Source organism: Oryza sativa, chromosome 1, assembly GCF_034140825.1.
Source record: "Oryza sativa Japonica Group chromosome 1, ASM3414082v1".
In the NCBI taxonomy this organism is placed as follows: domain Eukaryota; kingdom Viridiplantae; phylum Streptophyta; class Magnoliopsida; order Poales; family Poaceae; genus Oryza; species Oryza sativa.
The window spans coordinates 9,862,733-9,926,153 of record NC_089035.1 but is presented as its reverse complement, the minus strand read 5'-3'; the positions used below and the strand labels follow the sequence as shown (position 1 = coordinate 9,926,153).

Here is a 63,421-nt window from a genome sequence, read left to right as displayed (position 1 = left end):
AATACAATTTTGGCAAACTTTGCTACATGACATAAAAAAAGTGTAATTAGCTAGGAGACACCGTAAGAATGCGTATTTGTTGTAAGGCATCGAAAAAAAGATAATTAGCTGCTGGCCCCGTGATATTACTTTATTATTTTCGAAGGAATAGGAGAGAGAAATAATCATTTAAAACCAGTTTTTCCTTGGCTTAAATTAGTCCAACGTGGGCCCCACACTGAGCAGGTCCTCATCTCGCTCTAGCAGTGGCACGCCATCGTGGTCGCGGATGCGGCGGGCGAGCTTAGGAGGAGCGGTGGCAGCGGGCGAGTCTGGGAGGAGCAACAAGCGATGGGCGAACGAAGCGGCGGCTACACTGCCCTGGCAGCCGCCGCCACCTTCTCACCTGCGATGCAGCACTGCCTCGTTGAGCTCGTGCAGGGACTTTGTCCTAGTGGTCGGATCGCGCACCGAACGATGCGCGCACCACGGAGACGGAGCAGAAGGAGAGCATACCTTGCAGAGTCCTCCTGCTCTGGCGCTACCTCCGCCGCGTAGCACCGCACCGACCCGCACGCCGTTGCCGGCGCTCTCCCTCTTCCTCGGGCTTGGTTGAAGAAAGAGAAGAAAAGAAAGAGAGAAAGAATGAAAGAGGGAGAAAAGAATAAGGAAGAATAAAGAAAAAGGAAAAAATTAAAGGGTAGAATCATACTTACACATCTGTTTCTCTCTCCAATTCGTCCGGATATAATAAAATAATCCCGCGGGTATTCAACAGCTAATTACTAGTTTTTTGCAATGCCCTACAGCAAATACGCGTTCTTACGGTGTCCCCTAACTAATTACACTTTTTTTCGATGTCCTGAAGCAAATTTTGCCTACAATTTTTGCATTAGTTAAGGGTTATTTGATCTTTTGTTTCTTTCCTTAATAGCTTCTTGGATGCTAAGGTTTGATTTTATTAGGGACGGAGGGAGTATAGATCTAGATGCCCCGCTCATTCTGATCCCTTCTGCGACGTGACAACGTCACAGATATATGACGATTTCGACCAACGTCTTTTACCATATGATAGACAACTTCCGACTATCTACCGTCTGCACGGGGCTTACCATTTTTTTCAATTTCATATGAATTTCAAAAAAGATATGATCCAATCCCAAATTTCAATGCCCTTATGAGTTTTTTCTATAGCAATACGATCATTTAATTTTTTTCTAATCAAAGGGGCTAAAATATTGGGGTCGTAAGTTGCACACGTTTGCTTCTCTTCAAATACGTATTTTTCAAGTGCAACTGTGCAAGTACGTTGTTGAGTTTTGGATTTTTGGTTGATTCAGTTGGTTAATTAGGGAAAATAAAACTAACCACGGTCCGTAGGTGGTGTTGGGGACGCGATGCACATAGCACGAGAGGTATGCAACACCGGCCGGTGAAGGGGGCTTTTTGTGTTGCACGGCGGCACGGCGCCGCGTTGTCTTGACTGATCTCAGAGCTATATATCACAAGCTAGCTTATTATACATTTTATATATCTCATGTTTGCGAGAAAATCAACGATTTGCCAATTGATTCACTGAAACCCTCTATATTGCAATTGATTACCATCTATTTGACTATTTCTTTGTCACCTCGATGATTCATCACCTTTATAGACTGTTTTGCAGTTGTTGAAACCCTCTATTATATTGCAATTGACCATTTTGCCTCTGTCCGCGGATCTCTCTCTCTCTCTCTCCCCTGTACGAGATCGTTGAGAGTGCGTGACACGCGCCACTAATGGTCAATTGGATTAAAACACTGCGATTACGTACGTCCGAATCCAATATAATGGCGTAGTTAGCACGATTAGGAAGGCATGAGCCATGAGGTTCTCGATGTATCACCGGGCGCATTACATTCATCAAGATAAGATTTTCCCTCGTTTTCAATATCACGTTTTTTAAACTACTAAACAATGTATTTTATACGAAAACTTTCTATGCGGTAGTTGCTTTAAAACATCATATTAATCTATTTTTCAAGTTTGTAATAATTAAAATTTAGGGCCTATTTAGCACAGCTCCAGCTCCACCCCTCCTGGAGCTGGAACTCAGCCAAACAGTTTCAGCTCCACAAAAAATGGGAGTGGAGCTGGATGGAGCTCTCTCACAAAATGAACTAGAGTTGTGGAGCTAGGTTTAGGCAGCTCCACAACTCCACTCCAGACTCAACTCCTGGAGCTAAATTTAAGAGTTGGAGCTGTACCAAACAGGCCCTTAATTAATCAAGTATTAATGACTTTTTTGTTTGACATGTCTGCTTTTAATCTTCATCCTTAGCAGATTCGAATGGGGCTAGGCGTGGTCAGATATAATCACTCAGACTCAGTTGTTTAAAGGTAAGTTTTATAATAGAGATGGTGGTCACCTTCAATTTTATCCACATCATCCATCTATAAAATTAAAACTAACTTATATAAATGAATTGCATTTAATACACTAGTACTAATGCACTTGCCACCAATCAACCTCTTTTATTTTCTCTTGATTTTTAAAGTTTGTGTGGAGGTTACCCGTTGCATAAGAGGTGGATCTTCCTCTCTCTTCTCTTCTCTTCTCTCCTCCACATCATTATTTAAACATACACATAACACTTTGGAGTTTATACTTATAACCTTAAGAGCAGGTACAATAGATGACTATAAATCAGCTATAAACATATGTTGAGAAGATAAAAAAAGAGAAAAAAGAGCAGCTTCAGCATGGACTTCAAGACACAATGTGTTGACAGATGGGACTAGATATTAATAGTATACTATATGTTTATAGGTAACTATTGTATGAATTAGTTATTAAATTGACTATAAATGATTTGAAGCTAATAGTTATCTATACATTATATTAAACTTGGTCTTATATAGTAAAAAGACAGTAATGATAGCTAGCCCTGGCATTTGCAAAGCTCGGAGACTGTGTGAGTACGTTATACGTACTGTACATCTCACGGGATCATCGGAACGTGCAAACTAATCGAACGTGCCACACACCTAATAAGCACGCGGCCCCAGCAGGTCCATCCTCCCAGCACGTGCGACCTACCAATTTCCTCACGGACCTCACCGCTCCGTACGTTTGTGTTTGACGACGTCTAGGGCTGTAAAAGAAAAAAAAAGCTGGGCACTCAGTAGCCACTCACAAGCTGCTCAATCGCCACGAGAGGTGCAGTAGTAAGTGGCTAATCCATAAACTCACTTATATATTAAAATAAAACAAGTTTATAAATAAGTTTCACTAGTTAATCAATTACACCTTTAACCGACTCATCGTAGGCTTAATAGTTCTAGCTTGGCTCGAGCTTCTGACAAGTCAAGTCCGAGCCTATACCAAAATCTCGTGAGCTTTGTCGAGCTGAGCTCAAGCTATTATCGAGCCTGACAATATATGTATTTTATTTTTTACTTTACAAATTAGTAGATCAAAGTATATATTATATTATTTATATATAAGTATTCAACACAACGAAGTAGTTTGTATCGGTGCCACATATTTATATTGTTTTGTTTTCTCCTTATTTATGTATGTATATGATTAAATAGAAATTAGTTGCTTTTATTTATTGAGAGATTCGATCCTTAAAATATATGTATAGTGGTACTCCCTCCATTCCAGAATATAAAGATTTTTAGGGTTGAATGTGAGTACTAAGAAAATATTTAGAATTAAATGGAAGAAAATGATGATTGGTCGAGAAATAGAGTTAGGCGAGAAAATTGAATGGTGAAGTGTTGTGATTTTGGCTGAGAAAAGAATGTTATGAAGAAATTATCATATTTTGAACAAAATACAACAACATCTTACTCTCTCAGGGATACTTTACAACAGAGGTGACTTCTTCATGAGTTATGAGCCAGCTCGGCTGAAGCTTATATCGAGCTCGAACCTGCACAGGTGAGCTCCGCTCGTTGACAGCCCTAGCGACAGTCCCCGTGGGCGCCATCGCCAATAAAACGCGCGCGCGCCATATATAGCCAAGCTCCTGTACTCCGTGTAGCTGCTCCTGTACAGTACACCTCTTTCCTCCTCTCTGCTCGCCGGAGACAGACTAGCTAAGCTAGCTAGTAGGAGATCGAGGAGGGATTGACCGATTGAGCTAGTAATAATGGCCGCCGGAGACAAGGCCGGCGGCGACGACGCTGCGGCGGCGGCGCCATTGCTGGTACCGGCGGCGGCGGGGAGGCGGCGGCGGTGCCCCGGGTGCCGGACGAAGGAGAGGTGCGAGGCCCACCCCGGCATCCCTTACCTCAACTTCTTCTACATCTGGATCGTCTGCATATGCGCCTGTAAGAGCTACAGCTATAGCTAATTAATTAAGCTACCTCTTCTTTCCTTTTTGTTTTCCTTTTATTAAATTTGTTTTTCATCCATTTTGCCATGCGTACGATCAGATACGCTCTTAATTATTTACTCCTTAATCTTCTGTTGTTATATTTCAATAACCTTTTTAGTCTACTCTTGCGTTTTCTTATTTTTTTTCTCTATTATTAGTTCTTGGAGAGCACGTACGTTCAAAGTGGTACCTTATAGGTGCACGCGCCTTCTCCCGAGGTTTCCCATAGCTAAGGGCATCTTTAGTTGGTGAAATGAAAATCTTTGGGTGTCATATCGGACGTTTGACCGGATGTCGAAAGGGATTTTTGGACACGATTAAAAAAAACTGATTTCACAGCTCGCCTGGAAACCGCGAGACGAATCTTTTGAGCCTAATTAATTCGTCATTAGCACATGTGGGTTACTGTAGCACTTAATTATGACTAATTATGGCCTAATTAGACTCAAAAGATTCGTCTCGCGATTTACATCCAAACTGTGCAATTAGTTTTTCTTTTTATCCATATTTAATGCTTCATATATATGTCCAAAGATTCGATGTGATGTTTTTGGGAAAAGTTTTTGGGAACTAAACATGGCCTAAGCTGATATTATCTCCATTTCAACATAAGTAAGAAATAAATTAAAATACTTTAATTTTATCAAATATCGATATAATTATTTTTCTACTTTATCTACATTCAACACATTTATCTTTTACTTTCATAATCGATCTTCAATATAATTTTGTAAAAGTAAATTTATTTTGTGATAAACAACAGAAGACAATTAAATAAATTTATTCAGAGGCGGAGGGAGTAATACACCCCTTGCTATCTTCATTTGGGAAATATCAAGTACTAGTACTTTCCATTAGTATAACTTCCTGATGTTCTCCCTCACATTGGGTTTTTAACTATTTGCCTATCTTACGGAGTGGCACTATTGAGATGTCACTTTTCTAAAATTTTTTACACAAACACCGTATGAGACTGAGAGAGATATTTTTTACTGAGAAATTTGAAATGACATTTTTACTCCTATTTTAAAAAATATGAGAGATTATATATAAACATATTTTTTGAAATGACATTTTTACGAATCCCCGCCACCGCCACTCACTGTTCACGCATCCGGGTGAGTGGGGCCCGCCAGGTCCCCTACGGGGGTTGGGCGGGTGACATTTTTCACCTGGTTGTGTCTGTGGGGCCGAGGGAGAGGCCGGGGGGAGAATGTGGGGAGCGGGGCCGGGGACATTTCTATCCAACCCGGCCCCGCCCCGCCCTGTTGCCATCCCTAATCAAAACTCTTATGAATGCAAACTCTTATGACCAGTTTGCAGTTGACCGCTACTACGTACCTCCTGCAGCCGCTGTGAACCGCGTCGAAGCCACGGAGGTCATGCCAACGAGCACATCCGTTAGTTGAAGTTTACTACCGTAGATGTTGGTATATTATTTTAATATAAACTCGACCAAAATGTGAGAAGTTTATATACAGAAGATTTTTCCCGGCGAGGACCCATGTAGATTGCAGACGGACCGTAAAGGCAGGCCTCTTAACATGTTCGCTTGTGAAAATAAGACTATTTTCACATGCGGGCCTCTTAAATAATCCGCATACGAAAATATTCATCTGTTCCCACTCTTTTTTTATTTCTCACCTCCTTTCTCCCTTCACTAAGGCCCGTTCGATCCCTACCAATGTTGTCAGGACACCCGAAAATCATATTGTCCAGTGTTTATTGTGATCACCACATAATTTCGGGAGAGTGGGATCCATACATGTATAATAGCCACTCAAGCCTCAATGTGCCCGATGATCACAATTAAACACCATTCAATATAATCTGCAGAGTGTCGAATATTGAACAAAAGAGAGACTGCTGGGACTTAGCGTGCCAGTCAACTTCAGCATGAGATATGTCCGTCAAACCACACGAAGGCGGTGACCGGATGTTTACACATCCCAGAAGACTTGACAAATTGCTAAGCTCTACAGCATCTCGTTTGTTCAACACTCATACTCATGTCTAGCTAGTCCTCAACAAAAGACTAACTAAACACTTTCATTAAAGCATTGGCATAGAGTAATAAGGCACTCAAAAGATTAACTTTAGATTACAACTAAAATTGGATATACGTAGGCCAACCGGCTAAATAAATAGTGGTTTGCACGGAAGCTTATCTACCCAAAACCCTTAAGCAATCCGACTAAGGGTAGACTCTTATTGAACCATCCTGAGAAGAACAACGGAACTCGTGGCACACAACTAATCCTGCAAAACAACACGCGAAACAAGAAAAATCATTAGTACATGATTAATTAAGGATTAACTAGTATAAAATTGAAAAATAGAATTATTTGATTCTTTAAACAACTTTTACATAAAAACTTTTTACCAAAAATATATCATTTAGCAGTTTGAAAAGCGTGCTAACGAAAAACGAGGAAGTTGAAGTTTGAAGTTGAGAAAAGGAACTAGGCCTAAGTCCTCATCTCCCCTCTCCTCCCTCGCTCTCCCGGTCCCCACTGCTCTCCCATCTCCTCTACTCCTCTGCCCTCTCCTCCGACGGCGGGTTTTGGCGACGGGGGTAGCGGCGAAGGGTGGAAGCGTTAGGCGAGGGCTCGGGCGACGGTGGTGGAGCATGAGGGCAGCGGGCGTGGACTCTGGCAGTGGCGGACGAGTGGGACGGCGACGACGGGTGAGGGCCACGGCGGGGCGAGCGTGGGCGACAGCAGTGACGATGGCCCTCCCCCGCACGGGATCTGTCAGTCGCCGCCCTCCTTCATCCTCATCCGGCGGAAGCCGCCCTTCCCACCCCTATCCGGTGGCGGCAGCACCTCCCGCGTGGACCCGTCGGCGGTGGCAATGGCGATGGTAGGACGACACTGACGGCGACGGCGGCGGCGGTTGGAGAACGAGGAGGATGGCAGCGGTGACTGGAGGACGAGGATGACAGTGGCGGCGGCGACAAGATGATTCTAGGGATAGGGTTTCAGTTATTCAATTTTTGAAATTTTTATTTTTTTCGTGTTATTTTCTTCACATGCGGTTGCGCTAGCTAAATATAAAAATCTGATTTTCGTATACCTTTGGATGCATGTGAGCCACCTGTCCGTATGTAAAATTCGCTTTTAACCATATGGAAAAATTGAATCTGTATATATATGTGCTAGGTAGTACTCTCTACATTCCAAATTAATCTACATATATTTTTTTTATGTTATTTCTAATTGATTTACATATCTGTGTTCATCATTAAGTCTATTCGTTATTTGTGCATTGGAGTAAATGGATATTGATGCATGCATCCATGCACACAAGTATTTATACCCATATGCAATATCTTGATTTGCTATTGGCTACTCCCTCCGGTTTTATTTTAATTGACGCTTTGGACAATGACACGCTTTACTAGATATACCTTTGACCTTATTTCTCTATTATAATATATACAATAAATAAATAAATGTATGTTTACTTTTATTATAGTGTTTTGAAAGACAAATCTATAAATTTTTTTATAGTTTCTTTAAACTAAATACTTTTAAAGTTATCGATGGTCAAGGTTATAAAAGTTTAACGTCAACCTTGTCCAAAACGTCAATTAATATAGACCCAGAGGGAGTAGGAAATAGTAGGGATGATGCATGCATCGAGTTTATTGCTAGAGTAAATATAGTATGAGAGAGTTATTAGTTTTTTTTAGTCTTGGTGTACATATGAAATATGTAAATTAATTTGGAATGGAGGGAGTAGTACTGTACCCGTTCGTCTCATAGAAATTCAATCCTAACCATGAAACTTCACAATACATCTACGGGATCATCGGAAGGCAGCCATGGGCATAGTGACACGTGGAGCACATCCAGTGGCATATATGGCACATCCAGTACGTACTTCGCGTCAGCAAACTAAGAGAATAATAGTATAACTCACTTCCTACTATTAGCTTATTTTAAAGCCAACATATATAATAGATTAGTTATATGGTTGGCTATAATTTTCATCTTCTCTCTGTATCTCTCACTTATACATTTAATGTATTTGTCTTAGATTTTGTGATAAGCTAGCTCTTACATGAGAACCAACACCCTTGATTTTTCACTACCTCTCTCCTCCACCTAAGTTTATAGTAGGCTTATAGCTCACTATTAGAGCAAGGATAATAGTAGAGCTCACTTCTTACTATTAGCCCATCTTAAAGCCAACATATATAATGGATTAGCTATAAGGTTGGCTATAATTTTCTCCTCCTCTCTCTATCTCTCACCTATATAATTAATGTATTTACCTAGGAGCTTGTGTTAAGCTAGCTCTTGCGTGAGAACTAATATCCTTGATTTTTTTTGTTATCTCTCTCCTCCATATAAGCTTATAGTAAGCTTATAGCTCACTATTATAGTTGCTCTTATACTTGCTCTAATCGAACGTGGGGCCCACCACCATGCCACACACCTAACATGCGGCCTAGTAGGCCCATACTCCCAGCACGTGTAACCGGCCAATCTCCTCACGGACCTCACCGTTGCACTTTCTCCGGACAAAAAAAAACCTAATAAGAGATGATATCTCCAAATACAACAAATCTAAATAATTCTTTATTTTTTACGACCTTTCTAAGTTAAGTTTTTTTTAACGGAATGAGTATGTTTGTGTTGGACGATGTCTAGGGCTGTAAAGAAAAATATAAATAATTAAGCTCGAGACTTGCAATCTGCTTGAGCTCAACTCGTCATAGGCTTAATTCGAACTTAGCTCGAGCCTATATCAAAACTCGCGAGTTTTTATTAAGGTGAGCTCCTATCAAACCTAATAGTATATATTTTTTATTACTTATTTTATAAATTAGTAGATCAAATATACTATTTATATGTATCATGCACAAAATAGCTCGCATTAGGGTCATATAATCTTACTAGAAAAAATACCCGTGCGTTGCAACAGGTAAAGGCTATTTTAGTCTTATTATTGTTATACGTACGGTTTAGCTAGGGTGAAATTTACTCTGGAAATTCGCTTTAATTTTTTTTTAGAAAACCATGGGCTGCAATTAGGAGTCCGATTTTCGTCTCAAGTTAGCATGAGAGTTTTTTAAAAGATATTTCTTATATGACTCCTTTTCTATTTCCAAAAACAAACAAACATAAAAACTGACTCAAACACGAATCTATATTTCCAAAAGTGAACGAAATTAAAAACTGACAAACAGGGATGACGTACCAAAATACCGGCAAAAACATCTTCGATTTTTATAATAGTAGAGATATAGAAAAAATGCCTATGCGTTGCAACGGATGAATATTATTTTAATATTATTATTATTATTGTTATTATTATTAGGTTTAGTTAAGGTGGAATTCATTGTAGGAATTCGCTTGGATTTTTTTTTCATAAAATCATGAGTTGTATTTAGGAGTCCGATCATTTCAAGTTAGCATGCAAGTTTTTTTAAAGAGATTTTTTATATGATTTCTTCTATATTTTTAAAAACGAACGAACTTAAAACCCGACTCAAATACATATACATATTTCCAAAAGCGAACGAAAATTAAAAACCGACTCATATACGAATGACGTACCAAAATACCAGAAAATTAAAACACCTTCAATTTTTATAGTAGTTGATATTTCATTTTCTCATTTATTAATATGATTAAATAGAAATTAGTTACTCTCTTTGTCCCAAAATATATGAATCTAGGACAGGATGGAATATTTTTTTTACGAATCTGGATAGTTAGCTCGTCCAGATTCGTGGTAGTAGAAAATGTTCCATCTGATTATAAATTATTATATTTTGGGACGGATAGAGTATTTTAATTGGGAGATTATATTCTTAAAATGTTAGTATACTATTTATGAGTCAGCTCGAGCATGTGTCAACCTCGTCGGCACACCCTAACAAACGTCCCTGGTGCATGCGCGCCATCGCTCTATATAAGCCAAGCTCCTGTACTAGTTCATCAGTGTAGTTCAGTCAGTTCCACACCTCTCCTTCCTTTAATTTCTCTCTGCTCGCCGGAGACAGACTAGCTTAGCTAGTAGGAGAGGGAGGAACTAATGGCCGCCGGAGACAAGGCCGGCGGCGACGACGCTGCGGCGGCGGCGGCGGCGCCATTGCTGGTGTCGGCGGCGGGGAGGCGGCGGCGGTGCCCCGGGTGCCTGACGGAGGAGAGGTGCAAGGCCGACGCCGGCATCCCCTACCTCAACTTCTTCTACATCTGGGTCGTCTGCCTCTGCTCCTGTAAGAACCCAAGCTTGAGCTAGCTACTATACCTCTTCTTTCTTTTTTTATTTTTTTTGTCATGGTTTCATCCATTTTGCCATGCATACGATCAGACACAACTCTTAATTACTCCTTAATCCGCTCTTATTATCTTTTGAAAAAAACATTTTGATTAATTTACTTGCGTTTTGTTTTAGATCTATTAGTTGTTGGAGAGTACGTACGTTCAAAGTGGCACCTTCTAGGCGCACGCTCACTTGGCCTTCGATAGGGTTCAATTTTTACCCACATCTCATATGTAATCAATACAAAATCAAAATCTAAAATACTTAGACTTTATCAAATCCTAAATTTCCTTTTTTTTACATTTTCAATATATTTATCTTATATTTTTATAAACTTCAATGTAATGGTTGTTTAAAGTAAATTTACTTTAAGGTAAATAGGATGAGTCAAAGTTAAACTTACTTGGAGACTCCACGTGCTATCTTCACTTGGACTAAAATATCAAGTATACTAGTACTTTCCACTAGTATAACTACCTGATCTTATTCCCTTCACTTTGCCTGGCTAAAGCATCTGTTTATTAGTCTCTTGTTCTTCTTCTTTCATGCTGATGCACCATGCATCCAGAACGAGCAGTTGAAAAGTCATTTAACTGGAGGACTAATTTCTTAAGTTAATCGCCCAATTTACTGTGCAGTAAAAACGTGCCATTGCTTTAACCATGGGGGTTCAAAGAAGTTAAAGCAGACGTAACTACCCAGACGCTCAGTGAATAAATTAAGTAATTAACCGTGGTTAATCAGGTCACAAGAAAACGTACTACTAGTAGTAGTGCCACTGGCCGGAAAGGAATCATTTTCACTTGTCACGGTTCCAGACAACGGGGCTCATTTTTTCGCTTATGTTCCTACTTATTAGCCAAAATTTAAAATTTTAACCTTAAATTTAGAATTGATTTTAGGGTTTTTTTTAATCGAAGTTTATTTTTCAACCTTTATTTTTATTTTTAGATCGCTAAGAACACGTATATAAAGTTTTATTCACAAATTATTTTTTATTTGCAAATATACCGAAATGATGGGTCTATCTAATGGGGCCCCATGGTCAGTACAGTATACAGTACTCCCTCTGTAAGAAAAACCCAATCTAAAGTTGTGATCTAAATCTAGATAAATGCTAGCTTATCTAGATTTATTATTCTAAAATATATCTTTAATTTTTTTTCTGGACGAAGAGAATAGTCCTAAAGGACATGAGAAGAGTATTTATTGCACGGAGATGTTTCAGCAGATGTAGAATGTCAGCATGTGAGGGCAGCAGGTGCGGTGTTGAGAGTCCATTCAAACTTAAGCCACCAAAGCGTATGCATCCAATTCCCGCTCCAAATTAAGGCAAAGTTCTTTCCAGACGATAAGAGAGAGAATATCGGCTTTTGTGAAAATATTTGAAGAGTACAGACGAATGATAAATTAGTTATTCTAAATTTAAAAGGTAATTTAAACTATTAAAAACGTTAATTGAATATATATGAAAAAAATATAGAAAATTGCATGGTTTAGAATCTTGTGAGATGCATATATACGTGATAATCTATAATCTGTAAGAGAAAAAATACAGAGATTTGGCTTGTTTGTTTCATAGGAAATATGGAAGAAAAACCATTCCTACAGGAAAAATCACTGTTTATCCATTCGTTTTGTAGGATTATAGCAAAGGAAAAGCATAGGAAGAATTCCTTTGTATGTGATTCCTATGGAATTTTGTAGGAAAATTAACATCCACTTGGACCTCTTTTTTCTATTCCTACGCATAGGATCAAGGCAAATCACTCGTTTCATTATGTATTTGAATCTAAGTTACACAAATTAGAGTATTCAAATCTTGGTTGTGGTAACTTAATACAAAGATTCCTGTATTTTTCTATCTAAGAGTTATTCCTATGATTTTCCTATCCTAAGTTTTGCACATACATTCCTATGTTATTCCTACGTTTTTCCTTTTCCTGTGATTTGAAAATATGAACCGAATAGGCCCTTAATAAGTCCACCATGGGAATGGAACAGTTCCACTTGGTCGCTCATTCTCCCACCCTTTTCCTTGGACCATGGTTGCGATGCTAGCATAAAGGTTGAAAGAAACACATCTATATCAATATCAGATTGACGTGACATTTTGATATGATCAGTTTGCTCTACTACTCTGTCGAAACTCTCTTATGACCGTAAATCCAGTGTTAAATTTTTAGTGATATTGCATCTACTTATTTTGCATCGGTCATATAATAAACACTACGGAGTATATGCTAGATACAAACACATCTTTTCCATTTGTAAAAATGGAAAAAAAATTGAGTGCCAAAACTCAGGCATTGTACGGAAATTTGCTAGAGCAATAGAGCATCACTAAAAAAAAACAGAAATATGCTGCTCTTGGGAAGGGGGAAATAACAGAATTTTACACAGTGCTGTATATGTGCTGCACAACACAAATACACAAATTCTATGCAAGTTGAGATAAGGTGATTCCAGTCGAGGGAAATGCAAAGCATTGCACCTCATCCACACGTGAATACGTACGTTTTCTGGGAGCTATATCTGGCACACAGCAGGGCTAAGCTTTCCCTACCGTGCGAAGCTTCCTGGAAGTTTACCTGCCTGTGGCCCTGGCAGTCCCTCGTCGCTACCGCCCTGCAAAAAAGATCTGCGATTTTTCAGTGAAAGCGATGGCTCATGGCCATCGACGGTAGTACTATTTCGTTGCATACTCAACACCCCCCCCCCTCTCTCTCTCTCTCTCTTAAAAAAACCAACCTATAACCTAAAACCAAGTATGACACATTCTATTACTACGAATCTAGACATACCTCTGTCCAGATTCATCGTACTAGAATATGTCATATTCGGTTCTAAATTTGTTTTTTCGGGATGGAGGGAGTTTGCATGAAATTCTCGTACCAGATAACTTGACTACTTGAGGTCTATTCCCTCCCTTAAAAAAAACATATTCTGATATTTCTAACAATACATCTGAAAGCATAGTACACCATGTCACATCGAACGTTTGAATAATTACATGAAGTATTAAATATAGTTTAAAAAAATAACTATTTGCACATATTACGACTAAGTTACGAGACGAATCTTTTCAACCTAATTGCTCCATAATTTGAAAATGTGGTGCTACAATAAACATGTGCTAATGACGAATTAATTAGGCTTCGTCACGCGGTTTACTGACGGATTCTGTAATTAGTTTTTTATTAGTGCCCGAACACTCTATGCGACACCTTATATAATATCCGATGTGATACGCCAAAACTTTACACCCCTGAATCTAAACACCCCCTAATTTAGAATGGAATATGATGTTTTCTAATATAATAAATTGTTAGAAAACGTCACGTCTCATTTTATGGGATGGATGCAGTGTGTTCAGATTAATCGGCAGGATTGTATTTTTTAATGACATAATGTGTAATGTGTAGATATCTACTTTCAAAACACGGTATTTTCATTTTATTTGCATGGGGAATTAATTAAACCATTGGATACCGTTTGTAAAAGCCTTGTGAAATTTCCCTGTTTTTTAACTAAGTTTTCTGTGATGAACCATATAATTTCTCACATTTTAGGATAAATTTTAAATACAATATATAGGTTGTTCCATCCTCCAGATTGATAACACTTGTTTTTTTAGAAGGATACGATCTCTAAAAATAATTTTGATCACTATTTTTTTTTATTATAATACATATACAAATATCAATAAATATATGATTTTATTGAAGTACTTTTAGACTAATCTATATATACACATGGCCTCCATATTTCTAAGACAAATATTTTAAACATTATTCATAATCATATATTTCAAAACTTAACATTAGCGTTGCACAAAACCACAAGTAATATTAAACTGGATGAAGTATATTTAGTACGGAGCGTGCCTCGGATTTAACATAGACCCACGTAGTTGCTAACTCCGTCGGTAAAGGTCCATTACTAGTCTATTAGGCAAGAGAAGGCAAGGGAATTGAGAGTTTGGACAAGGGAATTGGTGGAAGAATTGGTCACCCAAGTTTTTTTTTTACTCTGTCTCTTGTTTGATAGTAAAGATGATAGTTATGTGAGTACGGATGGGAATTGAATTTTAACTAATAATGTACACCTTAGATTTATCTGTCGTGCCTAGAAGAAAATTCCCCTTCCGATTATCACTTATCCTTATTCAGATACTAGTAATCGTGCACGTGCAATGCATGTTTCCAACATATAAAAACACTCAAAATTTATTGCATTTTCCTGCAATATATGTCACCCAAAACACACAAACATACTAAAAGTTTAAGAACTATTTCTACTATAATGTAATTTGACATACTACGTTAAACATCCATTTAAACACAAAAAATGCAAAGCAGCTAACAATACAAAATATATAATTTGTCATACCTTAATAAACACTTGAAAAATATCAAAGCAAGATATTTATCTTTATGGCATTGAAATGAACTCCACCATCTACAATATGGCTATATGGGATATTGTTTGACCATTTTTTTTTACTCCTTGCCTCTTGTTTGGTAGTAAAGATGACAGTTATGTGAGTATTGATGGGAATTGAATTTTAAGCAATAATGTACATCTTAGATTTATCTGTCATACCTAGAAGAAAATTGCCCTTTCCGATTATCACTTATCCTTATTTAGATATTGAAAATGTAAAAGTTTGCTCCTAAACTCCTCTTTCCGAATTCCGATCCTTTTTAAAACTTTCACGTCTACCAACTAAACAATATATTTTAACAGCCCTATCTCTCTTTAACAATTTCCCCAATTAAACGTGCCTTTGATTCAAAATACGTTTTACATAAACGGACACGTATTCAGCAAGTACGGTTTTTAATTAGCGAGATCACGGGACCAGGTGCTTGCAGAAAGTCCCACAAGTAGACGTGGCTGTCAGTGTGTCACCCATGCGGAGGTCCATGGGGTCCCTACTCCCCAAGGATGGCTCACTGGGCTTTAATTAAGAGTGCTCCTAGTCCTATAGCACATTCGACACATTATATGGAAAAAGAAATTCACTCTAACTACAATGCTTGTAATGTAAATACAATTACAGTATAAGTATGGTGTAAATTTGTTTTGATATCAAAACTTGTGCTACCTCAGTGGTCCAAAAATTGTTTTTTTTCTTCCAAAGGCTATATTGTAAGTTTTCTAGCAATTCCATTAATTAATAGTAGAATGAAATAATATAGCTATTAGAAAATGTATTATGTCCCAAAAACCATTATAAGTTTTCTAGCAATTCCATTAATCAATGGTACTATATACTATATAATTAGAAAATATATTGTGGATGATATATGGTATGTTGAGGGGTGCGTCTCACAATATGATGGAGACTTGACCTCAGAGTTTACAATACGTACCGTTCTGTTGTTGTGGTAACCACCTGAGGTAATCTTCTTAGTTTTTTAAAACATCAGTTTTTAAACTGTTGTAACCATAATATTAGGGCCCATTTGATTTGGATGAAAAATATAGAAATTTTAGAGGATTTTAATCCTACAGGAAAAATTCCTATGAATGCCTTTAAATCAAAGGATTGAATCCTATCCAATCCTTTAAAACTTCTATCGAATGGACAATCCTATAGAGATTTTAGAGGAAACTTAGCAAAAGCTCAAAGCTCTTGGAAAATTTCCTTTGAGTCTATCTCTCTCATCTTATTCCTATGTTTTTCCTACGGTCCAATCAAATGGTCATTCCTGTGTTTTTGCAGTCCTCTATTTTACACTTCCATCCCTTATTAGAATCTGGTGTTTTTCATATTTCTTTATTTTCTTTTTCATTCATGCGATTCAAAAGAGACTTATTGGACAACGATAACCTCACCGAAACGGTAAGAAAAACCACGCATACTATGAGCGGAGGAAGTAATTGTCTACAGACATCTATGGCTCTAGGCCCACATGCACATTACTGTCTGTGCAGTACAGCTGCAGGTGACAGTCCCGTCCATCAACAGGTCCCGAACTTCTAAGGCCATGTACAACGCGTGACCTTGGCATGTGGTTTCAAACCTCCACGTCGGACGCCCGCACCCATGGCAGTGGGGACCGTGGCTCTGCAGGCCGAATCCGCGCTTGCAGAGGAACCACTCGAAGCGCCGCGCCTGGGCTCGGGAGCCGCGAAGCCACAACCCGAGGCCACGCGTTGGCGGAGCCAGAGCCCCATGCGTCGCCTCGTCTGGTCGGTCACCGTGGTAGTCGTCGCCGCTCACCGTCGCCACCGTCGCCACCGCCGCTCCCCGTCACCGCCAGATGCGAAGAGGAGCACCGCCGACGCCACCGTTGCTCCTCGCTTCCTCCCCGCCGCCAGATGCGAAGAGGAGCACCGCCACCGGATCCGGCGAGCCCGTGCCCGGATCTGGCGACCTTGGGCGTGGGGCGGCGGTGGAAGAAGTGGGATGCGGCGGAGGAGGGTGTGGGCGTGGCGGAGGAGGAGGAGAGGATGGCGCGGGGAAGAGCGCGGCAGTTGAGAGGAGGAGGAGGCGGCGTTGTCGTGGCGCACAAGAGGAGGAGCGGCGCACGAGAGGAGGAGCGGCGCTGCGGCGGCTTTGAGAGGAGGAGCGGAGGCGACGAGAGAGGAGGCGTTAGAGAGGAAGAGGATAAGGCAGAGCCGGTTGGTAGAAGAGAAAATAAAGGGGAGAGGATTGGAGAGACTGACGGTGGGTCCATATATAGATTAGGGGTATCTATACATTTCTTTTTGTTGTTAGAAGGACTAAAATAGTTAATTTTATAATAACAAATATTATAGGGACTAACACATGAATAGATAGGGGCTGAAACACAAAATATACTCTACAGTGGTCTCCATTGTAGACATTGTGGTTTTTGTGTGGCCTTATCCTATGTGGCAACCTGAGACCACAGTTGCTTGTGGCTACCATTGTACATGCCCTAAGGTGTCTGCATCCAGCATCCTATGTGATCTTATTTCTTTCTCATTATGCTCTCATGAAATGACATTCATTACGAAGCGTGATATTTGACCTTAGTGCCCCTTTAAATCACAAGACTAAGAAAACATAGAAATAGAAAAAAAAAATGTAAAATTTTGATATAAATGTAAGTGTAAAACAGAGGATTGCAAAACACAGGAAAAACACAGGAAAAACTGTTTGATTAGACCGCAGGAAAAATACAGGCATTAAAGGAGAGATAAAGACTCAGCAGAAAGTTTCCATGAGGTAGATCATCATGGTTTACCTCCAAACCTTGCATGGCATTAGACATTTCATAGTAATTGAGACGTTTTCTAATACTACTAATTTGGACATGCTGCCTGTCTAGATTCGTAGTACTGGGAAACGTCTCATCCAGTTCTAGATTCTTATATATTGAGATGGAGGGAGTAATAAATTAGGCCGAAAAAAATACCGCAATGACCGGCTATTTTCTTTCTTTTTTTTAGTCCAAAGTCGAAAACAAATCAGAGTCGAATTGGCAGTCGTTTAAATAGCCTAACGGTTCGTACATAATTTCACAAACTACAAATATATTGATCAAACTACCTTAAAACTACATATTTAAGGTGATGTATCACAAAACTACAAATTTAACACTAAATTTTTATAGTGTTCCTCAGCCAATTGTTGGTGTTTTTTATTTTTAATATCATTATTACCATGTATGCCACAAGCTAGAATAATCAAGAATAATATTTTTCTCTCTTTACGTTCTTAATATAACTATAATTGTGTGTGTGAGAGAGAGAGAGAGAGGAGCAATATGCACACTTGTACTTGGCAGAGAAGCCGTTTCAAAGGAGAGATTTAAGCCGACCCTCTAATGCCACTGCCTAAACTTAGCCGGACAAAATTAATTAAGACAAAACACCCAAAAAAAGTGATCTCAACGCTTTAGCAGATCAATGCTTGCAATTAAACCCCCATTGCTTACTTCTTGGCGAAAGAGAGGAGAATGCCCGGACATTCTCACAAACCAAGCATCATCTTGATGTGGATTCAGACAACTAAACCTGCAAGGAGAAGAGGAGCAAACGTCCTTGCCCGCCATTGCGGCGATGACCGGAGGCGGCGATGCCGATCGCAATGCGCCGTTGCTCGCCGGCGGCAGGAAGGTGTACCATGAACGCTGCCCCGGGTGCAGGCAGCAGAGGAAGGTGCAGGCCAATGACAGGCTTCCCTACCTGGGTTTCCTCTACACTTGGATCGCTTGCTTGTGTGCCGGTATGGTATGCACCATCTTTGAGAGGATAGATGTTTGGTTAGGATGCAGGTGTTGATCTGATTTTCATCTTGTGGATCAGCTATTTGGTTGTCACTTGTCACAAGTTGTGGAATGTAGAAATGGCCTTTGCAATTGTTAAGATTGTGATAGTGGTGTTTTGATGATTTATATAATATTTAGGAGTAGACGATGAATCGATGATCTTCATGATATTGCGTGTTTCGACAAACTGGTAGATCTTATCAGATTCAGTAGTCTCATTCTTTTGTCAAAAATAGACATACTTTTATTTGTTTCGGTTCAGTTGTATCAAATATTATTTTATCTCTATTCCTGAAAAAAGAAATCCCATTTTAGCTATAGTTGACTAATACCATGGTCTTTTGCCTTTCCAGCGTTGCCAATTCAGTCGTTGTTTCCGTATCTGTACTTCATGGTAAGAAGATATGCTTTGAAGTTGAACTATTATCATGATAAACATATAGAGAGATCAAATATGTGAATTTCCATGTAGTACATGGTGATTGACATGTATTCAATTTTGTTATGATGCCACAGATCAGGGACTTGAAAGTCGCAAAGGAAGAGCAAGATATTGGGTTCTATGCCGGTTTTGTCGGTGAGCACTGTCTCCTCTCATGGTTTTGACAACACCACTGAGAACATTATATGGGCAAGAGTTGAACCAGATGTCTTGTGTTGATTAATCTACCATTATCATAGAATACTTAATAGTTTTGGTGTTCATTTTTAGTCCACTATGATTATTGTGGATTACTTGTTACCGACTAAACGGTAATTTCTCTGTTTAAGGGGCTACTTATTTCCTTGGAAGAACTATCAGTGCAGTGCCATGGGGCATTTTTGCTGACAAATATGGGAGGAAGCCCTGCATTGTGATCAGTATCCTCTCAGTGTATGAAACACTCAGTTAGACTATTTAAATCATACTTGATCCCATTCGACTGGACTGAAGTAAATCTTGTTTTACCATTTCCAGGATTGTGTTTAACACACTCTTTGGCCTCAGCACGACTTACTGGATGGCAATTGTTACCAGGGGATTACTTGGATTACTCTGTGGTATACTAGGACCAATCAAGGTAAATTTACAGTTTGATGGCTGATGCTAAGAACATGACACTGGATTGTTGCGTACTCATGTTCAGCATCATGTATTGTCCAGGCCTATGCTTCAGAGGTCTGCAGGAAGGAGCACCAAGCTCTTGGAATTTCCCTTGTAAGAAGAGTTATACTCTTGTTTTGCATTTCAAGCTTCTTGTTTATCTCTATAGGATGAGGATTTAAAATTTTTACTGATTATATTTTAGTACTGGCTACTTATTGGTCGTATTATATGTTATAGGTCACATCCTCGCGAGCAATAGCTCTGGTTGTTGGACCAGCTATTGGAGGATTTCTTTCGCAGGTGAGCTTAAGTACACTTTGATGATGAAACCAAGTTAAACTTTGTATAGTTACTAAAATGCCGTTCGCCATGCCTTACTTCATCAGAGCTGACTTCTTGTGCGAGTGGAAGAGAAAAAGAAACATAAATCTGACAATTTTTTTCCTAAAAACTATTTAGTTTCATCCTTTTAATGAAAACAGTGCTAATGGAATCAAGTTTAACTAAATTCGCAACCTATGAAGATTGCTCTGAATCTGTTGGCTAATATTGTGCATTTTCTATCTTGTATCAGCCTGCAAAGAAATACCCAAATCTTTTCTCTGAAGAATCGGTATTTGGGAGGTAAATTATTAATCATCATTCATTCTGTTCCTCAGAAATAAATCTTTGTTTATATACTTGAAGAACAGAAGATAAGCCTATCCAATGTACTTCTAATTTCAGGTTTCCCTACTTTCTCCCTTGCTTCGTCATATCGGTACTAGCAGCAGGAGCATGTGTTGCGTGTATTTGGCTTCCGGTACGCCACTCTCTCCCCCTACCATTCTTTCTTTGAAATGCTGAAATGCATGTAAAAAAATATACTACCTCCTTTCTCAAAAGGTCGACATCCTAGAAAGTGTGCAATAAAATCTCAAACTCTTAAATCACTAATATATTAAAAAAATATTAAGATTTGATCCGTGAAAATGGCATTAAGATTTGGCATTAAAAATATGGTTATATTTTTTTAATAATTTTTATAAGTTTATAATTAGAAAAAACAATAATGAGGCATGTGTATTGGAGATTATGTTGATGACCAAAACGACAAGTAAAAACAATAGAGGTAGTATTAATAAAGTATCTACTGTAATATGTGGAGAAAAGTTACTTAACATTAGCCCCTTGTTCTTAGGAAACCCTGCACATGCACCATGATGACAAAGAAGTCATTGATGCACTAGAGGCACAAGATGCGACTTCAGACTTAGGAGAAACAACTAAAGAATCAGGATCAGGGAGAATGGGCCATACAAAGAGTTTGCTGAAGAACTGGCAGCTGATGTCAGCAATTACCCTCTACTGTGTCTTCTCTCTCCATGATACAGCTTATCTTGAGGTAATCCCTATATTCTGAATTATAGATTATCGCAGTAATAAGAAGGGCGAAGGTAGGAAGTAAAATGAGTGGAGGTCAGGGTGCTAGGCAAGGCCCCAACTCAATAATACTCTAGATTCACCCCTGGGTTAATACATTGAGAAACAGTCTAGTTTGTTAAGATGTTGATATGCCATTGTATTCCTCCTATAGAGAAGTTACATTAGCACAAACAGCGAACTTAGGATGTTAATGTACTATGTAACTTATATTTTCAGATATTTTCACTCTGGGCTGTGAGCAGCAGAAAATACCGGGGCCTGAGTTTTACATCCCAGGATGTTGGTATCGTGCTAGCTATTTCCGGTATGTGATGTTTTTTCAAGTTTTTATGCATGATCAATACATACAAGAAACCATATCTCAAAAACATTTTTTTTAAAGTAATCTTCAAAATAAATTAAATCAGCAGCATACTTAGTATACCTGTTTACCACTAATGTGTAGCTATCATTGCCTTCAAAATTCCTTTAGCTAATGACAATTTCGTCTGAATTTGCAGGTTTTGGTGTTTTGGTGTACCAACTTGCGATTTATCCGCTTCTTGCTAAATATGTTGGGCCAATCAAGCCATTCCGTTATGCAGCGGTAGGGAGATGCATGTTTTGTCTTAAGATGATTCTTCTGAAAATTGAATCTTTTTTTTTAGTACCAATGCATGTTTGATTTGCAGGTCTTGTCTATACTTCTCCTTTCAACATATCCATTCATGGCTAACCTGTATGGTCTGGAGCTCAAAGTACTCATCAACATTGCTTCGCTTTTGAAAAATATGTTCGCTGTAAGCAATTCCTCTTTGCGATATATATCCTGCCCTATAATAGGGAAAATTGCATTTTTATTTGTACCAACATAAAAATCCATGTTTTTGATTCAAGCTTCCCAAATTCAGTGATGTTGGGCTTGTTTAGTTTGCAACCATACCAAAATATTGGTAACGCCAAATCATGGGCGAGTTTTTGCTAATGCCAACATTTTAACATTGCCAAAATTACTATTCAAAATGTCAATATTTTGGTATGGCAAGTTTTGGCTTCAAACCAAACCAGCATGTTGTTCCTTTTTTTTTTTTGCCTCCTACAGAGAAAAGGATTACAAATTAAAAAGTTAATTGTATTCTTAGATAAAACGAGCTTAATCGTTTTACAGGAATTTATCGTTTAAAGATTTGTAATGCTTGTTTTGAATGGTACAGGCTACAATTACTATTGCATGCAACATCCTGCAAAACACTGCAGTGGTATGTATCAGAATCAATAGGACATTTCTTTTTTACTTCAATGCATTTCCTCGTTGTCATAATCATGTTGTTATGCTCTTTTTTCTTAACTGTTGGAACATGCAAAGACGCAAGAACAAAGAGGGGTTGCAAATGGAATCTCTGTCACTCTGATGTCAATCTTCAAAGCCGTAGCTCCAGCAGCAGCTGGAATTTTGTAAGTTCCTTTTGTGGTTAGAAGTTCATGTTTCTTCTCTCTTTTTTTTTCCCTCTTCCAAGAATAAAAAGGAGATGACCAATCAATCAATCTCTTTGCTTGATGCAGGTTTTCATGGGCGCAAAAGCACATTACTGGGTTGTTCTTACCAGGTAAAACAACAAGGCTCTTCCAAGCCATGATAATTTGCATTACTGTTGATATAGTGTCATCATATCACTCTCTCTGTCCTAGAAAAAACCAACTTCTAGATATGAATCTGAACATAGATAGAAAAATCAACTTTTTACTAGACGTTGGTTTTTTCTGGGATGGAGTACATATTATCAGGTGTGATTAGTTACCTGACTCATAATGGTCATGATACATCCAGGTGAGCAGATCCTGTTCCTGATGCTGAACATGGTGTCAGTGATTGGGTTCATCCTGACATTCAAGCCATTTTTCGCCTTGCCGGATATGCGATGATGTGTAGTTAGGTAACAAAAAGGCCAGAATTTATCAGACTTCAGCCTGGATTCTAACCTGCAAGAGGAATTCATGTACTGTACCGCGTGTAATGTTCAGTTGTGTAATCAGTTTGGTGGTATCTTTGATTTCTGTCTGAACTCCGAACCATTGGATGGTCGAGGCATATGATAAACAGCTAACGGGATCTTGTTTCATCTAATTACCTAGCTAGCAGAATCGTTGTTACATTAATCGACTGAAGCAATATGACTGCCAAATTAAACATGCTCAAATTCCTTCCAAGACTTACGGAATCAAGAACATTGTATTTCATATATAGTGACAGTAAAATATGTAAGAACATATTTAAAGATCATGACCAAAACTCGGGGATACTGATGAGCTCACAGTAAGACGAGAGAATCAAGTGTTCATCACATTGTCAATATGAGAATATGATCGTATATCACCCAAATTAATATTGGTAGAATGAATATAGCACAAGCATGGATGGTTTTGATTAACAACAGAATGGCTACACCCTTGAAAAGTTGAAACAAACATAGAGTAATTGAATAAACAAAATCACAAAGATCAGAGCCATTTTTCACAAACAGAAAAATCACAAACAAACAGAAAGCATTGTCTACAGCATAGGATGTCTCTGAATATCAAGAATTTCGGTTTGGAACATATCTATCCCCACAAAATTACATCTGAACATAAAATTAATAAAGATAATTTTAGCCTCTGACAGTATGGCTACTGGAACTCCCCCTGTGTTGATCCAAATGATGCTTCAACTTACTTGGCCATCATGACTTTAACGAATTCATCGTAGTTGATCTGCCCATCACCATCAACATCGGCCTCACGGATCATCTCTTCAACCTCCTCATCTGTCAGCTTCTCACCAAGGTTAGTCATGACGTGACGCAATTCAGCAGCAGAGATAAAACCATTTTGGTCCTTGTCGAACACACGGAACGCCTCCTTGAGCTCTTCCTCAGAATCAGTATCTTTCATCTTGCGGGCCATCAGGTTGAGAAATTCAGGGAAATCGATTGTTCCATTGCCGTCAGCATCCACCTCATTGATCATGTCTTGTAGTTCTGCCTCAGTTGGGTTCTGCCCCAGCGAACGCATGACAGTTCCCAACTCCTTAGTAGTAATACAACCTGGAAGAAAATAACTTTATCTATGTCACTCAAAGTCTAAAAATCGTTCAACTCGAGGTGTCAGTGTATCACTACATAGTATTCACAGTACTGCTTTAGATCATCAAGGCTTGTCGCTGTTTACAAACTGATAAAAGAAAGAGAAACAAGACCAAAAGCTGAGCACTACTTGAAATGAACAGAATCGAAGTGTTATCTAAAATTGCTTAATTATTACTCCCTGATCATATATGTAAAGATTATCGAAAACAGTAGTAGCTCATGTTAGTGCTAATTGTAAACTTCTTATCCTCTACCACCACAGATCTTCTGTAGAAAATCCAAGAAAAACACCAGGACAGTGTCGTCGTATTATCATACGAGATGACTAACCCAAATTACTACACTATTGCAATGGGAATGAAAACGAGGACTCGTGAGAATTATCCCATCTAAACCTAATCAAGCACGAATCATTACGAACAGGCACTAGCCAGTGCCCCAAATCTCAAAAAGGCCAGAAAATTACGCTGGATCACGCGATTGACCGACCAGCATCTACTCCCAAACCGACGAGCAACGCCTATATTATCAAAAGATCCGGAGATTTCAGAGCAGCTAAACGCATCCCAACCGGATCCCTACAGCAAACCAAGAATCGGGACACGGAGACGACGGATCAGGGCGTTCGATTTAATTAACCCCCAAGAAAAAGATCGCCGATCTCGCTTCGGACAGCCTATCGATCTGGTTCCCGCAACAAAATTACGAGAGGGAGGGAGGGAGGTGAGGCAGGGGTTACCGTCGCCGTCCTTGTCGAAGAGGCTGAAGGCCTCCTTGAACTCGGCGATCTGGTCGTCGGTGAGCTGGTCCGCCATTGGCGACGCAGGCGCGCGCGAGCGAGAGAGAGAGGAAGGAGAGGGGAGTCGTGGGGGAGGAGAGCTTGCCCGAGTTGGAGACTTGCAGTGTGGGTAGGCTTACCTCCTTTTTTATTGCAGAGATAACTCACGATTTCTACTGTTTTTTCTAAGACTAGTGCTAGGTTAGGCTTCCAACTTGGCACGTTCTTCCAATGGTTTAGGTTGAGGGAATTGCCTGTAGGAGGAACGGTTCGGTACTACCTTCTATTCTATAGTTATCGATCCAAGTTATATAGAAAAAATAATGCTTAAAAAAATTACTGTAATACCTATATTTAAGGGGTAGGATAGAGAAAATTTTGAATTGATGTGATAAAAGGTACTTCTAAACTCCTTTTTTTTTGAAAACTTTTTAATCCAAAAGCGGCCTCTATTTTGGAATGGGAATGGACAGAGTACATGCACTAGCTAGGTCTCAAATACTATGTATTATGTGTATGTGGTCTCAAGTAGGATCCTAAACAATCATAGTAAATCCAAAACGAAAATGATCTGGTGTCCCAAACATAATAGTATATCACAATAAAACTATCTAGTACTTGACATATCAAGCAATTTATATTTAATAGTGATTTGTAGGGTTTGTTATTGTAGAGCTAAATGTTGCCTTAGCAAAAGTTTGGTAGTACATGTTTATCAAGCTTCAAGCATTCATCCTCCAAACTCTACCATTTGTTTATCAATTGCTTTCAAATGAATTGTCAAATTAGAAACCCTATGTTTTGGGGGAAAACTGATTAAATGAAATCCCTAATTAAGAAACTGAGATAAAGATAGCTATTATAAATAAATTGAAACTACATTCAATTTGAATGCTTGAAACTTGTTTCTCTGCATAAGAAATAGCTAGATGTTGTCGTCGACATAAAATATAGTGTAAACTGGGTGGCCAAGGTGGGAGGAGGGTGCTAGGGGTCTATAGGATCCTTCGCTGAGATTGATCACGTTGTCACTTAAAGTGGTGTGTTCTCTTTGCAAATTGAGAGCTTGCTGGTCAGTGGTGTAGGAAAGAAAAGGAGACTCCTTGCCTTCATCTTCTTGCCTAGACGAAGAAGAAGAGAACTCGATCGAGCAGGCATCTTTTGTTCTTTAGTGCGTGTCTGGCCATTCTAGGCTACTTGATGGGCTTTTTCATTCTGCAGTCTGATAGCACACGATTTGCTCTAACTATTGGGCTAGGGGGTGACGTCATTTCTCCTATATGGGCTTTAGTAATTAAAAACAAAAATTAGCATGTGTCATGTGCATCAGACGAGGTCAACAAGTCCATGTACACATTGTCTAGAGCAACTTAGGGCAAGAACAATGCAAGATATGCTTTAGCTAGACCTCAACAAGATGTAGGGCCAATACACTGATCGAACAGACATATACTCCATAATGTATGTGGTCTCAAGTAGGGTCCATGCACAAGCTACATAGCAACTTAAAACGAGCAGTGCAAAGACATGCTCTAGCCAAACCTCAAGTGTCATGCAGGAGCAAGACATTAAATAGACACATACTCCACAGTCCACACTACATGTGGTCTTAGATAGGGTCCATACATAGGATTCAAAGCGAATCCCACCTAATGATCTGCCCCGGGTGAGCCATGAAACGTGTAGGCTCCATAGAGATACACGACTCCTCACTGAGTGCGAACATAGGGGTGGAAGTCCACCCTAGCACCGCGGGGATGTTAGGAAAAAAGCCCACTGTGTATAGCCTTAAGAAGAAATTCTACTTTTGATTCTAAACATTGTCATCGGCAAACATAGATTTTATAGGACAGATATCATGGCCCGAGAAGGGAAGATATTGTTTAGATCTAAAATCATGATTTTTTTTCTTAGACAAAGTTTTGAAGTTTGACCAAGTTTGTAGAAAAATATACTAATATTTTTAATACAAAATAAATATACTATCAAAATATATTTAATGTTAAATTTGATGAAACTAATTTGGTGTTCAAAATGTTACTAATTTTCTCTATAAACTTGATCACACCTAAAAAATTGACTAAGAAAAAAAATCAAACAACTTAAATATGAAATGAAGGGAGTAATTCAGAAGCTTTCCCCCGATTCATCTGAAAATTCATGTGTCCGATTAATCGGACAACGAGGGAGCAGCATAGACAAGCAGCAGTAGTTTAGTTTGATTTGAAAGTGATTGGTTGGCAACACTATCAGAACTCGGCAACGGCACAATATTAGCAGTATGTCTTGTACCTGGTGCATATTTTACACGGAACCAAACATTCTCTCTACCATACCAAAATTTGCTAGTGCGGCAATGCCAACAAAACCAAAAGTTTCGAGCCATTGACGCTAGTATAGTTTCAGAGGGGTTGGAATTTGCAGATAGATTCAGTTCAGGACAAAATCCCAGCATCTTCACATGGCGCGCAAAAGAGTACCATGTTTAATACACGAGACTGTTTTTTTCTTTACCTATCCAAGAGCCTATCTCAAATGTAATGCACGCACCAAACACTCGCTGCATTTACCCACCACAACAAAACGTGCAAGCAGGTGCCAAGCGCAGTGCAGCCCAGGCATCCTGCTATCTCTCTCACCCAACTCTGTTGGACACCGTTTGGTAGATGTTCTTCAGCTGAGTATTCCACTTGTCTATGGCTTGGTATTTCCTCATTCCCTTCGACCTGCGAAATGCGAATCGGATCACCTTCAGAAAAGCAATCGCATAGATAGAACAATGTGATGGAAAAAGCAGGGGGAATACGCACCTGTCACCACGTTCTAGTAACTTGTTCACCTGATCTATGTGGCCCTGGATTCGGTTATCCAGAATGAGTGAGACCAAGAGCTGCTCGACATCCTTTTCTGGGAAATTTAGCTCCTACATGCAAAACATTGACAGAACAATCGATGACAAGGCATCTTGTACACTGTACGAAAGCAAATTTCACAAAAAACTAGACCTCCGTGAGGAACAGCATAGGGTCTGCACGATTAAGCGCACATGATTTCAATTGAACTGGAATCACCTAGTTTGGGCACACGACAGAAAAAGATCAAGCTTCAAACTATATTTCTTGCAACTTCCTAAAATAGCACGAGTATATACCAAAGTTCCATGTTACTAATAATTTTCATGCACCATTTGTTATCACAAGATATTGTCATATTCTTCTGGTATTGAGCAAATGCACATTATCTGGTGTTGGACAAAGAACAGATTATCTAGACAAAATACTAATCTTTAGCTCACATCAATTTCTGTCAGCAAAGATTATCATGAACATTTAAGAGAGCGAGTATTCACCTGTGAAATGAATGGAATCCTGATTCTAGTATATGGCTTAATAAGCTTGAGCAGAACTTGAGTTCTGATGTTCTTCAATAGGTCCTCAATATAATTACGGATGAAAGGATCGTCCATTATTGTTCTTCTGTTGCTCTGAATTTTGTTTGTAACAATCACATCAGAAATCCAGAATCAATTAACAGAATAACTAGCTTAGAATTGCTGCAGAAAATAGCAAGATGGATAATGTTCAATAACACTGACCTTTAGAATCTTTTCAAATTCCATGATGTCATTCTTCTGATATGCTGCAATCAAGTTTGTCATGGCGAGGATCTCAGGATCATTTTTGTACCTGAAAGCATCAAGGAGTTACAGGGTGGCATGAAATTAAGATACAAGATTTATGAGGGAATCATCAAATGTCTTACGGCTTAGCCTCTTGCCCATCAAAGGGATTCACTTCAGATTCCATCAACATATTTGCAAGAACAAGATATCTAATATGCAGTACAATAAAAAAGGATGAGGAAGTTCTAAATTTATCAATATACGAAATTAAAATGGAAAAGAAATGCAGATGATTTGATTACTTCAGGCATTGAATTCTCCGCGGATTGCCAGCTTCATCATAGTTTTTGAATGCTTCAAAGAAATCAGTTGCAGCATCTGCCCATTGCCTCTCAGCCATGTGCATCTTTCCACCACATTCACGAATTATACCCATGATTCTTGGATGAGGTATCGCTGATTTGATGGAAAGAGCTTTTGTATATAGTTCCTGCAGCAGAGGTTCACTTCAGAAAGTGCATTTCATGCTAACTGCCTAAGGCAGGAGAAAGGTTTGAACCCAATATGGGTCAACATAGTACTATAAATGAAATAGGCTAAATATAGTCAATGCTCTTATAAACATATTGTCCAAAATAGGTACAAAAGACAGGCATCAGCTTTGTAGGTTTTATTTTATAAAGCTGTAGAAAATCAATAATTTAGCAAGGAAGTTGTGTGCTCACTATACCACCTGATTTCAGGCAAGCATATTATGCAAATGTATAATTGTATACTCAGTGGCAAATATCCTGGTATCAGTAACATATCAACCTATACAAATTATTGTCAAAGGAATAAACCGGCAAAACAGCAGAAGGATGAAAAGTTATCTTTATATCTGCGTTCTGGCTGCAGTCAACTGTGTTTTTTAACAAATATACAGCTAGAGTACTGCAATATTGAACAAGAAACTGACACAAAATCTTGAACAGTAGTAACCTGTAATCCAAAATAATCACGTGTAAAAAGACTGACAATATGTCTTACCTTCAATTTTTTGTTGTTCTTTGTTTCAGTGTACATTTGGATCTCAATAGCATAGACTTCCAAAAGTTGTGTGCCTTTCTTCTGATCATCAGAACCATCTTCTCTTTGACAAGATTTATGCAGCTCCTTCAGTATCTACAGGAAGAAGTTACGAGCAAAATAATTAGAGTAATGACTGCAGAATATGTAAAGAAAACCAATTGACTAGAGAAACTTGTATAAGCACCTTGCTCATCCGGCCATACTCCCCCATGTCAAACCAAATTTTGCAAAGCTTCAGGTTTGTCTTAAACCATAATCTCTGCGCAGCAAAGAATAGCAAGGTATAAAGAACAATCTTTTGGTACATAAAATTCTAATTTGGATAAGGCAAGAAACTGAACCTCATTCTTTGCCTCTTCAAGTGCTTTCAGTGTTGTCTGGTAGAACTCTTGCAGAAGAGAGAAGTTTTGACTAGCTGATCCGGAGACAAAATCCATAATGTTGTTTATACATTTCTCACTGTAGTTACGTGTCACAGCAGATTTGATGTATGTCAACATCTCCCTATAGGCATCCATCATTTCTTTGTACTTCCCAAGCTTATAATACAGCTTCACTGTTTGTTTCAGAGCTTTGAAACCCCTATAAAGAAAAGAGTTACAGAACTGACGTCAGATCTCTAAAATATGAGTGGCTGTTGGATACAGATACACTTGATTTCACTGACAACTTATAACACATTACCATTGAAAAAAAAGGATGTCCATCAAAATATGCAGCCCTCCAAAAAGGCCACTAATACTTCAGTTAGAATTCTATTTGTGGCTCAAGCATATCCTATATTGGGAATCTGGGGGGATTCCTGGTCAACATAATATGACCTGAGGTTTTAAGATCTTAGGTCTGAACTTTGAGAAGGCTCGAGCTGATGGTTTGTGATAAACAATTTTCATACATCTTTACTGCACAAAGAGTAGGTGCTAGTGATGTCATGTTATATCTTAAATTGTTAATCTTCTGTGGATGGATCTACGTAAACAAGAATTTGTTGTTTGTAATTTTTTTTCTAATACTGCACCATGCACACATTCATTCAAATATATAAAAGACCGGTTCATGAAACCTTATTTATTTTTAAATTTTTAGGGCAATTATCTTGGCATTTGTAGGATCAGAATACAGACTATATCTAATTGAAAGTCTTAACAGCATACAGGCACTGTGCTACCATAAAAAACATACAAGTACATGAAGGTATGGAGTCCCTGAAGCTTAACGATAACAAGTAGCTCATATGGGCATGTTGACAGTCGAATGCCAATAGAATTTAGAGTTCATATGTCCAGGAACTTTATATTGTAGATGGACCTATACAGCAACTAAAATCGACATCATTATAGATACAATTGATCCCCAGTAAATGTAGTTCTTACTAAATCTATCTTACATGGTGAAAGCCATATCACCCCTCTTATTCTCTACCTTTGAATGAGTACTCAGTGGCACAGATGGATAGGTAGGCGAACCACTTAAGCTTTGCCTTAGACTGACGGAACAAAGCTAAGAAGTAGGCAGAATGGAAAAAGGAAAGGGACAAGGGCGGTCGTCGCTTGGCGCGAAGGCTGCTGGTTTGGTACGGTACTAAAGGTCCTCGGGTGTTTGATTCATTCTGCTGAGCCCAACACTTTAGGCAAGCCCACAAGACAATAAAATCCAACATCTTTTGTGAACCGCACAGAAGGCAAGGTTTTAATGTCTAACCAATAGGATGCATACAGACGTTCAAGAATGAAATATTAAATGTGAAAGTTAAAAATACGGCATCACCAGAAGAATGTTTTCAATTATATATTTTATTTCATTTTGCAACCATAGAATTTGTTCAAAATGACACCTTCCTTACCACATGCGTAATAAGATATTTCAGCAGGGTATCAACTAGTAAAATGTTATATAAGGCTTACCATTCAGCCTTTTCAGGCTCCATACGTACTACTTGATCGAAGCCAGCAAGTGCACCCTCAGGGTCTGTCTCAACCATACCTGTAATAAGATATTTGAGCAATGTCATATCATAAAGCAGCATATACATGAAGTAGCATTTGTAATTGTGTGGTAACAAAAGACAAACACAATTTATGCAAGAATCCCCATGCTCCCACCTCACAGACCATATGAACTAGCTTTCCATTTCAGAAACAAGAAATAGGAGTAGCCATAATTCATCTACCTCTGTTGGCTTTTTAGGGCATATTTTATTTTGAAAAAAAAAAACTTCAAGATTAAACTTTGACTATTCATTTCACATAATAAAATATAATCATAATAGCCATAAAACTAACTTTTTAAAAATATTTTGACTAATTGTTGACCAAAATCTACGAAATTTTACTTCTCGAAAGCGGGCATATGCCTAATAAAAATCAATAGAGGGAGTTTTTTTTTTTCTGCCAGATAACACTATTTGTGATCAATTTGATTCCAAGGTCGTCATGGGACAAACCGACAGCCACAGCACTTGAGGATGCAACGGCGTCCAAGCGGCCACCTTGGCATCCCCAATGCAAGGTAAGGTGAGCTTTAGTAGAGGAGAATACATGAGCAAAGCTGAGCAGAAAGAAGAAAATCAAGCTTAGCAGGTTAGCAGAGCAAATGAGAAGCAGCAATGGATAATTGGAGACAGTGACAGCATTGCTGCGCCAACAACACCAGTACACCACACCTTCCCTTCTTCGGTTATTCCTTCTCTTAACCTTCTTTTCTCTATACCTACTCCACCATAGGCCATGCACACTCGTTAACGCCCCCTCCCTCACACAGTCACGTGACACTGCCAGCTGACCCCACCCAGATGCTCGCCATGGACAGCTAGCATATCCTGGATGACCACATATATGGCCAAGGCAAGGTAAGCCTCTGCCAGCATCCTCCTCAGGCCTCCTACTCTCCTAGATGCCACTGCTATGACTTTTGATAAGTGAGACCCGTCTTTCTAAAAAAGAAGGGGCACTCATGGAGTAAGGTAAGTGAATCATCGGTTTTGGGCATAGGCAGCCCTCTATTATAGATCCCAATTGCCATCTCAGATACACTACTTTACAAGAATGAATCATCACTATTGCACTTAATACATATCCATGGAAAAGAAGGATATCATAGAAATTTTTGTTTTCCTTTTTTGGATCCCCATGCATTCCATTATTCACGTAACTATGGATTAATTGTCCCTGCCTATCCAAATGGTAGTTGTCTAAGAGCGCAATTACTAGAGAAACTCTATTTTCCGTATTGGTAAATTGGAACATAGTGTGACTCTTCAATGTTGCGAGAACTAGTCCTTGGGCCTCCTCTTCAGTTTTTCCCTTCCCTGATCCAAAAGATGGGTGCACCACCTAACTGGCACTGTATAGGCATCGGTAAGATGTGCAGGCCAGACTCTGGACCTAGGTTCTTAACTACCGGAGTGAAGAAAAGGCCAGATCAAGAAAAGGGCATTGTCTAGGCGATGCCACAACAACCATGATTGGGTTTGTACAAACATATCGGCTTTTTTCCTTCTTTTTTTTTTTTGAGGAAAGACACTGCATAATTAGTAGTCCGCCTGTTAAGATTATGTGCACAAATTTGTAAAGCCCTTATGTTTATAACAACTGGTGGCATTAATTTAACCTCCTTTATAAGGCTAGAAAATTCTACGTTGATCTTTAGAAGCAAATGATGAATTCCAAGAAATTATCGATCCTCAAATTAATTTAGTCATGTAAAATTATAGCAGTGAAGATTATCTTTCATAAAAGTAGAAAGTGAATCATTAAAAAAAAATCTTTCCAAATGTTCCATACACAGAAAGGTAAAGGCAGTTCAATCAGATGTATTCAAAGAAAACAATGCACATGCCCAACTAAGTCTTTGTATTTTAATAGTGGCATGATTTATAAGCTCATGAAGCAACAACTATCAGGTATTCAGTTTTCATACAAACTAAATGTCCCTTTTTAGTTGGGAAGTGTTTTTTTTTCGCAGAACCAAAATGTTAGTTCTTAATTACAAGGGACACAATAGGACTAACCACACAGTCGGTGGAAATAAGCAAGTAGTACTTTCACTTTATTAAGATTCTGATGGTGTAGGATATTCATGGTCAGGTTTAAAAAAAAACGTCCTAAGAAATTCAAGAAAAATATACATACATGCCCATCAACAAAGTCACAGTTAAACCGGCAATTACACGCAAAAGCAAAGCAACATACATACATGCATCATAGAAGGGAACCCTAAGAGAACAGCTAAAAATCAGGGATTTGGCTGGCACACAATCATGGTGGCCTCTCCTCGAATACTACACTACCACACTACATACACAGGGTCCGAGAAAACGCACCGCCGAGGAAACACAAGAATGAAAGAGATTGGAAGCGAACCTTTGGAGTTGTAGTACTGGTTCTCGATGTCAACATCCTGCTCCTCCGGCTCGTCGTCGGAGTACTCGAACCCGTAATCCTCCATGTCCGCATCTGGAAAAGGAACCGATCACGGGGATGAGAGAAGGGGGTGCGGAAACGACAATCGAGCGAGGGCGCGAATCGGGATATCGGGGATTACCGGAGCCCATGTCAGCGGCGGCGGTGGCGGCGGAGAGGAGGAGGCGACCCGCGCGGCGACGGGCGGAGAGGGAGGGGAGGGGGCGAGAGCTAGGGTTTCCGAGACCGCAGCGGTTTGCAGTTGCGGAGGCGGATGCGGAGAGAGAAGAGAGGAGAGGACGAAGGGAGGGGGCGACTTTTGCGTATAAGCCCCTGGGAAGTTAGGGATTTTAAGACGGAGACGGAATACACCTGAATAATAGGATGCTCTCTCTCTCCCTTTTTTTTCACGAAAAAACAGGCAAATGTTTGGATTTCTCAGGGGATTTTTCATGTTGTGTTTTTTTAGGTTGATTGATTTTTCATGTTGGGTTAATAAAGCAGAAATTGATGATTTTGATTTAAAAGCGAGTAACGATTGTAGTAGAGAAGAGTGGTTGCGTTGGGGTTATGTTAAAAATAGGGCATGCACACTCTCCCGGTATTTATCACTCTAATTTATTGCTTTCACCATATGCATGTCCATGCCTCTTCACCGATGCAGGCGATGATTAAGGTTATTATTTGTTCTAATTGCGTAGTATACTCCAGCATTTCATTCCTTTCACAGCTCCCAAGTGGCTAACTGTTAACAATAAAATTCGGTACAGTTCTTTAGTGGGCGCGTTTGCTTTGTGGACACTCTTTCTCGTCTCTCCGTTTTCCACCTCGCACACCACCGTCGTCATCGTTGACGCGTTGCTTGCCATCACTGGCCACCATGTTAGCTCGGTCACCGACCACCTCCGGCGTGCCCACGTGTCCCTACCGCCTAGCATCAAGGCACTCCAAGCACCTTCCCCCAACCCTCCGCCCGCCGTGTGGATCTTCGTGGACAGCGTCATTTCCTTGGCTCATCTCCGCCACCATAGACCTTCATTGTATCCTCCGCCAGCTACACCGTCAAGCCTAGTTCCAATGGCCCCACCATCGGCCAATATTCTATTCAAGTTGATGCAAGCATTGCATCGTTGCTTAGAGTCGTGTCGGCTTAGTTAGGACTTTCTCGGTTAGATTTGATATTCTAACTAAGTGGTATATTTCTAATCATAATGTTGTTTTAGATTGATCGATATATCCATTACGTTTGTGTAGATCTATCGGCTAAATAGGTTTTTCTTATTGTCTTCAATCTTATATTGTCTCGTTAGGTCCGATCTATTAGATTGTTGCTATAATAAGTTAAATTCTAGTAAGCTGATATGTTTCATGCAAAATTTCATTGGAGTTCTAACCAATGAGTTATTATTATTATGAGCTCCAATGAAACATTGCATGAAAACATACCTGACGATGTATGCTTTAACCATCGGACCTGCATCTTCCACACTATATCAGTATCGGTTAATTGGTTCATTTCTTTCTATCATCCTTGTTAGTTGCAGGATCAAAACTAACTAACACGCTCTGAGCCCTAAATTTAGGACCTGCACTGGAGTAAAACACATTTCCCAGGCCTTCATGCGTCACGACGTATTTTGCATCAACACTAAAATACGCTGTGGTGATGCCGTTCTTGCTACAAACTCTTCAACATCCGCAAAGATTTGTTTGAATTGCTCAGAGTATCTTTTCAACTTGTTGAGGCTTCATAGCAAAAACTCATGAAAGCTACTAATATTACATCGAAACTCCCTGCAATTGCTTGAAAAAATAGTTTGTCTATCACTTGAACGTGCTATCACGTCAGGAATGTTCCCGGCACCATATCGCACTGTAACGGCATTCTTCTCCGGTCGTGATAGTAAAGATTAATACTCTTTTCCTTTCCGACAAAAATAGAGATTGCGGCTCACGAACTATGGCAACAATAGGTGGGTGCGTGTCATGTTAGATCCAACATTTACAACATCTTCCAACACTTGCATTGTCCAGGTTTTCAGTAGTTGGCGTCACTATTCACCTTCACCAAGACCAAACATTATGCCATAATGCAGAGCACAGCTAAGAGATACTTAGGATGCTAAGGAACTTAAGTATGAAGTATCAACAACCCCAAAACATCATATAATTACCCTTCTGTTGGAAAACTGTAACCCCCACTGTGATGCAGTTCACTGCCACTTAAATGGAGATCATAACAAAACCTTTGCCAAATGGTACATTGTTGAAGTCTCAATACTTTACAAAGGAACACACGAGGTGCAGATTCTGCTAACCACCCATCATCTCACCGTTCGAAGCCCCTCAGGCAGAAAATATCAGCATTCCTTTTTGAAGGAAAAAAAAGCTGGAGATGGTCTTCCTACAGAATCAGTAGACAAGCTGGGGCTCGAATTCAGCGAAATCAACAGAGCCAGACTCGATTGGGGGCATGAGGTACGCAGCAATGATCTCAGACACCAGAGCGGCAACGTGAGGAATCCTCTTCAGGTTCTTCACCAGGGGGATATCGTCAGACTCGCCTATGGCAATGATCTTTTTGTTGATCTCCACCATCCTGTCTAACTTCCTCTTGAATTCAGGGTTCTCGACGTCAAGAACAGCGGGGAAAATCCTTGCTGTTGTGCGGTTGGTCTGCCAAAAAAATGCACAGATTGTATCATCAGTGTGGTCATTTCAGTATACAAAAATTAAAAACATTCTCCTAAGCATATAAGTAAAGCATAAAATGGTCTGCACCCATTGCATAATGAAATTGTTTTAATATTCAGCAATTCTTCTGAAACAGTCTGGACTACAGTAAAGTAGGGCACATAATTAATTTTGTAAACAAGAAAAGGAAGTTGATTTTCTTACCTCAATTATCACATGCATGTCGAATTCTTTGGTGTCCAGACCAATCCCTTCATAGAATGTAGTACGTTGGCAATCATTTAGGTACATGGTCACATACACCTGCAAAGGATCACACACAAAAACTGTTAGAAGAGGAGCACAGTAACAATCTTCAGTGTGAACTGTTGGTCCATGCAAACAACGGAATAGCTCGGAGATTACCGAGAGGCAGAAGAACCGTGACCAGAGCTTGGCCTTCCAGTCGTTGAGGAACTGCGGCTGCGCCTTGAGCAGCGCGGAGAAGAAATCACCGTGACGGTTCTCATCCTGGCACCAGTTCTCAAAGTACTTGAAGATGGGGTACACCTGGTACTCCGGGTTCGCCTTGAGGTGCCTGAAGATGGTGATGTACCTCCAGTACCCAATCTTCTCCGACAGGTAGGTCGCGTAGAAGATGAACTTGGGCTTGAAGAAGGTGTACTTCCTAGCCTTGGTCAAGAACCCGAGGTCCAGTGCCAAGTTGAAATCAGACAGCCCCTTGTTCAAGAACCTGAACAGCATAAATCATGCAGACAATTCAGTTGAATTGCTTACTCAATTGAGTTGAAATGGACGCCCTAAAACTGAAGCTTAAATATTTTCTCTAGTCATGGTACAGTTCAATTTGAGTTGTAATGGCTGCTTGCAATCACATTGTGTCATTGTGCAAGGAAATAATTTAGAGTGTGTTACTACTACTTACCCAGCGTGCCGGGCCTCATCCCTGGACATGAGCGAGAAGATCTCAGCCACCACTGGGTTTGTTTTCTGCAAAAAAAAAAAAAAAGAAAAAAAAAGGAGCATTAGCAAGCGCCCACCAGGTGCTCGGTGAAATGCAAAGCAAGAAGCTAGACTGCAACTACGAACCTTGAGCCTGCGGCCGAGCTCCTTGTAGAGGAGGAACCCGGAGAACTCCGCGGTGCAGGAGCGCTCGAGGAACTCGACGAAGATCTGCCTGAGAGGCCCCTCCATCTTGTCGGCGGCGGCCTTGAACTCCGGGTTGCGGACGAAGTGGGTCTGGTTATAGTCCGTCTTGAACTCCTGCAGCAGCGCGTCGAACTCCTCCTGGTTGAGCTGCTTGTTGATCTCGGCGTTGAACAGCCGCTCCATCTCGTCGAAGTCCGTGGTGTAGAACCGCGGCGTCAGCAGCGTCTCCTGGATCTCCGTCTTCCCGCGCTTCTTGGGCGTCCCGGGCTTCGCCGCGGGCGGCGCCGCGGCTGACGACGCCACGCGGAACCGCACGATGCGCCTGGAAGACACGACGCGGGGCTTGGCGGCGGAGAGGCCGCGCATTGCCGCCGGGTTGAGGAGGGAGAGCTCCATGGCGGAGGAGGCCATTTCGTCAAACACCTGGCCGGGGCGGGAGGGGGAAGAAGAGTTTTGGGGGAGGGGAGGTGGTGGGCGGGTATATACATGGTGGGACGGATGGATGAGATAAGGTGGCGAGAGATGAGGTGTAATCTACGGCTATCTAATGGGGGCTCGCCATGTGTAACAGAGTGCAATCTAACCGCTAGCTCATCTCCTTCCCTTTTCATTATTATTATTGCCTCCATTTAAAATATTATTTCTTTTGGTTTCTTTTACAAGTTGGAATAGTGTTTATTGTTTTTCTGGGCAAAACAAGTTGTTGTGTTTGCTGGTTTTTTTGAGAATGCTCTTTTTGCCCCTTTTTTTTCTTTGTTTAGGAGAAAATCTTACTGTTTTCTTTTTGAGCATATAGCAATTGGATAGCAATTCTTCAAAGCTCATCTATGGAGAGACTATGGGCCCGATCGAGAGTGAGGGTGGGGGAATAACCCCTCTGGCACGGAAAACGGAGCAGGCCATTAGCACGTGATTAATTAAGTATTATCTAATTTTTTAAGCAACTTTTATATATAAACTTTTAACAAAAAAACACACCGTTTAACAGCTTGGGAAGCGTGCGCGTGAAAAACGAGGTGGTGGGGGCGTTTGTCCGTGGGAACGAGCGCACCCTATATCAAAATCTTGAGAAGTTGGCAAGTTGCGCAAACAGCATATACTAGGACTGTTCGCTGCGCTGCATCCATGTAACTTGTTCAAGTGTGGGTGTCTTCAAGGAATTTGGCTAACTGTGGCACACTTGTAGTTAGCATCGCTGCTACAATCAGCAGCGTTGAACAACCTTATTACCTTATTACAGTAGGTATACAATAGCAAGCTATAAGTCAGCTATAAATATATTTTAAGGAGATAAGAGCAAGTACAATAGTGCTATTAGGAAGGCTCTAAAACTTATCAATCATCCTAAAACGAGATTAAGGAAAGAAAATCACATATTGAGAAAGAAGCCGGTGCTTGCACAGCGCCTCACGCTGTATCGGCTAGGAGATACAATAAAAAAAATTCGTTTGTGGGTCCTACCGCTTGTTAATTCGTTTGAACCAATGTAGCTTATAACTAACTTGTAGTTAGTTTATTATATAAATTGCTCTTTAAGTTAGCTCTACCTGAGACATGACAAAATTTTAGAGCCTACTGCTAGCTACACTATTGACCTTGCTCTAAGAGCAAGTTAATAGTATAGCCAACTACTAGCTCCATATCACATACAATCAATTTAATAGCCAATTCATACAATAGTTACATACTACACTATTAATATCTGGTTCCACCTGTCATACACACACTGCGTCTTGGAGTCCGTGCTACAGCTGGCTACAAATCTGTAGCCCGTTGCTCTCCTCTCTCATGTTTTATCTCCTTAAATTATGTTTATAGCTGGCTTATAGCCTGCTATTGTACCTGCTCTAAAGGAGGAGAGAGGAGAGCTGCGGGCTACAGATTTGTAGCCAGCTACAGCACAGACTCTAAGACGCAATGTGTGTATGATAAATGGGACCAGATATTAAAAGTGTAGTATATGTTTATAGATAACTATTGTATAAATTGACTATAATTGACTATAGATGATCCGGAGCTAGTAGTTGGCTATACTATTAAACTTGCTCTTACATGGAAACCTAATTACATGTGATATTCGTAAACCTATGATTTAAATCCTAGGTTGTGTTCTTTCTCCCACCTTTCCCAACTCACCTCTATTATTTTCCACGCACACGCTTCCCAAACTACTCCACGATGCATATTTTGTAAAAAAAAAATCTATAGTAAAGTTGCTTTAAAAATCATATTAATCTATTTTTAACTTATTTTAGCTAATACTTAATAAATCATACACTAACTATTACTCCGTTTTACGTGTTGGGAGCGAGAGGGTCCCCAATTAATCCTTACTCCCGAACTCAACACTAATAGATGAAGTTATGCACCCATGCCACATAGGATTTAAGTAACACGAACCGGTAAAACCCTTTCTAGAATTCCTTTAAACTCACAATGTGATACACCCTGTGAGCAATAAAACTAACCAAACTGCCTGGTTTGTAGTTTAGTGAAAAGGACTAAGATGTGATGTCGAAAATGAGAGAAACAAGAGGCGCACAAGCTTCCTATGTGCTAATGTTCACAGGCTGCGCTTTCTATGTGCACGAACAACGAATCTCTTTTGTTTTTCCTCGCAAAAATAATTGAAAAAACGGAGCAAGATTTTGGCAGATATGTCCAACGGGTTTCTTCAAGGTTCAAGTACTGGCTAGGACGGAGCCACGTGTCTGGCCAGGAATATAACATGTCGTGGCAAGAGAAAATGGGGAGAAAACCTATATATCTAGTGGATGACATATCACAGGCATAGTCTAAAATGAAATATGTGCATGCATGATGGACCACATTTTTGTAACTTGTAAAATATCACTGGAGTCAGCCAAAAAATCTCTTCGGACTTGGCAAACGAGGTGCTATAATCCATTGGCAAAATTGGTTATGAGAAGATCAAAAGTTCAGTTTTATAACATCATACAAAGTTACAGGTTAGCTTTGTCGGAAAAAAAACTTAATATATATAGCGATTGTTTATGTTTTTGCTGCAAATCATTTCCATCACCTTAATGGCCCTGTTCGGTGCAGCTTGCTGCTGCAGCCGTTGCAACTACACCAACATAGTTATTGTAGCGGCTGCACAGCCATGCAAAAAAGTTGCAGTGAATAGGGCCAATATTAAGGATGGATTCGGTCAAGATAGGTCAAAAACAGGAAAAATATGTTAGCCGCCACGACGAAAACACAAAATAAAAAACTATAGGTAGAATTTTAGGTGCTAACAAATTTAATCCATATCTTTCAGGTAAATATACCATGTACACTTAAGTTTCACATGCACACTCCGTACACACGAACTAACAAATATCATCGAAAAATCTAAAAAAAATTTGTGCATATAGTTTCAATAGTTTTATACCTACATATAAAATCTTAACCTCAAATTTATTATATTTTAGCTATAAAAATATTACTATTTTATACTACAAGTCTGTTAGAATTTTATCTTTTTTGTTGTTCTCCGTGTACGATGAATTTAAAAATGGGACTTTACTTGTAGAAGCAATACTATTGAAAGCACATGGATAATTTTTTTGATAATCACTAGCTCATATGTACCGTGTGTACATGTGAGAACTTGTGTAATACGTTCCCATCTTTTAGAGCTATAAATCGAAAATCATAGACTTGGCTTGCTTGATTCAGTCATATTTTGCTTATTTACCAACAATTACTTAACATGTAGGTGCTCAAAATCTTTGCACACCTTAGTAAGTCTACGTGAATTTTACCATACTTTTTGAGCCATTGACGTGTGGAATCTAATTTATTGAAAGAAAATCTTACCATAACCGCGACGGCAACAAAACAACCTTAATGTTAACAAATCAACCATTTTCCCCGCGATGTTCACGCATTGGTATTCTTCCGTGCAAACAAAGGAACAATCTCAGGTATTCAAGATAACCATCAGAAATGTGTACCCAATTTACACCTACAATTTTTCTGATTTCTCCAACTTGCTTTAGAGCCAAAACGCCCAAAAAGAATAATTTAAATTTGCAACAACTAGAGGCATCTGGGGACGTCATAATCGTTCTGAATTTACATGGTGGCTCACCGCCGTCGGAGTACTCTCACAGTCCTCGTTGTGCCACCGGCCGGCCATGAATGGGTCCGGCGCTGCCGGTGCCGCTCCCCGATCCTTGATATGCACGCTGACATCGTTCTTCTCCATCTCGTCGTAGTCCAGCCCCCGCAAGATCGCCGGGATGATGCCGCCGTTGCGGCCCATCTCCAGGTCCACCTTCTCCTTCACGCCGCCGGTGAGATCGGCCCCGTTCCTCGGCGGAAGCTGCCCGCTGACGTCGTCCGGCTCCTCCAGCGGCGGCGGCGCCACCCATGACCGGAAGTTGTTCATCGACGGCGGGATCCCAGCGCAGAACACCTCTGCTATGTTCGATATAGCACCCCTGTTATACGGGTTCTCCTTCTTGTCGTACCTATATCTGAAGTTCTCGTACGTTGTCTGCAGTAGAGAAGCATCACATCAGTGATCACAAATATTTTTTTCAGAACAAATTTTGTATCGATTTCAAGTAAATCAATCCTAGATCAGGATTTACTTGAAATCAAAATGTGCAATTTATGTTCATTAAAATCTCGATCCTAGATCGGAATCGGAAGTTTCTTTTAAAAAATATATTAAAAATGGTAAATAATCATAGTTCTAGGTAAGGTTACAATCATAAAATCGTAAATAATCATAGATTCAGGCCTTCGATCGTAAAGTCATAAATGGTACGATAGAATCGAGAATTTGACAACCTGGTCACTAAGTAGTGATGAGCATGATAATTTTGTCGCGAAATTGGACATCTTTGTGACAATTCTTGCGTGCATTTTCTTCAGGAAAGAACTCAACAAACAATTTAACAACATGGCTTGATGCGGCCTACCTGGTTTGTGCTCATGAGGTAGAGGTGGAACACGGTGAGGCCGCCGACAAACCACACCGAGACGAAGGTGTACACGATCAGCACGACGGACAACGGCTCACCGGCCATGGATTTCAGCAGCGAGCCGTCGTTGCCGTCCTTATGCGCCACGATGTTCAGCCAGGACACCACGAAGACGTAGACGCAGAGGAGGGTCGACGTCGAGATGAACAGGAAGAAGAACCGGTAATTCCGCTGCACAAAATGCGAAAACAATCCTCCGTCTCATCAAATATATCATCATTGGTATTTTATCGAGTGGATTATCTACTTGGTTGTAGGGATTAATCAAATATTTAGAAAAATAAATTTAACAAATAGTTTAAAACAACGCAGTAGAAGAAGTTTTTTTAAGAAAACTTATTTTTTTCACGAACATGAAAAAAGATTACACATCAATATATCAAAAGAAAAAAGAGTTTAGTTACACAACACAAAACGGCTATATTGCCATTATTGGAGAATAAAGAAAGAAAAAACCGAAAAAGGAGAAGACTGATACTAAGGAAAAAGGCTACTTAAAAAGGAAAAAAAATAGCAAGGAAGGGCAGAGGCAGAGGAGCCCACTGTACTTTCAGCAAACCCCCAAACTTATTTTTTAATGCTTGAAGTAAATAATTCGTTTAAGTAATCCGGTGAAATAGCTGGAAACTTGTTTTTCGAAGCATGAAGTAAATAATTTGTTTCAGTAATTCAATATATCAGCTTAATAATGTACAGTACTACATCAGTAACAGTATGGTGCTCACCAGACCGATGCACTGGCCGACCCAGGGGCAGTGGTGGTCGAACTTGCGGACGCAGTTGTTGCAGATGGAGCAGTGGGAGGCACGTGGCGGCCTGTACAGCAGGCACGTGTCGCAGTACTTCACCTTCACGACGCACCCGTTCACGACCACGTCCTTGCTGCGCGGCAGCCGGAGGTGAGGGCTCGCCGCCGTCACCCACTCCGCCGACGGCGTCGTCACGTCTCCGGCGACCCCCTCCTCGTCGCCGCCGCCGCACGACTCCGGTGGCCGCGCGTTCCTCGGCACGATCCCCGGGTCCCTGCTCGATGTCATCAGCAGGAATGCCAAATCCTGAACTCGAAATTGATCCATGAAAGGGGAAGAAAAAAACATGAGCTGTTGTGTTACAATTATTCAGACAAAAAAAAAGCATGAGCAGTTGTGACAGATTATTCAGACAAGAAAAAACACGAGCAGTTGTGACAGATTATTCAGACAAATAAACAGCTGTAGTTAGTGGTGATGATTGCTGAATTTCAGAATTTGTGACTTACTGCTAGGCCAAGAACGATGGTGGCAATGAGGACAGGGAGGCCAAGAACTTGTTTCTCTGAACTGATCGAGTTCATCTTTGTGATGCATTGGCAGCATAGGCCTACCAGAGGAGCCACTATGAGCACGGTGGACAGGAACAGAGAACCCGCATCCGGACCGAAAATCAGGCGTCCGCCGCAGAGAAATTTCTGAAAAAGAAAAAAATGGAGAAAGCAAAGCTGTCTGTCATCTCAAAGTGTAAACAAAAAAAATATTGATCTGAATTTCACAAGGATTATCACAACAAAAATTGCAGGTTGCAAGAAGATTTTCAAAGAGAAGTAATGGAAGGAAGAGAGAGGCGAGATGATCGTATCGTGTCGTACGTTGCTTCCCTGCCAGACTTGGTACAACCTCCTCTGGTTTGGCTCCCCCATGAACAATCTATCTTTCTCTCCCTTGAATCCTGATCAACACCAGCAGTCGATCGCCGCCGCCGCCGCAGCGCGCGTAGCTTCGTCCCGTCCTCCGGCCGCCGGCGCCGTCACAACGCGGCCATGACCGACGAAGAGGCAGGTCAGCTTCCTATCTCTTTCTCATCGCCTTCCTGCCATGGCCATGGCTTCTCCAGCTCTCTCGTGCTCTGTTTTTTCTTTTTTTTTTCTTTCCGCGGGAAAGTGTTGGAAACGAGACGAAGCTAGGCTTAACGACCGGGCTGGCTACCTGCCGGCTACACACCCAACGTGCCCGCCTGCACTGGCGCTGCGACAGGGTGGATCCATTTGGCCGGCGCGGGTAGATTGTGGCCCACCTGTCGGTCGGTGCACTAGCCCGCCTTCACGTTCAAATATTCTCTCCCACCTAGCCAATCACTCATCAGAGCTTATTATTTCGCCAAAAAAAAATCTGATTAGAGAAAATTAACGAGTTTATTAATTTTGTTTCACAGAGAAAAACTGCAATCTCCTTTCTGTTTTCAGGAAATGTGATATCGTTTACTATGATAATACTATCTTTTTTTCTTTGCTCTGATCCAAATCAGACAATTTTAGAGAGGGCTCGGAAAAATTAAATTCGTCAAATATTGCAAATGTTGGGAGAGCAGGTCATGGTCTGCACGTACGTGACTTAGTCTACAAAAATAATCGAAACAAAATTGAAGCAGAGCCCACGGTAGTACGTGCCAACAACTAACGTTTAATCTTTTCCATTTTTTGGAGATCATGATCTTGATTTTGATATTGGATTGATGCTTTGGGCAGTACTATCTTTGCCCAATTAATCCTACAATTTGCGGGACTTGCAGGACCAGATCTAATTTAAATATTTAAACCCTTCACAAAATTAGTAGTCGCTCATATGTAAATGTTTGGTTTCCATGCTTTTAGCCCATGTGATTTGAGCTTAATTTGGACACGGGTGGTGGGCAATTAGGCTGAAGACAAACGGCCCTAGTTTTGATCGAAGAGATCAACTGCAACTAATTAATCCTCTGTGGGCAAAACTTTTTGGGATAAATTCAATCAGTAGCCTCCACTTGTAATCTTGTATAGCTCCTGTTGATTACCCAATCACCTGGCAAGTGGCAACAACTGGATGATTCTGTCGACATGATTCGATATAATGGGTTTCAAGTTTGTTGATTTTTATCTGGTAGGTTTAGAGGGTTGTGCACTTGTGCTCTAAGATTGGTGGAGGTTATTATATTAGCCTTAGGTTGTCCAAACTTATGATAGCAGCTACTAGCAATTGTGAATGGTTAATTAAAAATCTGTAAATACACTCAAAATCTGAATTATTCCTTGCTTTTCCAAAAAAAGGAAGGACACTCAACACCATACTTCGAGATCCAAGACTGACCCTAAAACCATACACTCACAAAAGGCAAGAAAAAAAATGGAATTCAGCAATCAAAAATAAAATGAAAATGAAAAAAAAAAGAGAGAGATAGAGAGAGAGAGAGAGAGAGAGAGAGAGACACCAATCAGATGACATTAACCGCGAACGGCGTCCGGACGGAGTGCGCGCCGTCGGACCAGGTGACGGCGCCGTGCACGTACCCCTTGCTCGCCCCGGCGCCGGCGCCGGCGCCGCCGCTGGCGATCTCGAAGCTCACCTGGTACGCCGCCGTCGTCCACCTGCTCGAGAACACCAGCCGCTCCGGCGACACCTTCACGGCGAGGCCGGGGGGCGCCTCGACGGCCGCGGCGTACGTCGCGTTCGGTGGCCCCACGTTCATGGCGACGCGCGACACGGTGGCCGTCCTCCCGGCGAGGAGCCGCGGCACGGAGATGGACGGGTAGTTGACGCCCGACGCGATGAGGTCCGGCGACGGCGCGCCGCGCGGGCACGCGAAGGCGGCGCCCGCGGCGCCAGCGCCGGCGAGCTTGCGGACGAGCTGCTCCTTGTAGCCGTAGTAGCAGAGGAAGTTGAGGTAGTCGCGCGTGGTGGTGTCGAACACCAGCCCGGGGCTGAGCGCCCGCAGCGGGCTGATCTCCCCGGCGCCCATGTCGTGCCCCGTCGCCGCCGCGCCCGTGCTGCTCGCCACCGCCTGCCCGAGGTTGTTCCTCGTCGTCGCTGCCAAAATCAAAACCGATCGATCGATCAATCAATCGGACACGCCTCTGCTCTCGTCGCGTTCTTGATTCGATCGGCTACGTACCAGTGGTCATGAGAGCTGATCTGATCATGGACGGCGACCAGCCTGGGTGCGCCGACTTGACGAAGGCGGCGGCGCCGGCGACGTGCGGGCAGGCCATCGACGTGCCGGACTTGATGGCGAACGGCGACGGGTTCTTGCCGGCGGGCACGTCCTCCTTGTCGGCGGTGGGTATCGTCGCGGCGAGGATGCTCACCCCCGGCGCCATCAGATCAGGCTAACCAAAAACCAACACGCAGTCAAAATGGAAGTTACCGCCATTTATCCTTCTAGAATTTTACCAGGTGATCATTCATCCTAATTCAAAAAGTACTATCGACGAACTCAACTTCCTTAAAAATACCGTCGTACAAGTGTCTTTATCCAAACATACTATCATCGTTAGGTTTTCGTTAGCAAACTCCGTTTAAATGCTACTATAAGAAAGCCATTTTACCTCTTACGCATTGTTGTACGCTGACGGAAAGAGCGAGAATTTCAATCAGCTTTCAACGAATTGTAGGGGGTAAAATGTTTTTTTTTTACCCCAACGATACCTTGAGGATGGCTTCGGTGAGGCCGCCGGGGCCGCGCGCCGAGAAGCTGGCCACCACCGGCGCCGGCTTGTCGTCCTTGGCGTCCTCGGTTGGGAGGATCACAGCCGTCGGATTCCTGCACCGGGGGCAACATCAGCCGTCGGATCACGTAACAAAACATGGTTAGTTGATGACGGCGACTCACTTGGTGGAGTTGATGTACTCGAGGATCTGCGCGCCGGCGTCGGTGGCGACCTGGGAGAAGGGGAAGCCGCCGGCGACGAAGGGGACGGCCTTCTCGGCGTCGTCGATGAGCACCAACCCGCTAGCGCCGGCGCCCTCGGCGACCAGCTTCTTCACCCGCCGCGACACCATCGGGTCCGTGCCCACGCACACCACGATCTTCCCCGCCGCCTTCTGCGCGTCCAGCGACCCGGGGTAGCAGTTGCTGCACAGTGCATGGTGTGATGAGCGACGCAGCTCAACTGCTCGGCGATTTGCCTCCATGGGAAAGAAGGTTGCTAGTATAGTCTACTACTACTAACCTTGCCTCCGACACCGGCGTGTACCGGCCGGCCACCTGTGGCCCGAACACCAGCGGGTACTGGCCTCCGGTGATGCTCTGGTTGGAGAAGTTGATGGCAATTCCCTGCCATTGACGAGGAGAAGGGATTGAGGTCTCATTCATGGCCAAGAAGTGAGGCATGGCGATGGTATGATTACCTTGACGAGGGTGCCGTTGCCGAGGACGATGGTGGAGTGGAAGGAGCGGTCGATGCTGGAGGCGGCGACGGTGAGGATCCAGGGGGCGGAGTTGACGACGGTGTAGGGGTTGGGGCCGTCGTTGCCGCCGGAGCAGACGACGAGGACGCCCCTCTGGTGGGCGTGGAAGGCGCCGAGCGCGATGGGGTCGGCGAGGAAGTCGGACTGGAAGGCGGAGCTCATGCCGATGGAGATGGACACCACGTCCACGCCGTCGCCCACAGCGTCGTCGATGGCCTTGAGCACGGCCGAGCTCGCGCACCCGCCCAGCGAGCACGCCTTGTACACGGCCACGCGGCTCGCCGGCGCGCCGCCCTTCGCCGCGCCGCGGGCCAGGCCGTAGTACCCCGCGCCGGGCACCACCGCGCCCGCCGCCGTCGACGCCGTGTGCGTGCCGTGCCCCACGGCGTCCCGCGGCGAGCCGCCTGTCGCCGTCACCGCCCCCGCCGCCGACGACGACGACGCCGAGCCGGGCTGGCTGCCGTAGTACCGCGCGCCGATGAGCTTCTTGTTGCAGCTGCTCTTCTTGAAGTCAGGGCCTTCCATGCACACGCCGCGCCACCGCGCCGGCACCGGCCCCATCCCGGCGTCGCTGAAGCTCGCCGACTCCGGCCACACACCTGTCGCCGTCCACAGTAACAGTAGTGACATCACACCACAACGTCAGAGCTCTGGACACACACGACGCAGGCCAATGTCACGTGCCACGTGTCGCTCACCGGTGTCGACGATGCCGATGATGACGTCGCCGGAGGCGCGGCGGCCGAGGCGGTCGGAGCGGAGGCCGGACTGCACGTCGAGGAAGTCCCACGACCGCGTCGTGTGCAGCTCCAGCGCGCGATCCCTGAACACGGACACAACCCTCTCGTGCCCTGCAAAACAACAACAAAAAAAGATTCACCACCGTGGCGGCGGCGCGATCACGGCGATCGCCGGGAAAGGAATCGATCAAGAACAATGGATCGGATGGTGGTTGGCGGTGGCCGGACCGGACAGCGCGGCGGCCTCCGCCTCGGTGAGCTCGGCGGCGAAGCCCTGGAACGCGTGGTGGTAGCTCTGCGTCAGCGCCGCCGCCGCCCTCCCCTGATCGTCGCCGGCCGGCGCGACGGACGTCAGCATCTCCATGTGCATCGCCCGCGCCGCCTCCTCCTCCACGCCGGCGCCGGCGCCGGCGCCGCCGCCGCCGCCGCCCATGTAGACGACATACGACTGCAACAAATTCCATCCAACATTGATTGGTCACAATAACCACTATGATAAATTGATAACTCATGCAAATTATGCAATTAACAATCTGCTCCAACTCTTGCAGGTGCAATCTAATGGTGATCAACTGATCATGGTCAAAATCTACCTCTCTGGTCTGGTCTGGCTCGGCTGAGAGAGGTACCAGGAGGCGGTAAACGAGGACGAGGATGACGAAATGTGCGCGGTTCACCATGGATGGAACTTCTCAAAGATCACTGAGCTTCAGTGAAGCAGGTTGCAGTAAGGACACACACACCACACTAGCTAGCTTCCCTTCCTACTAATATATATATATGGCTAAATATTTTGCTCGTGCAAAATTCCTCTGAAGTGCAAGTTCTAAGTAGGAGATGATATGATATGAAACTCTTCAGAATGGGGCCCAATTTGTAGCTGGAATTCTGCCTTGCTTTTCTGATGGCTGCAGAATCAGATTCATCTGAACTCTGACTGGCCTCTTTATGTACCCTTCTATCTCTTTTGATGATTCTTTAGTAGCTCCTCTCTTTCCATGGGAGCATGGCAGATAGAAACTTCTCATGGTGATCCGCTAGTCGCCGTTGTTGTCGTCGTCGCCGTCACCTGACCAGCCACATGGCTGGTTGAGATCAAAATTAATTCTGCCCAAATGATTGTTTTCTGACGAGATTGCTTGGCTGCGAGGAATGGAATATGTGCGGTCTGACACTGTCTCTACTTGGTGGAGATGAAGCCTTGCTTTGCTTTGCTTGCCTTTGCCTTTTTTTTTTCCTCTTGCACTTAAATTAGGCTTATCATTTCATTGATCTCATTCTGAAGCTTTAGTTAGTGAGCAATTAGCAGTCTGCATTTGGTGTCCTACAATTGCATTGTTTCTTGGTTAATGATCTGAATATCTCCAGGTGGTTGCTGATCTGAAAGGCAACTAGATGTTAGTACTGAATAAATTACTACAAGGAAAGTGATGGATGATCACAAAGTTAGTTAAGAGTGTGTGCTGTGTTGTTACCTGTTTTAACCACACAAAATTCTTGTCAATAGATTGGGAATCAGAGCTAATCATGTCGGTGCGTTATGACAATTGTTGACAAAGCTGAGGCAGGCTGTTTTTGGTCACCTGGCTGTCTTCTTTTGAGTGAAGAATTCCATGGAGCACATATATCAGCTTGCCTTTAGTTAGTGTCAGTCGTTTTCTGGTAGTTGAGCTCTCATCTCAACTCTCAGGCATCACCAGAACACATTTTTTTGCAACAGATTTGCTTCTTTCTTCTTCTGATCAGTGCCCCTTTTCTCTCTATCTTTCTTTCGTTCTTTCATATTGAATGCGATTGTAATATCCAAATAACCCAATAGTGGGATCGATCATCGACAACCGATGATTGCTTTTTAATGGGGCTGAAGATCCAAGGTGATGATCAGATCATACTGATCGTGATCAAAGATGCTAGGAGTAAAGTGAGAAAGTAAACAAGAGATGTGAGTTATACTGACCATCAGTACCGGCACATGAGAAAAAAGTGTCTTCACAGCACACACCGACTGCTTTTGCTCCTTCAGAAGGCAGCGTGCCAACGGAGTGTTCTTGCTTGATATCTATATTTGCTACCGATCAGGCCATGATCCCGGTGATCTTGCAAAGAAGAAAGCCCGAATTGTTTGTCGGTGCAAACGGTTGCAGTTCATTCATCCAGACAGAAAATCTGGCTCTCTTCCATCCAAAATTCAGACCAGCTGTTACCTGAACAAATTTGAACCATGAGTCATTCAAGTCCATTTTGTACTACCATCTTCTTTATAGTTCTTTCAGCAGAAAACATCAAAATATTTATAACAAAAACTAAAAATGGTTAGTTACTCTTACACACACACCAAAAAAAAAACTAATAACTGAAAAGGAGTTTTGTGAGGTTATGTGGTGATTGTTCCTTCCTTGGGCATCGAAGCATCAAGGGCCCTAAAGAGAGAAGCGTGGGGGCAGTAGAACACATGCAGGCAACAACACCATGTAGCCAAGCAAGGCAAGCAAACAAAGATTCTTTCCAGCAACTTAGGAAACTAGGAATCCATCTTATGAGACTGTCAGACTGATGCTGAAAAAGGTCAAAAACATAGTCAGCTACGGCCATGTTCAGTTCCTACGATAGAGAGATTACAAATTTTGTTTCCACAAAAAACATCGTGGTTAACATTTCAAGAACTTGTGACGGTACACCATCAAGTCACAAAGATGGCTCAAGAAGGCTAAATTTCAGATAAATTTTACAACCACATCAACAGGAAGGGCATCAGAAAAAAAATCGAAAATGGCACTCTTCAGATTGTTCACATCGTGCCTGACAAAGTGGCAAACAACAAACAAACCCGAATTTGCTCCAGTTATTTCCTTGTCCAGGTTGATCCTTTGTGCTTTAATCAACATCAGGTCAGACGAAAGAGTTGTGAGAGGCCCTAACAAAACACATCATGGAAGTGTATATACAGGCAAATACCTCACAAATATAGAGTGCAGCACAGCAAGGCTTCTTGAAATTTGCTATGATTTTGAGTTTTTGACAAACACAGAAGGCATCAAGGTGCATATGATATTTCCACTATGGGAACACACATTAGATTTAGTGGTACTTCTGTAGGACAGCTAAAGCCTAAAGGAGAAAAAGGAGGGACATGTTAGAAGAAAATTTGTTCAGTACTGGGCTTTGTGTGTTTTTAACGGTGACCGGTTTATCCATTATCTAAAAAATACAAGATGAAATTTCATCGGGAAAGAAATAATCACATTTTGCAAACATTGTGTTTCATATTTTGAACAGCAAAATTCGCTGGGCATCAGCTTAGGAAATACAGAGACGGATGAACAGAACATAGAGGTGTACAGAAGAACAGCGACCGACATCACTGCTGGTTAGACGTTCTTGAGCTTCTTCATCTTGGATGGTGGCCATCTACCTTTCTTCCTCAGCCGCCTCTTCTGGACAAGCCTCCTGCGCCGCTGCCTCAGCTTCTTGGCCAGCTTCATCTTCGCCCTCTGCTCCATGATCATCTTCTGCTTAGTTTCGAGCGGCATTGTCTCAATCGAAACCGTGGGTTTTGGCTCCTCTGGTTGATCTGTGCCAGCTTCTTCTGCGCCAGCCTCTGCCGAGGCATGGACAGAAACTAGCCTCTTCTTGGTGAAAGAAGCATTCAGAGGGCTCTGCGAGGAGAGATTCTTGCACTGGAGCCTTGGGGCTGTAGCATCAGAAAGGACAAATGGCAAGCCTCAATGTGCATCATTTTAGATATAGAATTCAGAGTACATGCATGCTACTTTCAAAATTTTGATAGAATCTCCGTCATATAAGAAACTTGAAAGCTAATAAGTCTAGCTCATGTGTGCCACTTCATGGATAGTATATAGTACAATAACTAGTAACAATCCTAGTGTTCTCAATTACATATTATGATGAATCTTAGCAGAGCACAGATATGTAAAATCTACTCATCTATTAACAATCAGGCCCCAAATGTAGGGTGTACTACGAATGTCACCCTTTGCCAGTGACCGGTGCTTACATAGCATCTGATATTATCATTTAAGCACGAAAGAACCAAAGCTTCGAGAATCTGCAGAGTTCACTGAGATGAATTATACCTAGCTTTGTACAGAGATGATAAATGCACGGAATCTCCCACGAATTACTGCATCTGCACACGACGTGTTTGAAGAAATTCCCTAACGAGCCAACCGCATCCCAGAGAATCAGAAACGCCACGAATCACCAACGTCAAATATCTAGACCAATCCTCCCACCGAATTACAAATCACACCTCACAACAATGGATAGCCTCGTACCCACTCAGCATAATCCAATCCAAGAACCAACACCCCACAACCCGAGTAACTTATGCGCAAAAGTCCCGGTACGGAGAAGGCGTTCACGGAGGTTACCGGGGATGGTGGAGGCGACATTGGCGGAGGCGGGGAGAGCTCTGGCGCGAGGCGGGGAGGCGGAGGAGGAGGCGAGGAAGGAGACGGTCGGGGAGAGGAGCAGCGCCATGGCCACGGGCAGTGTGGGATTCGGCTTCTTGGCCCGTCGTCAGCCTATCCACCCATCAGCCCGGAGGGAGGAGATAAGCCTGTGCTGCTGTGAGCGCTCCGCCGTCCGATGGAGAATCAACGGCCAGATTTAATCTCCGTCAAGTAAGGCTGCTTGGCAGTTGGCCCACATGTCATAGGTGGAGAGAAATTTTGATTTTGATTTTCTTTTTCTCCTCTCGCCGCCTCCGCCGCCGCCGCGGGTGGCGGCGACAATCCGCATCGGCGGCGTCCCCTCCGCCCGGCCGCGCTCGCCGTCGCGTCCTACGCCGCCGCCGGCCGCCACATCCTGCGTTCGACGTGGATAGCAAGAGGTGGGGGAGCTCGCCGACGACAAGAACCTCCCGTTCGACGGCCAAGCGGGTGCCCATCGGTGATGAGAAGAGCAGCTAGCGACAACCTCTTCGTCTCCCACTCCAAGCCGAAGCACGCGCCGGCGCCGCCGTGTACCGCATCAAGAATGTCTCCTCCTCGTCGTCGCCGTCGCCGTCGCCGTCGCCGGCGTAGAGCAGTTTCAGCATCGAGGACGAGGAGGTGTCTGTACAGGAGCTGCTGCCAATGGTTGATCCGGGTCGTCAGCTCTCGTGCGCCATTGGGGATGGAAGCTTCTGCTCCTTCAGCTCGCGGACACCCATCAAGATTATGGAGCGTGCAGAGATCCTCCAGCCGAGCGTAGCTTCGACATGGACATCAATGCTGCCGGAGAGGAGGATGAGGATGATGCACGAGCCATCGTTGTATCAGTGTCAGAGAAGATTTACAGAATCTACGACAAGTCTCGCAGGCTGGCTCGCAGGGTTCAAATTTCCGGTTCGACCAAAGTTTTTTTTATTCTTTTGTGTGAATTTAGTAATATTTATTCAAATTTGACCAAATTTTGTTCGAAAATTCAAATAATTCTGGACCAAATTTCGGTATATCAGCACCCCAATACAAATACTGAAAACGAAAAATTGAACCATGGGCTCGCCAAGCGCCACTGATTGCTACATTGTTTATCTAAGAAAGCTTTGAGTGGGGTCGGAGACGCCTTGCGACAACATTGGCAAACTCCTCTTTGTGGGAACGACGACGACAGTTGGAGATGGTACAAAAGCGAAATTCTGGGACTTTGCTTGGTTGCAAGGGAGAAGGCTTAAGGAAGTTGGCCCCTCTGGTCTAAGCGACTTTCTGGAAGAAAAACAGAACTCTACAGTAGGCCACCAAATCTGGCCAATGGCTACTCGACATCAACCTATCGGCGATTGCAACTAGGATGACCAAACTAATCAGTCAGCTCGTCACTGTCTGGAATGCAGTCCAAGAAGTGCATCTCGTAGAGGGCGAGGAAGACACGACCACTTGGAAGCTAACCAACCATGGTGAGTATATGGTGGCATCAGCCTACAAAGCGCAACTCCTAGGCACAACAAAGTCAGAATTTGATACCCTCATTTGGAAGCCATGGGCCCCATGAAAGAGCAAGATTTTGCATGGTTGGTGATCTATAATAGAGTTTGGACATCGAATAGATTGGTAACACGTGTTGGTAAAACATCTACATATGCCCCCTATGTCGTTGGACACAGGAGACGACCCTCCACCACTTGACAGAACGTAGATATACAAAGAGAATTTGGAGAACCATGTTAGGGTGGACGTCCTGCGACAAGCTAATACTCGTCTTGTGGGAACCAACCACGACGATGCAGAAATGGTGGAAGGCAATCGCTAACACAAGGGGAGTGCCAAGGCAGGCGAGCACCTTGGTGTTGCTAGTCTCCTGGGAGATATAGCAATAAAGGAACCAAAGGATATTTCAACACAAAGAACTATCTGCACCGGATATTTCAACACAAAGAACTATTTGCACCAAGCCTAGTCAGCAAGATTAAGGAGGAGGCCACAACATGGGCCGAGAAGGGGCTAGGAATTAAGCTTGTTGTGTGGCTGCCTTAGCCATAGCAGACCTTAAGGGCCAAACATGTACTTTTACACATTTTTCTTGTTGTATAGTTTTTTTTTTCTGCTCAATTCAATCAAATTTAGGGATGAAAACGAAGCGGATACGAACAGATAATGCTCATACCATATTCGTTTTCATATTTTTTACCGGACACGAAAACGAATACGGATAGCTCGAATACAGAAACAAATACGGATTATCTCGAATACAAATAAGAATCGAATATGATCAGACACGAATACAGAAACAATTTTTTCTCGGAACACGAAAACCAACTCAACTTCTAATAGAAACAAATATCAACATATATAATTAGCTCATTTTATATAAAATGAAGTATAATTTATAAATATTTTTTAAGAAATAAATAATATTAATAGTATGGACTAGTGTTAAGAGATAAACTACAATTAAAATCTATTTGAAGGTTATAGAGTTAGAAAGAAATGCGGTATGTCTCATGGCTTCTGTGGATATCCGAATAGTACTGTTCACCGGATATCCGAATTATTATCAGTATCCGACTGAAACCCTGATACCATAGCGTTATTCGTATCCGTATCCGAACTATCCGATCCGAAAGGTATCCGTATCCGTTTTTGTCCATAGCGGACGGAAATTATCCGCTCCGTTTTCATCCCTAATCAAATTGTCGCTCTTCAATTCATTAAAAAAAAGGAACTACAATATGCAATTTATGAATATATAAATTGATTGTTTGTTGCCTTATTTGGTACTAACATTATACGCCTCTATGCAATTGCTTCTCATTCTTCAAGTACCAATCAAATAGTTATAGAAAAATCAACAAAAAAAATTGATGACGTTTATATAATATATAGACTAACTTGAAAAATTTCAAGTACAAATTCATGCAGTGAGTCAAAATAATTAAATTCAATTATGGATAGTACTAACACGGCTCATAGCCAAATTTCTTTATGTTTCTTTCTTCTTGTTTTTTTTTTGCAAGATGTGTATATTTGAATTTAGTGTTTCATGTTGGTGAAGTGACATAGGCCATTGTTGCAATCCATGCATATTAATGTTCTTTTTTAAAAAATATATTCCAACATGAATGAGTTTATTTGGTTTCTCTTTGATTGGATTTATATTTAGCATTAATGTAGATACACCTATTATGTAAATTCTTTTAACTATATGATTAATGTTTAAGTAGTGAAAAGTTGAGTCGCTAAATTGAGCTCCTGATTTCTTTTACCTCGAAAGGATATCTTCTTGTTTCTTATGTGCCACTCAAATAGTTCATAGATTGAGGACTGCGCTACGCGCAGGTGGCAGGAGCCTGTGGCTTGCTCCTTGCCGGCCAGCGTTCGACTCCCAGACTCGATGCTCGTCCCTCATTTTTGGGACTCACTTCGGTTGGTCCCAAGTAGATAATAGGGTACACACATGCGTGCGTGTTCAGTGGGTCTGTGCGGGAAACACACATGTGAGGATTTGTGCGGGAAACGCACATGTGAGGATTTAGGTCCTCAAAGTCTACATTTGCGTGTGTTGAACGCGCACGTGTGTGTGTGTGCATGTAGTGTTGCGTTGTGTGAGTGTGGAGTGAGTTCGTGTGTGCATCCTCGTTGTACTCTCTCAAAAAAAAATAGTTCATAGATTCGTAGACGCGCTTAGGGCTGTAAGTGGGTCAGCCGCGAATCCACTTATAGTTCAAAATAAGCGGGTTCGCGGTTTATTTTAGCCTATAAGTGGGTTTCGCGGGTTAGCCACTTACACCCCTAGACGCGCTCTCCACTCGTCTTGTTACCCGACCGCCTCGCAATGCTAGCTTAATGATTTTGCCCCGCTTTGGCAAGATATTATGACCACATGTTCTTCTTTGTTATTCGTGAGTGAGTTGCTGCAATCTATTGTGATATGTTTTTTCCTTTTAGCTAGGAAAGCAACGCTTTCCCATTTCTATATATCAGAAATGACAACTGTAGCAGATCCTGACAAAAAAACAAACTACTACTGAAAGGCTACTTCCTTTACACCGAGCTTCACACGGGGGTAGGAAGTCCTTCAAGGACATACTACAACACGATAGTCAAATCATAATAATACACTCGACAGATACAATTCTCAAAATAGAAGTAGGGTATTACTTTTCATCGAGAAGGTTTGAATCTGTCTAAACTCTAAAATCTTGTTCCCATCAATCCATCTACTCTACGTGCTCATGTGTTGCTCCTTTATTATTGCTGATATAAAACATCGACATCTACAATCTCCAACTTGTCCTTGATACTAGAGCTATCGTCACAGTATATCCAATAGGTGACAGCTCTACGTTGAGAATGGCCGGCCGTGCAGCCGCGCCGGAGCATCTCGATCCATGTCTGTCTTGCGATGATGCCACTGTGATTTGCGTTGCCGGTGTAGTCACGCTCATGCAGCTGTGTGTTGCTCCCCACCGTCATCTGCCTCACTCCACCGTAGAAGCCTCTAAGCACACACCACTGGCTATTAGTGCAGATACAATAGTAGACTATAAACCAGCTATTAACACATTTTTAAGAAGATAAAATAGGAGAGAGAAAAGCAGTGGGCTATGGATTTATAGCCAGCTATAGCACCGATTATAAGATGCATGTGTGTATGACAGGTGGGACCAACTATGAATTATATAGTATACGTTCATAGATAACTATTGTATGAACCGGCTATTAAATTGACTATAGATGATTTAGAGCTGATAGTTGGCTATACTATTAAACTTGCTCTTAGTGCCAGCCGCCACACCAACTCAATCGTCTCGTTCGTCGGAAGTCGATTTGTCTATTCCCTTATAGTTAACGACATTAAGTGTACTACTGAAAGATGAATTCTCTCGATATTGCGGTTGGACAGGTGTAATACGAGGGACAAAGTCCTTCCTATAAGCCTAGGACGGAAGACGTCCTAGTACAAAATTTTCGTTCGTTCCAACTGTTGGAAATCGCCTAATGGTTATGACCTATTGTCGGAAACTGTCGGAGCAAGTTAGTGATGCCCCACTAGTTGGGCCCATGGTTTTGAGAAGATAAATAGTTGGGGAATGCCTGTTTAAGAGAATAATATCCTTGTCTCTATAACATTGTTAGGCATAAACATGCAACTATTTCAGAAATTTTCCAAATCAGTCCTCTAAGCTTTTCTTGGCGCAGGGACCTTACTGGCTCTAAGTTAGTGGCGTGGAATCACCTTCTCTCACGCATCGCTAATATTATATTATCTCACGACCAAGATGAGTTTAAATGGAATCTAACCACTGATGACAGATTCTCGGTTAAATCTCTTTATCTTGCGTTGGTGCAGACCGATGTTCCCAATATAAACAAAAGAATCTGGAAGATTAAAGCCCCCCCTAAAGATTAAGATCTTCTTATGATACTTACGTTGTGGAGTAGTCTTAACAAAAGATAATCTTATTAAAAGAAATTGGAGAGGAAACAAGTCTTGTTATTTCTGCCACAAAGATGAAACTATTAATCATTTGTTCTTTGATTGTCGTTTTGCCCGCGCAGTTTGGTCTTTAATCCAGTTTGCTTCGAATATTAGTTTACCTAATAATACAACTCATATGTTTGGGCATTGGATAAGAAGACAACCACACAATTTGAGATCTTTGGTCTTATTAGGGGCAACTACCACTATTTGGTCTATTTGGTTTTGCAGAAATGATGTGGTTTTTGAAAGGAAAAACATATCTTCTCCTTTGCAGGTTATCTTTTTGATTACACATTGGCTCCGGTCATGGGCTATCTTTCAGAAGGTCAATTTGTGGGGTACTATCATTGCGGCTTGTTAACAATTGGAGCTAGTGGCCATGGAGTTTTCTACCCCGGCGGATGGGTGGTGTTCTAGGCTACGGTTAGAGGGCGCCTGAAGTTCTTTTTGTCCCTGCTATTGGGATGATGAGTTTATCTTTTGTTTCTTTCTTGTTGGCTGTGTGCATTCTTTGGGTGCAGAAGCCGGAGGTGCTCTCAGAATAATTGTATCACTTGATAGAGTTTTACTGAGATTAATAAAACTTCCATTATCTAAAAAAAGGTTGGGCCCATGGTGTTTCGAACTTGGTTCCGGTCTATGTGGAGGTTAGTGTACAATTTTACTCATCTATATATCCTACTCCCTCCATCCCATAATATAAGACAGTCAAACTCGACACGATTTCTAAAACTAATCTTTTTTCTTATAATTTCTCATATTCTATAAGGTTTGTAGCAATACCATATGAAAAATAAAATTCAATGTCAATCCAATGATATTATTTTCAACAAATAAAATTCAATGCATATTATACTAATTGTTGGTCAAGTGTTGCAAGAGCTGGATCTAAAAAAACGTGCACATCTTATACTCCCTCCATCCCGATTTTGAGTTTTTGCTTGCACTGTTTGACCACTCGTCTTATTCAAAAAAATTTGAAATTATTATTTATTTTTTTTGACTTACTTTATTATCCAAAGTACTTTAGGCATAACTTTTTGTTTTTATATTTGCACAAATTTTTTGAATAAGACGAGTGGTCAAACAGTGTAAGTAAAAACTCAAAATCCCTTATATTATGGGACGAAGAGAGTATTATTGGATGGATGGAGTATATAGTTGCTATATAGTTACAACCAATAACTTCATAAGTATTGAGCCACATCATTTAGAAAGAAGAGCCATTACATCATTTCCATTCTTAATCACAACCATTCATTTTGTAGCTACTATTCCACATTAATTAGTTAGTATATAAATTAGCATTGAGTGATTCACTTAGTGTAAAATGTTATTGCCATAAAGAAGTTACACCATCACCATCTTTGACACCATTGGATAACACCTTTATAGTTCATATCAGCATATATATAATCTTTCTCATATCTATATTTTGAAATTTTGCAGTTGTATTGCACACGCCAATATCTCGTTGCACCATCTGCATTTCATTTCAATGTTGCGCCATCTAAATGCATTGACGAATCATTTCTCAGTCTCCAACATCGTCTATCACTTTTTGTTTGCTGAAGTGTGTTCCTTTGTTGTGCTTTCATCGTTGGATGCATCAGATTCCTTTCTTTTACGTGTTGCCACTTGCCAGCTGAACGTGCAAATCAGAAGGTGATGGCTTGTCGCAGGGCCTAGCTTCTTGTTTATGGTTGTGCTCGTATAAGTATGTTACCAACCATGTGTTGGGATCATCGTTGTTAGGCTCAACAATCTTCCTTGCCACGCACCCCGTGGACTGCTTCTGGTTGCATCTGTACCATGATCTGAAATGTTGCCGTAAAATCCAGCTTAACTATTGAGTCTTATAACGTGACCATAGAATTCTTTGCTAGATGACATGCTTATAAGATACAACTCTTTGTTTATCTAATAATTATTTTATTATAAATTAATTTAATAATTTTATTTGATGAAAACACTATCATTAGATTAACATTTGGGTTTACTTTTATATGATGATTTGTTGCTATAAACATTATAGAATATAAGAAATTTAAAGTCAAAGATTAGTTTTAGAGGGATTGTGCCAAGTTTGACCACGTCTTATTCAGTGGGCTGGAGGGAGTATAACATCAACCTTATCAAAATTTTGTAACACATTTTGGAGATACCAAATTTTGGTAATATTGTAGGTGTTTAGTTTGACGCCATTCCATAATTTGGTACTACCTCTGTTTCATATTAAGTTGTTTTGACTTTTTTCTAAATAAAATTTCTTCAGGTTTGAGCAAGTTTTTTTTTAAAAAATATAGTAATATTTTTAACACAAAACAAAGAAACTATAAAAAAAATATGTTCAATGCTAGATGTAATGAAACTAATTTGATGCTATAAATGTTTCTATTTTTGTTTATAAACTTGGTTAAACTTTCAATAAGTTTGACTTTAAAAAATCAAAACGACTTATAATATGAAACGAAGGGAGTAGTGTTTTTTTAAGAGTAAACTTATGAAAATACTAAAGTTTGGTATGATTGTATTGGTGAGATCATGTTTAGTTTGTATCATACCAGATTTTGGTGAGTTGAAAATGGCAATAAAGTGAACAAGTATCTGATCACAAAAGCATGTTTGTTAGGATGTGGGCAGTTAACCCAAGTTAACTTTTATCATAATCCTGTTCAGAACATAGAATAAGAAAATGATGTACCATAGCTTTATTTTACGCAAAATAATTAAGTTGTTAAGTTATGTCTTGCTAAATTTTGAAAGTCCAAAAAAAACTCTCCTTTCTGACTGGGCAGTACATATACATTTAGAGATATATGCATGTTCTCACCTTTTGTACTTGGAGCCAAGTAAATCCTTTTCACTATACTTTCTCCAATTCCAGCCATCATCTGTCGTAGTCTTCTTAAGGAGATATTTTACTGTGTATTTGTCCCTGTATATTAGGAAAATTAAAACAAAGAACAATAAGAATCCATATGCATCTTTTATAGGCACAATTACAAATAACAATAAGAATCCATATGCATCTTTTATGCCCCAAACATGGATGGTACTTGTAGATTCGCCCCAGGGTTGATTGCAATTGTAAAAATGATGTGTCATGTATATCTTTCTACTCCCTCCATCCCAAAATATAAGAATCTAGTACTGAATGTGACGTTTCCTAGTATAACGTATCCAAACAGACTCTCTGTCTAGATACATTATACTAGAAAATGTCCTATTTAGTTCTAGATTCTTATATTTTGGAACAGATATATAGTATTTTGCACCAAGACCAAGGGACACTTTTACGGTACCCTTCTATTGCCTCTGGCAGTAGGATAGTAGGAAGTAAATGTGACCATTGATTGATTAAGGTAGTAAGGGGGTGTTTGGGAGAAAGGGGCTAAACTTTAGCCCCTCTCTCAAAAACATAAGTCTCTCCCAAGGGACTTATGTTTAGCCCCTCTCTCGAAAACATAAGTCCCTCCGTTTAGCCCCTCTCTCCCAAACACCCCCTTACTACCTTAATCAATCAATGGTTACATTTACTTCCTACTATCCTACTGCCATAAGTCCCTCCCTCCCATAGGGACTTATGTTTTTGAGAGTGGGGCTAAAATTTAGCCCCACTTTAGTCCCTCCAACCAAACACCACATAACAAGGGTATTTTCGATAACTATTTCATTTGAAAATTAGAAACTCTCGTCATTATTTTTGCCTTGCCCTTTGACCGATGTTCGCGCGCTGTGGCTTCTCGGATTGGGTGATGCGACGTCGGGATGTCATCCCGCACGGCAGTGATATGCCACCGGCGTTCGCCCCGATGGCTCGTCCTCTCATGTGCAGGCAGATAATTACAAACATGGAATGCAAGCAAACACCAGAACCAAACCTGCTATTGTTAATTGGAAGCCCTAACATGTAGTATTGTTCAATCCTTTATATGTTGAATCGAAATCATCAACTATGTAGAAGTATCAATTATCAAATCACGGATTAAAAATAGTCAACAGAAAAACTACGACAATGCTTCCTTCTGAGCAACCGATTCCAACTAGAAAAATCGGACGCCCGCAGCACATACAGATTTTTGTCCCCCCACCCTCTCCTTTTAGTTGCACATGTCATCACATCAATAGTCAACATGCATACAACACATCCCCCCACCTCTCTCGTCAATCTCACTCTTCGTAATTTAACTTAATAGCAAAGCTTTAAATATTTTTTTTATCTAAACTATGTATCTGATATATGATCCGATTATACCGTTGTATTCATTGCAATTAAATCTTCGTAATAAGATCTCATGATTATATTTTGATAAAAAAATATTTTTAAGGTTTTTTTGTTCTAATGCTTTTTCTAA

The 63,421-nt window shown here is 41.4% G+C and overlaps 7 protein-coding genes across 7 annotated transcripts; 1 reads left to right on the top strand and 6 right to left on the bottom strand.

Annotated features, from left to right (window-relative positions):
• Positions 1-10,311: 10,311 nt before the first annotated feature.
• LOC4326904 (protein ZINC INDUCED FACILITATOR-LIKE 1) lies at positions 10,312-23,490 on the top strand. Its single transcript, NM_001408982.1, has 17 exons — positions 10,312-10,578; positions 19,228-19,268; positions 19,391-19,451; positions 19,646-19,748; positions 19,833-19,935; positions 20,019-20,072; positions 20,199-20,261; positions 20,536-20,585; positions 20,688-20,763; positions 21,142-21,345; positions 21,603-21,690; positions 21,887-21,972; positions 22,058-22,165; positions 22,580-22,624; positions 22,732-22,820; positions 22,929-22,972; positions 23,194-23,490. Exons 1-17 carry the CDS (start codon positions 10,395-10,397, stop codon positions 23,286-23,288), a joined length of 1,494 nt encoding a protein of 497 aa, NP_001395911.1. The 5' UTR covers positions 10,312-10,394; the 3' UTR covers positions 23,289-23,490.
• Positions 23,491-23,716: 226 nt separating this feature from the next.
• On the bottom strand, positions 23,717-25,412 carry LOC4326903 (calmodulin-3-like). Its single transcript, NM_001408980.1, has 2 exons — positions 25,230-25,412; positions 23,717-24,448 (listed from the first exon to the last, which is right to left on the bottom strand). The coding sequence occupies exons 1-2, from the start codon at positions 25,303-25,305 to the stop codon at positions 24,075-24,077; spliced, it is 450 nt and encodes a 149-aa protein (NP_001395909.1). The 5' UTR covers positions 25,306-25,412; the 3' UTR covers positions 23,717-24,074.
• A 2,108-nt stretch (positions 25,413-27,520) lies between these two features.
• On the bottom strand, positions 27,521-34,625 carry LOC4326902 (COP9 signalosome complex subunit 2). Its single transcript, NM_001408981.1, has 12 exons — positions 34,504-34,625; positions 34,323-34,415; positions 31,866-31,944; positions 30,303-30,543; positions 30,146-30,220; positions 29,920-30,054; positions 29,193-29,380; positions 29,031-29,099; positions 28,864-28,954; positions 28,618-28,752; positions 28,079-28,191; positions 27,521-27,994 (listed from the first exon to the last, which is right to left on the bottom strand). The coding sequence occupies exons 1-12, from the start codon at positions 34,511-34,513 to the stop codon at positions 27,904-27,906; spliced, it is 1,320 nt and encodes a 439-aa protein (NP_001395910.1). The 5' UTR covers positions 34,514-34,625; the 3' UTR covers positions 27,521-27,903.
• A 1,874-nt stretch (positions 34,626-36,499) lies between these two features.
• LOC4326901 (magnesium-protoporphyrin IX monomethyl ester [oxidative] cyclase, chloroplastic) lies at positions 36,500-38,659 on the bottom strand. Its single transcript, XM_015766623.3, has 5 exons — positions 38,145-38,659; positions 37,981-38,045; positions 37,461-37,788; positions 37,260-37,358; positions 36,500-37,037 (listed from the first exon to the last, which is right to left on the bottom strand). Exons 1-5 carry the CDS (start codon positions 38,613-38,615, stop codon positions 36,774-36,776), a joined length of 1,227 nt encoding a protein of 408 aa, XP_015622109.1. The 5' UTR covers positions 38,616-38,659; the 3' UTR covers positions 36,500-36,773.
• A 3,454-nt stretch (positions 38,660-42,113) lies between these two features.
• On the bottom strand, positions 42,114-45,887 carry LOC4326900 (probable protein S-acyltransferase 4). Its single transcript, XM_015766418.3, has 5 exons — positions 44,829-45,887; positions 44,463-44,651; positions 43,930-44,259; positions 43,142-43,375; positions 42,114-42,711 (listed from the first exon to the last, which is right to left on the bottom strand). The coding sequence occupies exons 1-5, from the start codon at positions 44,877-44,879 to the stop codon at positions 42,271-42,273; spliced, it is 1,245 nt and encodes a 414-aa protein (XP_015621904.1). The 5' UTR covers positions 44,880-45,887; the 3' UTR covers positions 42,114-42,270.
• A 333-nt stretch (positions 45,888-46,220) lies between these two features.
• On the bottom strand, positions 46,221-50,067 carry LOC107276296 (CO(2)-response secreted protease). Its single transcript, XM_026024714.2, has 9 exons — positions 49,733-50,067; positions 49,368-49,587; positions 49,098-49,250; positions 48,340-48,998; positions 48,162-48,265; positions 47,822-48,064; positions 47,638-47,752; positions 47,105-47,318; positions 46,221-47,019 (listed from the first exon to the last, which is right to left on the bottom strand). The coding sequence occupies exons 1-9, from the start codon at positions 49,817-49,819 to the stop codon at positions 46,427-46,429; spliced, it is 2,388 nt and encodes a 795-aa protein (XP_025880499.1). The 5' UTR covers positions 49,820-50,067; the 3' UTR covers positions 46,221-46,426.
• Positions 50,068-52,357: 2,290 nt separating this feature from the next.
• On the bottom strand, positions 52,358-53,685 carry LOC4324275 (large ribosomal subunit protein cL37). The gene is made up of 2 exons (XM_015766419.3): positions 53,531-53,685; positions 52,358-52,830 (listed from the first exon to the last, which is right to left on the bottom strand). The coding sequence occupies exons 1-2, from the start codon at positions 53,637-53,639 to the stop codon at positions 52,508-52,510; spliced, it is 432 nt and encodes a 143-aa protein (XP_015621905.1). The 5' UTR covers positions 53,640-53,685; the 3' UTR covers positions 52,358-52,507.
• Positions 53,686-63,421: the final 9,736 nt, after the last annotated feature.

What these genes read in the sequence shown, in the direction of transcription:
- LOC4326902 (NM_001408981.1), bottom strand. An exon ending in AGTATGGCCGGATGAGCAAG is followed by an intron (nt 30,055 to 30,145) that starts GTGCTTATACAA and finishes TTCTTCCTGTAG; the next exon opens with ATACTGAAGGAGCTGCATAA. An exon ending in TTACTAGAACGTGGTGACAG is followed by an intron (nt 27,995 to 28,078) that starts GTGCGTATTCCC and finishes CGCATTTCGCAG; the next exon opens with GTCGAAGGGAATGAGGAAAT.
- LOC4326904 (NM_001408982.1), top strand. Translation starts at nt 10,395, where the DNA reads ATGGCCGCCGGAGACAAGGCCGGCGGCGACGACGCTGCGGCGGCGGCG. An exon ending in GTGATCAGTATCCTCTCAGT is followed by an intron (nt 19,749 to 19,832) that starts GTATGAAACACT and finishes TACCATTTCCAG; the next exon opens with GATTGTGTTTAACACACTCT. An exon ending in TCCTGCAAAACACTGCAGTG is followed by an intron (nt 22,625 to 22,731) that starts GTATGTATCAGA and finishes GAACATGCAAAG; the next exon opens with ACGCAAGAACAAAGAGGGGT.
- LOC4326900 (XM_015766418.3), bottom strand. Translation starts at nt 44,879, where the DNA reads ATGGGGGAGCCAAACCAGAGGAGGTTGTACCAAGTCTGGCAGGGAAGC. An exon ending in CCATCGTTCTTGGCCTAGCA is followed by an intron (nt 44,260 to 44,462) that starts GTAAGTCACAAA and finishes TTTCGAGTTCAG; the next exon opens with GATTTGGCATTCCTGCTGAT. An exon ending in TCGGCCAGTGCATCGGTCTG is followed by an intron (nt 43,376 to 43,929) that starts GTGAGCACCATA and finishes CATTTTGTGCAG; the next exon opens with CGGAATTACCGGTTCTTCTT.
- LOC4326901 (XM_015766623.3), bottom strand. Translation starts at nt 38,615, where the DNA reads ATGGCCTCCTCCGCCATGGAGCTCTCCCTCCTCAACCCGGCGGCAATG. An exon ending in GATGAGGCCCGGCACGCTGG is followed by an intron (nt 37,789 to 37,980) that starts GTAAGTAGTAGT and finishes TATGCTGTTCAG; the next exon opens with GTTCTTGAACAAGGGGCTGT. An exon ending in CACGGTTCTTCTGCCTCTCG is followed by an intron (nt 37,359 to 37,460) that starts GTAATCTCCGAG and finishes GATCCTTTGCAG; the next exon opens with GTGTATGTGACCATGTACCT.
- LOC4324275 (XM_015766419.3), bottom strand. Translation starts at nt 53,639, where the DNA reads ATGGCGCTGCTCCTCTCCCCGACCGTCTCCTTCCTCGCCTCCTCCTCC. An exon ending in TGTCGCCTCCACCATCCCCG is followed by an intron (nt 52,831 to 53,530) that starts GTAACCTCCGTG and finishes CTGATGCTACAG; the next exon opens with CCCCAAGGCTCCAGTGCAAG.
- LOC4326903 (NM_001408980.1), bottom strand. Translation starts at nt 25,305, where the DNA reads ATGGCGGACCAGCTCACCGACGACCAGATCGCCGAGTTCAAGGAGGCC. An exon ending in CTTCGACAAGGACGGCGACG is followed by an intron (nt 24,449 to 25,229) that starts GTAACCCCTGCC and finishes ATTTTCTTCCAG; the next exon opens with GTTGTATTACTACTAAGGAG.
- LOC107276296 (XM_026024714.2), bottom strand. Translation starts at nt 49,819, where the DNA reads ATGGTGAACCGCGCACATTTCGTCATCCTCGTCCTCGTTTACCGCCTC. An exon ending in ACGCCGGTGTCGGAGGCAAG is followed by an intron (nt 48,065 to 48,161) that starts GTTAGTAGTAGT and finishes TGCACTGTGCAG; the next exon opens with CAACTGCTACCCCGGGTCGC. An exon ending in ATCAGCTCTCATGACCACTG is followed by an intron (nt 47,020 to 47,104) that starts GTACGTAGCCGA and finishes TGATTTTGGCAG; the next exon opens with CGACGACGAGGAACAACCTC.